Source organism: Momordica charantia, assembly GCF_013281855.1.
Source record: "Momordica charantia cultivar OHB3-1 chromosome 9 unlocalized genomic scaffold, Mcharantia_2.0 BLBB01000009.1, whole genome shotgun sequence".
NCBI classification, from domain to species: domain Eukaryota; kingdom Viridiplantae; phylum Streptophyta; class Magnoliopsida; order Cucurbitales; family Cucurbitaceae; genus Momordica; species Momordica charantia.
Genome location: NW_028275167.1, coordinates 13,692,046 through 13,764,134, shown reverse-complemented (window position 1 = coordinate 13,764,134; position 72,089 = coordinate 13,692,046). Strand labels below are relative to the sequence as shown.

General features: G+C 35.9%; 2 protein-coding genes and 1 non-coding gene across 6 annotated transcripts; 2 read left to right on the top strand and 1 right to left on the bottom strand.

Annotated features, from left to right (window-relative positions):
• Window positions 1–14,351: 14,351 nt before the first annotated feature.
• Window positions 14,352–20,312, bottom strand: LOC111023209 (NADPH-dependent pterin aldehyde reductase). Of its 3 annotated transcripts, none has more exons than XM_088117884.1 (6): window positions 19,853–20,312; window positions 19,706–19,775; window positions 19,428–19,621; window positions 17,892–18,064; window positions 16,446–16,590; window positions 14,352–14,730 (listed from the first exon to the last, which is right to left on the bottom strand). In XM_088117884.1, exons 1-5 carry the CDS (start codon window positions 20,096–20,098, stop codon window positions 16,449–16,451), a joined length of 825 nt encoding a protein of 274 aa, XP_087974010.1. In that variant the 5' UTR covers window positions 20,099–20,312; the 3' UTR covers window positions 14,352–14,730; window positions 16,446–16,448. The 3 variants fall into 3 exon arrangements, with proteins under 3 accessions (XP_087974010.1, XP_087974009.1, XP_022156278.1); XM_088117883.1 differs by lacking the exon at window positions 14,352–14,730 and adding an exon at window positions 15,543–15,911 and having other exon boundaries at window positions 16,424–16,590; XM_022300586.2 differs by lacking the exon at window positions 14,352–14,730 and adding an exon at window positions 15,543–15,911.
• Window positions 20,313–45,759: 25,447 nt separating this feature from the next.
• On the top strand, window positions 45,760–45,866 carry LOC148209026 (small nucleolar RNA R71). Its single transcript, XR_015787465.1, has one exon. It is a non-coding gene; the product is annotated as a small nucleolar RNA R71 (small nucleolar RNA).
• Window positions 45,867–64,545: 18,679 nt separating this feature from the next.
• Window positions 64,546–68,231, top strand: LOC111023217 (ribosome biogenesis protein NOP53). Of its 2 annotated transcripts, XM_022300603.2 has the most exons (11): window positions 64,546–64,905; window positions 65,427–65,630; window positions 65,754–65,779; window positions 66,035–66,115; window positions 66,269–66,379; window positions 66,496–66,584; window positions 67,264–67,383; window positions 67,457–67,579; window positions 67,803–67,869; window positions 67,987–68,066; window positions 68,156–68,231. In XM_022300603.2, the coding sequence occupies exons 1-11, from the start codon at window positions 64,737–64,739 to the stop codon at window positions 68,160–68,162; spliced, it is 1,077 nt and encodes a 358-aa protein (XP_022156295.1). In that variant the 5' UTR covers window positions 64,546–64,736; the 3' UTR covers window positions 68,163–68,231. The 2 variants fall into 2 exon arrangements, with proteins under 2 accessions (XP_022156295.1, XP_022156294.1); XM_022300602.2 differs by having other exon boundaries at window positions 67,987–68,231.
• Window positions 68,232–72,089: the final 3,858 nt, after the last annotated feature.

Sequence of the window (72,089 nt, the reverse complement as noted above, 5' to 3'; positions counted from 1 at the left end):
TTGCAAATTCGAACAACACTAATATCACTTGTTGGAAAATTATTGCACTCATTACAATTTCCTCTTCCACAAGTATCTAGATAAACAAATCCAATCACACAACACAATAAGAGATTAAGAGTATTTATAATGGTTCATCCCAATAGTTTATGGGCTACGTCCAGTCTTCCGCTCACATGCAGGTTCCATTAATAATCAGAATTGGATACAACACTTACAATATCTCACCCCGATATATGTCCTCTAAAGGTCCCAACAAAAGTCCCTTAGCTTCTAAGTATTTAACACTATATTTAGGTACAGGAATAAAATACAAACAATATCATCAATAACTATTTATCCCAAATAAGACAATATTGATCTCCCCAATCTGCTGCCTACACCCTCGAGGCGTTTGTTGTCCCACAGATTATGCTACCAATTCTTATATGTGCAAGTGTACACAATCGTCGCAGCAAGTAATAAAAAGTTTGAATTCACAGAGACTAAATTCTCAAACACCCAATATTCACTTAAGAAATCAATGCAGTAAACTAATAAGTTTTTCTTCTGAATAATGGCTAAACTACATCAAAATAAAAGTTGTTTAAATATTTATCTTATATCAGTCAAAAGTAAAGTTTTCACTAGAGTTAACAAACATCCACAATCGCTAAGTAAGTTCTTATGAAAATAAGGGTGCAAGGGGGAGAGGGTGTCGACTCTTTCTAGGCCACCTTAACTATGCTGCAGCATTAATAGAATAAATGTCGTGGTCAAACAGACAAGATGTTCTTCCAAACACCCTAGATTTTCTACCATTAAAGTTCATAGACAAACAATAATAGCATATATGCATAGTTTTCATGACCAAGTCAAGTGATGCTTATCCCTAAGTCACCACACTCTAAACTCAAGTAGACTCTAGCTCGAGATGAAGTTTTTCGCTCCCTAATACATTTTTCCAAAGGTTATCAAAGATATATTTCAACATTGTGATCAAGCACATCGAAAATATAGTGATACATCAACTTTAACTCAAAACATACTATCATTAATGCATAACAACAAGGTTACAGCCCATAAAATGAATTCACAACATCTCCCCCTTACACAAGGTGATTAACTAGACAACACTATAAGGAGGTTCAAAAATGTAGGAATAAAAACAATACAAAGATGCTAAAAATGAAGAGAGGAAGCTGAAGATCAACTCTCAATAGGAGTTATCGGCCTCTTCTCAGCTATTGGTGACTGTCTTCTTCTCCTCTTGACTTTCTCTAACGGTTGGAGAGGTTTTCTTGGAGTGGGGGTTGATTCCTTTAAGAATGAACAATGGAATTGTCTTGGTGTGTGTGGAGGCTTCTCTTCTTGTTGGCATTTATACCCTCTTCCGATTTTAGGGCAAAAAAACAAGTCTTGTGGGACCCGGCTTTCACTCTCAGGTGAAACCTCAAATTACTGTGGTAAATGTCGTTGAGAAGTCTTTTCACTGCTAGCTTACTGTTTTTTGTCTCTTTCTGGAACCGATGTTGTAGTATCATTAAAGCTGCAGCAAAATGTTTAAAAGCAGATCATTTATACGAGTGCTATCATTAAACTCTTAGCCATATGAGAACATTGATCTATCTTCTAAATTAGGCACACTAATTGAATATTGGGGGCTAGATGAGACTATCTTTAGCTATTTTATGCAACTTCTAGGTACAATTAACTCTCTTTAGGAGAGTTATCATCGTTACCTTTATCATCGCTACCTTCAAACTGCCACAAAACCCCTCTGATTTTCGGCAAAAATTGGTAATCTCAAGGCTGACCTAAAACGAAACAAATAATAGCATAAATTATAAACATACATAAACAATATAATATACCATATCGGATTATTCGTCAATATCGACTTATAAGAATCAATGCTAAATTTTTTGTTGAAAAAAAAAAGTAATTCCCAAACTATGCAATAGAATAATAAAGCACAAAAAGTTCATAAAGATGGTATTCAACCCATTGATTTCAACATCATATTCATATAGCACATAAAATGGGTATGAAATCCACAAAAATATGAAAACAACTGTCGTCATTTTTTTACATTGCCTCAACTAATTTTAAAAATAAAGAGAGCAAACCCGAGCAAGCACAAGCACGGGACTAAGATTTAAGCAAATCCAAGCAACCACGAACAAAGTAATCTACACAAAAATGTCAGATTTAAGCGAAAAAAAGAGTTTTAAAAGGAAGAATCTTACCTATATACTCAAACCCAAACAAGCACAAGCACAAAATTGAGACTTGAGAAAACTCGAGCAACCACAAACAAAGAAATCTACGCAAAAATATGAGAGGTGACCACAAAACAAATTAAATGAAGTTTTAAACGGAATAAACTTACCTATATACTCAAGCAACTTCCGGCAAGAAAAATACACAAACGGCCAACATTCCAACGTAATGTCTAATGGCCTATGAAGAGAGCATAAAACACAGAGGGTGGGAATTGAAAATGAGAGGGAAAATGGAGAAGAATTAGTATTGGGGGATTCTATGGGCCTAGCGATGAGAATCAATTTCATTGCAAGACAAAATGACGTCATTTTGTAAAGTTCCAGCCCGTTTAACGCATGCAACGAAACTGGATTTTGTCGCTGAGATATGTGACAGAACTTATTTTTGTCGCATGTTTTGCGACGAACCATACTTTTGTCACTTATGTTTCGTCGCTGAATGCTACATTTTTTTCACATTGTGTGAAAGTCCAACATTTTTAAGGTCAACATGGGCCATTAACCTTTATGTTTTAGGTTTTTTTTAAATGTTTTATTTAAAATGGGAGATACAGCTATCTACCACGTATCAAGAGAGAGAAGGAAAAAGGAGCAGCACAGAAATCGAGGAGATAAAATTAGAAAAGAATTAGAAAAGAAAAGGAATCCGTACAGTAGGGTTTTTTCACGATCGGAGATCGATCCGTGGTCCGATTGGGGTGAAATTTTGGCCACTTGTTCTCAACACGAGGGTCTTCAATCTGGACGGTGTAGATTTCTTTTGAAGCTGCTTACAGTCAGACACAATGGGTAGTTGGTGCCACTTTCGAGTGAGATCTTTCTAATTTTCTTCTCCAGTTTATTCCCTTATTTGCCGAGATTTATTGTCTCGATATATTATTATTGAGTGTTATCATTGTGGCATGAAAGAGCATATAAAGAATTATTGTCGACAACTGAACAGGGAAAATAAAAATGATTAAGGTAAGGAAAAGAAGAATGATAATGGTAACGATGCAAATAGAGTTGATGCAGCTACCGAGGATCCCCTTATCTTATTCGATGGTAATGTTATTAATATAGCTACACAGTAGAGCAATTGAGTGATTGATAGTGTCACATCAATTCATGCTACATCTAGAAGGGATTTCTTTGCATCCCACATATCTGGTGATTTCGGCAGTGTTAGGATGGGTAATGATGGATCAGCAAAAGCCGTTAGTATTGGTGATGTGCATTTGGAGACCAAGAATGGAACTACGCTGGTTTTGAAGAATGTGAAACATATCCCTGATATTCGCATGAATTTAATTTCCACAGATAAGCTTGATGATGAAGGTTTCTGCAATACCTTCCACAATGGCAAATGGAAGCTTACTAGAGGCTCAAGAATTGTAGCTAAAGGGGAGAAGTGTTCCTCATTGTATTTGATGCAAGCAATGATTATTGATAATGTAATAAATACAGTGGATGATGAAAAGAGTGTTGCATTATGACAGAAGAGATTTGGTCATATTAGTGAAAAGGGATTGGTGATTTTGGCCTAGAGGAATCATCTTCCTGGTATTAAGAATGTGCCTCTGAAAAGATGTGCTCATTGCTTAGCAGGGAAACAAACTAGAGTTTCCTTTAAGGCATCTCAACACTCAAGGAAGCCAAATATACTAGACTTGGTATATTCTGATGTATGTGGTCCTATGAAGACAAAAACACTTGGAGGTTCCTCATATTTTGTGACATTTATAGACGATCATTCAAGGAAAACTTGGGTCTATACATTGAAGACTAAAGATCAAGTGTTACAAGTGTTTAAACAATATCTTGCCCTTGTTGAAAGAGAAACTGGTAAAAAGTTGAAATGCATCAGTACCAATAACGGAAGTGAGTATTGTGGACCTTTTGATGAGTATTGTAGAACCCATGGTATTAGACATCAAAAGACACATCTGAAGACTCCTTAGTTGAATGGGCTCGCTGAGACAATGAACAAAACACTAGTTGAGCGGGTGAGATGTTTGTTTTCACGATCACAATTACTGAGATCGTTTTAGGGTGAAGCATTAAGTATAGTTGTGCATGCTTGAATCTCACGTCATGTGTTCCTTTGAATTTTGAACTCCCTAATAAAATTTGGTCAGATAAGGAGATATCCTATAATCACATGCGTATCTTTGGGTGTAAAGCTTTCGTACATGTTCCTAAAGATGAGAGATCGAAGCTTGATGTAAAGACAAGACCATGTGTGTTCCCTGACCATGGCCAAGATGAGTTCGATTGTAAACTATATGCTCCAGTACAGAAGAAGCTGGTAAGAATTCGGGATGTTGTATTTGTTGAAGAATAGACCATAGAAGATATTAAGAAGACATATAAAACAGAGTTTCAGCACAATGATAATTTTATTGGATTCAGTTCCTTATACACAACCTTCTATGCAAACTGAGAATGAGGTTCCGAATGATCATTTTGATGGTACAATGAGAGTCCATAACGGGTTGAGGTAGAAGATGATGTCCATGAACAGTTGTCGGAAACAGAAGTTCCCATAGAGGTTTCACTTATAAGATCTACTAGAAATCGGTGTTCTTTCACACGATATCCAATTTTATGAGTATGTGTTATTGACGGATGGGGGAGAGCCTGAGAGTTATGAGGAGGCCATGGAAGATGAGCACAAAAGAGAGTGAATTGATTCAATGAAAGATGAAATGAAATCATTGAATAAAAACCACACTTTTGACATTGTCAAGTTGCCTAAAGGAAAAATCGTACTAAAAAATAAGTGGGTTCATCGAGTGAAACAAGAAGAACACACCCCACGACCGCGTTACAAAGCGAGACTAGTTGTCAAAGGGTTCAGTCAGACGAAAGGTGTTGACTTTGATGAAATTTTTGCTCCTGTTGTGAAGATGTCTTCTATTAGTGTAGTTATGGGTTTGGCAGCGAGCCTTGACTTGGAGGCTAAACAGATGATGTTAAGACTGCATTTTTGCATGGTGATTTAGATAAAGAAATTTATATGGAACAACCAGAGGGATTTGAGGAGAAAGACAAAGAGAATCTTGTGTTCATATTGAATAAAAGTCTTTATGGGTTGAAACAGGCACCAAGGCAATGGTACAAAAAGTTTGATTCAGTTACGGCGGAGCAAGGCTTCAAAAAGACTACTTTCGATCATTGTGTATTTGTGCAGAAGTTTTCAGATAATGACTTTAATATACTGTTACTTTATGTTGATGACATTTTGATTTTTTGCGGGAATATTTCAAGAATTGACACGTTGAGAAATAGTTGATCAAATTCTTTGCCATGAATGATTTGGGACCAGTGAAGAAAATTATTAGAATTCGTATAGCACGAGACAAAGCATCCAAGAAATTGTATACGTCTCAGGAGCATTACACACAGAAGCTACTTGAAAGATTCAACATAAGCAAGGGCTAAAGTAGTAAGTTCTCCTCTATCGAATCACTTTAAACTAAGTAGCAAGCAAAGTCCTACAGATAAAAAGAAGGAATAGATGAGTAGAGTTCCATATGCTTCAGCAGTTGGGAGTTTGATGTACGCCATTGTATGTACTAGACTGGATATTGCCTATGTTATTGGTGTTGTTAATCAGTTTATGTCCAATCCAGGAAAACAGCATTGGGAGGCAGTAAAGTGGATCATGAGACATTTGTGGGGTATTTTGGAACCTTCTCTACCTTTAAAAAGACCAGAGACTCGTACAAGCGCACACAGTCACAAGTAATACTTGGAAGTAATCCAAGGTCAAATCCTCAGGGACTTGTTGCTTTCAAACAATTTTAAAGAAGTGAACGATTTGAATATGCAATTTTGATTTAGGAAGAAAATAGTATCGAAATGTTGTTGTTTGGGGTTTTAACTAACAAGCAATTTAATAAAACTCAACCTCCTTGTTTTCTAACTTAGTTTTGATGCAAAACACAGAAAACACACTATATTGGGAAGATGCACCAGGCGCAATTCCTGACTTTTCTTGGGCTTTGAGTTCTACTCTTTCACTACCGCTTTTGGTTGCTACTGAGGCTAGGGTAACCTGCAATCATATGCCTATGTGTGATTACAATCCTAGAGAATATCTACCAACTCATTTGCATTATGGGTCAGAGGGCCTATGCATTATGGGGATGATAGTGATACATCCACATCGGGGCAGGGTTTAGAATTTCCTTCCCAAATGTCAGAGAACTACCTCGGCCCCCTTCGTAGGAGTTACAGCATACCAGATGATATCATCCTTAGGCTTCCCAAAGAGGGTGAATTAGCTGACACCCCCCAGACGGGTGCGTTATTGTATGTATATAAAATATTGACTAATTCAACTCCAGGTCGGTTCCCAGGTAGAGTTGTTCCATTACGGTCAGCTCAAGTACCTCAACCTTAGACAGAACCTTGCTTAGACAGAGTTCCTTTATAGGCAATATTTTATATTTAGTCTTTTATCATTTCATTTTAAACCTAGATAAAACAAAATAAAAGACTACCCCTAATCATATTAGAAAATATAACCTAAGGTCTAATTAATTTTAAACCCCTTTAAAATTAATTAACTTAGACCCTATGTTTGCATGCAACTCTTTATTATAGATTTTAATTTCTATCTACTAAATTTTATAACTTTTATAAAATTTAAGAAATTAAAACTATAAACATGCATTAATGACATAAATTAATATTGATGGATGTGAATCCCGGAGCGGAAGCGGATCATCGTTCATCAATTTTGAGAAAATGAAATCAAAAGTGTGTAAAAGATGGAATACAGGGGGAAAATGTTTTTACCTTTGAAGAACTCTTCTTCAAGTTAATTTCCCGAACACCACCACCGAATCTTCCTAGCTATCCTCTTGGGTCTCGAGAACACGCTTGTGGGAGCGTTTCCTTGGATCGAGAGGGAGAAATGAGAGAGAAAGCTTGAGAGAAAAATTCTTGGGAGTTCTTTCACTTTGTTATCCCTGTTATGTATATTTGTATAATTGCAAAAAGAAAAGGTAACAAAGACAGTGACGTGGGGAGTTACTCCACGTCACTTAACTGCCCACTCCCCTGTGATTTTGCAGGGGAGTTAATTATTAATATATATATATTAATATTATTAATTAATAATAATAATTAATATATATTTAATTAATCATGTTAATTAATTATTAATCTAATTAATAATTCATTAATATATATATACATATATATAAATTAAATAAATAATTAACAATTAATTATTTATTACAAAAATAGAATCATATTCTATTAAATTTCTCTTGTATAACATATAGTCATAATGTACATCTTATGCACATTATTTTTAACCTATAGTTTAATATGAATCTTATTCATATTAATTTTATTTGAATCTCATTAAAATAATTTCTCTCATAATATATAGTTTTAATTTAGAATTAACTATATATTATAATGTATCAATATACATATATTCCCTTGAGTAATTTGAACAGTTCAAATTCTTCCAAAAACTTGATCCTCGTTTTACCCGTTATGAGCTAGCAAGGGGACCTAATGGACCTACAGATCAGAAGTTCCAACGATACGAGATTAATCGGTCAAACTCATTGACCGAGTTAATCAACATTCGTTAACTACGGGTCACTCCACTAAAGACCTGCAGTTGCACTCTTCTCACTGCAGAATGTTTTCGTGTCCACGGATATACGACCATTAATGACAAGTCAATCATTCACGAGTGCCCATAACTCAACTTGGGTCAAATTACCGTTTTACCTTTGAGTTACATCTTACTCCTTAAATACCACTGCTCCTCTAATGAACAGTCCGGTTATGGTCCGACCAATAACCAGAAGTCCCTCTCGGGCCAATGAGAGGGTGTGGCCCCTTGTTCAAGTCCTGGAGTCAGCATTTAAGAGAACACTCATCTACTCTCCTCAGGTTGGGGAGAAGTGAATTCCATCTTGTGAAGTTATGTTCACAGCTCCCCACTCGGTCTCGTCCCCAAAATGGTAGGAATATTGAGTTGGCAACTCGGGCCACTCTCACCCATACAGATCAAATGACGAGTCCTCACGGGCAGGAGTCCATAACTCACTCAGGATTGAGAATAAGTTGTTTGGTCATCCTATGAAATAGCAATCTGTTAGTCAACGACGTACATCTAAAGATTGTCTATTTCGTAGTCTGGTCTTATACAAACTCATTATATAGGATACCCTCACTCGCATGTCTCCACACGAACGACCTGGATCGAGTCGTCTGTAACATTTACAAAGTGGGTCGTATCCATAGTATTGCCAGGATAACGTACCCAGCCTTATCCATATACTATAGACCTTTTAGGTTATTTACTGAACATTATTCACTCGTATATCAGGGGTATATCAAATATATACCTCGTACATCAGGAGTATATCAAATATATACTTAGTATATCCAATATATACCTAGTATATATATTGTCCCGGTTACATGATAATAACCTTGGATGTTTAGTTTATTGGATTTTGGATAATGCAATGCTATGAATTCAACAACAAATTTATTGAATAAAACTTTATTGAATATACATTTGGCTTTTACATAATTACAAACTACGAGATTAGGGCAACACACCCAACAAATATAACGATTATATTAACTAAAGTAATCTCATTCTCAGTGCACCTTTATTTTCAACTAATTAATATAACACTTATATTAATTACTCATGAAAATAATACACGCATTCATACACTATAACGATTATAACTATATGATGCATGATCATACATGCATACTATATATCAAATATACATATTATGCATGTAACCTATGGTGGGTTTTTAAAACTCTATGGCATACAATATGCAATACACATTTAATTAAAATATACATTCAAAATGCATAAAATAATTAAATAGCAAAGTTGGACCGGATTTTGGCTACCTAAGAGAGCAAAATTAAATTAACAAATAAAAGAAGATAACGCCTAAAACCGCCCTCGAACCGCGAACCGGAGCAACGAAACCACGTTGGAAAACACCCAGGACAATGCCGCGTCGCCCGAGGGCAGCTCTGCGGCAGTAAAAAAACAGTAGCTACAAGAATAGGTCTACTACTGGATATGTATATATTTACTTTGTTTAGAAATATAGTCTGTTGGAAAGCCTCACTCCAGTTAGTGGTTGCTTTGTCTACCACTAAATCTAAATACATTGCACTATCAGAAGCAACTAAAGAAGCAATTTGGCTTAAAGGACTGGTTAGTGAAATGCTAGGAGATGTGCCTACTCCTACAGTCTATTGTGATAGTCAAAGTGCTAGTCAAAAAATCCTTTGTTTCACGAACGTACCAAACATATTGATGTAAAGTTTCACTATCTAAGAGATATGGTGCTTAAGGGCCAGATAAACTTCGAGAAGATAGCCTCAATTGAAAATCCTGCTGATATGCTCACCAAATCCTTGACAAGTACAAGAATTCAGTACCTGTGCAACCTACTAAAGGTAGGTATTGGCTGAAGAAATGAAATTGTTTTTGAAAACTACTGAGGTCAATTGTTGAGCACATTTAAGGATGTCTAATAAGTGGCAAGAGGGTGATTGTTGTGGATAACATATGTCACTTACATATATACCTTCTTTACCTTTTGGTTAATACTTGAATTACAGCTTTAAAAGGACTAGCCTATTAGCTATATATTAATTAGCTAGCTAGGCACGTGAGTTTTTAGTACTCTTTTTCTTTTTCCCATAAAGTTGTATACTCCAAGAACCTGCTTGGTCATCCTAAATAAAAGAAAGAATCTCTGTTAGCACAGTGGATGTAGATTCTATGGGATTGAACCACTATAATCAAGGTTTGTCATTCTTTTTTTCTTGTCCAAAAAGAGCAGATTAAATCTTTTGATAAAATCAACAGCTGTTAAAGTTGGTGTAGTGCCTGTGCTTCTCTTTGTTACCATCGTGGCTAATTTGCTCTTCTTACTCTAAGATACGTAGCAAAGTCAAAGTAGCATACATTTCAAAATTGTATTTTATTTTTCAAATCCTATTAATTTTGATAAGTATTTCAAGGTAACTTAACTCATTGATCACTTGTTTCAATCCAGTATTAAAATATTTGATGTGTTATTAAATTTGACGTATTGATCAAATAAAGTATAGAATAAACGTATTATATTTTCAATCTTTACTTTTCAAAATATGTTTATGTTGGTTCTTCTACTCAAAGTTGTCTTAATTGTTGGTATCAATATATACTGTGGGTAGGAAATTCTATATTTTACATTCAATTTTGTACTTTTATCAAGTTTTAATTTATCATGATAGCATTGTCCAAGTTATAATGTAATGACCCCATTTTTAAACTTCGTGTAAACAGATATTATCAGGGTCGACTTAAGCTGTAGGCGAACTAGGCGATCATCTAAAGCCCCGTTCTAGGAAGGCCTCATATTTTTCATAGAATATATAATAATGATATCGATTTAATTTAATTTTTAATTATAAATTAAAATTAAAATATAAAAGAATATACTTATTTCTTTTCATAAATTTTTCTTATAATAATGAAAATTAAGACTACTAAAAAAATTATATAATAATTAATAGGCTCATAAAATTTTCAATTTTTTAATTGGCTTACATTTCAAATTTATTAACGTTAATTTTTTTTATTCATATTCCTTTGAAAGTTTCTTCAAAATATCAACTCATTAATATAGTCTCCTCAAAATTCTCCCTAGGTTGACAAGGTGGGAGACCTTCATATTTCTTTATATTTCTTTATTATTTTTTTTCACAACCAAAACTTTTAAACTTCTCTAAAAGATTTTATAAATATATTACCTACTACTACGTAGGTTATACTAAATCTCAATAGTCTCCCCCTCTCTCAGTACTCTGCCCCGTCCAACTCTCACTCTCAATCTCTCTCAAATCTCAAATTTTCATCTTGATCTTCTATGTGGTCTCGCGAGATTATCAATTGATAGAACCTAAATCGAAGCTTCTTATTTCCCCAACTTAACCTAGTGGCTTCAAAGTTCCAGGTTTTACGTTCAAATTCTTTTACTTTTTTTTTATTATTTCATATTGTAGATTGCTCAATACCTTAATATCTTAGATTTGCTTACTTAGAATATCAATATGTCTACAAGAAAATATGAATATGGATATGAAAAACTTAAAAAGAAAAGAACAATAGAAAAACTGATTGAATCTAAAAAAGGTGCTCTCGATAAATTTTTTATTGAAAGTAAAAGTAATAAAAATGATGAAATAATAGAAGAAATGATAGGTGTGACAAATCAATATATGAAACCAAAATTATAGATGATTATGATATGATTGTCGAAAATGAAGCGTCTAATCATGAAAAAAAAAACTAGCAAGCGAGGAAGAAAGTGAAAAAAAGAAAAAGAAAACACTGGTGATATTAGTATTGATAATGCGACAGGTATGATGCATTATGAATATAATATATATGATCCAGGAAGATGGAACAATATTGATTCTAAGTTAATTGATTTACTGGTAGAAAAATATCTCATTAGAGAAAGTAATTTAATTCTTCCAAAAGATGAAAATTCTAGATATTTTTCTAATATTCATTATACTGAAAAATTACCTAATGGCAAAAAACATGATAGAAATTGGCTAGTTTACTCAAAATATTTTGATAAAGTTTATTGTTTTTGTTGTAAGTTATTTGGTACTAAGTCTAATACAGTTTAATTAGGGAAGGAAGGAGTTAAAGATTGGAAAAATCTTAGTTCTCGACTTAAAAGTCATGAATCTAATAATGAATACATATGTAATATGAATACTTGGGTTGATCTAAAAATTATATTGTTAAAAAATAAAACAAAAGACAAAGATATTCATATATGAATGACAAAATCTATTATCATTATCTTGGACATAATATACAAAATGAACTCATACAACTATTAGGACTTGAATAAAAAATACAATTATTGAAAAAATTAAAGAAGCAAAATATTTTTCGGTTATATTAGATTGCACATCTGATGTAAGTCATCAATAATAAATGTCTTTTGTATTGTGGTGTGTTGTTGTTACTACAAGTCCAATAAATATACAAGAGTATTTTTTCAAATTTGTAAAAGTTGAAGATAGTACTGGAAAATATTTATTTGATGTGCTTATAGATACAATTAAGGATCTTAAACTTGATATATCTAATATAAGAGGACAAGGATACGACAATGGATCTAATATGAAAGGAAAACAACAAGGTGTACAAAAAAGATTATTAGAAATAAATTCTAGGGCATTTTATATACCTTGCGGTTGTCATAATCTCAATCTAGTACTTTCTGATGTGGCTAACTCATGTCATAGAGCTATGACATTCTTTGGAGTTGTACAACGTAATTATTCTTTATTTTCTTCATCTACAAAACGATGGAAACTCTTGCTAGATCATATAACCAATTTGACTATCAAATCATTGTCACAAACACGATAGGAAAGTCGAATTGAGAGTGTTAAAGCAATAAGATTTCAAACCCCTCAAATAAGGGATGCTTTATTGAAATTATGAGAAACTAGTGAAGATCCTAAAGTAAAAAGTGAAGCTAATTGTTTAGCTACCTATGAATTTGAAAATTTTTAATTCTTGTTAGGCATAACTATATGATATGATATCTTATTTGCGGTAAATTCTATGAGTAAAGTTTTACAACGTAAAGATATGAATGTTAATGTTCTTTAGATCACTTGAAAGGTTTAATGTCATTTTTAGTAAAATATAGAGAAAATGGATTCACAACTACTATGATTTTAGCTAAGTAAATTGAAAATGATATGGAAATACAACCAATATTTCGTGAAAAAATAATGATTCGAAGAAAAAAAAACAATTTGATGAGAATATTGATATTGAAGAAACACAATCACCTAAAGATTCTTTTAGAATTGATTACTTTTACTATATTATAGATCAAACAATTTCTTCACTTAAAAATAGATTTGAACAATTTCAAGTATATGAAAATTTATTTGATATGAATTTTTTAAAGTCATTAGATGATGATAATCTGAAAAGATATTTTATTAATCTTGAAAATACATTAAAACACCATACATTTTTTACATTAACAGTTTAGATTTATTTTTTGAATTAAAAATATTAAGGTAAGTCTTACAAAATGAAATTGATTGTCCTATTAAAATATTAAATTATATAAAAAAGGTAAAACACTTTTCCAAATGTATATATTGCTTATAGAATATTATTAACAATGCCGATAACAGTTGGTTCCGCTGAAAGAAGTTTTTCCAAATAAAAATTAATCAAATCGTATTGAAGGTCAAGTATGTCACAAGAAAGATTAAATGGATTGGTCATATTGTCAATTGAAAATGATTTATTAATGAACTTAGATTATCAAAATTTAATACATAATTTTGCATCTCAAAAAGTAAGAAAAATAAATTTCAAATGATATTTTCTATATTAAAGCCTCTGTATCAAAGTTTTGCCTAAGAATCCATATCATCTCGAGCTACCCCTGATGCATATAAGTACGATGCATGTGTTTGAGAGCATGAAATATTCCTGATGATGGGAATTATTACTTACTAAGTATTATTTTTATACTCACTCTTTGTAGTTTTAATTTTTTTTATTTTTTTTTACAAATAGTTATGCATATATGACGAGAACAACGTCGAGGATGACCTTGGCATTGATTATATGTTAGATGGAGGTATGCATGCATATAAGCACGTGTGTTTGAGCATGAAAAGTTCCTTATGATGGGACTACTTACTGAGTATTTTTATACTCATTCTATGTAGTTTCAATATTTTTTTTACAAATAGTTATGTAGTGACGAGAACAACGTTGATGATGACCTTGGCATTGATGAGGAGGAGATATGAAACACAGTTGGATTTTATAATTAGTAAGAAACATGTGTGGTGCACGTGAAATTTCATAGTTTTTATTTCAATGTTTATAAATATAAAATTTAATTAAATAGTTTAAATTTATAATATAATTTGGTTTTTTTGTCTATAAATGTTTACCTTACCAAGTTTTTTTTTATTTTCAATGTTTATCTCATAAAACAACGTCTCAATAATTCTCATCACCCACTGATGCGGTTAGTGTGAAAAGTATTATTCTTCAATTACTTAAATTTTTTTTCTAAAATAACATATATTCATGGATTTTTCATCTTTTTTTTCCCTAAACATAAGAATACATAAAAGTAAATACAACTTTCTTTCAATTTCTTATTTGAGTCATTGAAAAATAAAATGACAAAAAAAAATAGTGAGAGATAAAGATGCGTTCAGGATAGCCGTTCTTTGCCATGTACGAGTTCCGGTCCAATTCCTTGTCATAGCTCGCGGGGAATGCCAACCGCAGCCATGTTCCGATGGATTGCTCTGGCTATTTTCATCACACGATGATCACCTTTCCAAGGAGGAGGTCATTGAGAGAGTCCTCACGATTATCAAGTATCATCCCAAAGTGGATCTGTCCAAGGTAATTCGATCTTATCACTCATTTTCACTTTCTTTTTCCAGTTGATTGAGTCGTTTGGAAAAAAATAACTAAAAAAGTTGAATATTCAATCAAACAATCTAACTAAATATAAGAAAACACAAGAGATTGACTAAAGGAGAAAATTTACATACCGAAAGAGAAAAGAAACTCAAGTTTTTATGAAGAAAAAGTTAGGAGAAAGAGTAAGAAAAAACTCTTTATATAGTTGTAGAAAATAAAAAAGTTACGAAACTTTTGAAATTCTTTATTAATTATAATTCAAAATAAGTTATAAATTTTTAAAGAGACAAAACTCTCCCTATTCTAACACTTTATATTCTAACCTTTAAGAGAGTTTATTAGAAAAAGAAAATTAATTTGAGAAATGTAAAATTTGTAATGGACATTAAATTTTTTAAAAGAAATGAAAAAAAGAAAAAGGAAAGTGGCGTGGGAGGGAGAGAAAGGAGATGTGAGAGAGAAAAAAATTATATTTGAAGTACAAAATTGTCCTCAAAATATCTATGGGAACGTTGAAATTAAAAGCGCAAAATAGAGAGAAAATGTTTCTTCATATAGCCTTTTTTATATATACTATAGATTTATACTTTTAATTATGAATATACCATATTTTTACTTTGTTTTATTTAAGGATGATAATTTATGATTTCTGCTGCTAGAGATTTATAAGTTAAGTTTTATTAAGTTATCGTTTCCATTTTTAAATAAAAGAACAAGTTTTTATCTTATTTTATTTTAATGAAATTATGTTTCATGAGTAATTTTTTTTTTTTTGAAAAAGATTTATTGAGTAATTATCTTAATTGATATTATTAAATACATATATAAAATTGGGGTCATTACAACTATCACTATGATTGTTATTTCCCACACTAATGCACTTTTTGCTTCAAAATGAAGAGGCACGCGTAAGTTCAACTTTCTTGCATGCTTCCTCTTCTTCATGTGTTAGCTGGTGATGCACCATTCTTCTTGGTAACATAAGAGGCAGTTCTCTCTCATCCCTTTGTTTGCTTAGTTGCACAATACACGTAAACTTTGCTTGCTCATATGGTGTGGACCACAACTAACTCTCTTCTAATAAGATTGTGTCACACAGTGTTTAGATGCTGGTTTAACTTTTGGAGATATGAATTTGGTGCCTGGACACCCTGAAATACGTATATAAGTTTGAGGCACTTAAGTACATATCCATACCCATAAATACAAGTTTATATTTCTAAGTCAAACTGTGACAAAAAATGTGGGGAGGAAATGTGGTGAATCGCTTCGAGGGTATTGTAGAGTGTTTTGAGAGTTTTTTTTTTTTTCAGCGTAAAAAATAAAGAGCAACACTTTGTGGGTTCGTGTAAATCTTTATTGATATTCTTACAACCTCCAACGTTTGCAAAAGACTCGATGTAGTCCCACGTTCGAGTAGGCTAATACAAAAATCAATCTAATCTCTACCATTTTCTTATGTTTTCTTTTGTTGCTTGTATTAATAATTTATGGCATGTGGGAGTAAATTTAGGCCAATTGAAACCACAAAAATTCACAAATGTTAATTAGATTATCTAATAGAAAGGAAAAGTATTCCATTAAAAAAAATAAAATAATATATATATATATATATATAAAAGTGTAAGAATGGATGGCAATAATTAAGAACATTTCTTAATACCTCATCGAATAAAAAATATTACCATTCATTCGATTGACGCATTTGAGTTTTTTTCCCCAAAACATATGAAGTCATCATTAGGTAATTCACCAGGATCATCCACGTGGAGAGATGCACCATTATCAACACTTGTAAGGTTCAAAATCATGGGAGCTGCCTTCAAAGCCCTAACACAATTAATAAAATAAATAGTGCGAATATTTAATAATCTATTGTGCATTTACGCATAAAACACTGTTTCATGAATCAAAGTTATTGTTAATTATTTCTGTTTTTTATGATGAACAAAAAAATTAAAGTTTATATCAATCATAAAACCATTAAACAATAAAAAAAATACTTATATAAATATAAATTCTTAACATACTATTCCTTTTTAACATTTAAAAGAAAAAATAAATGTAATCTTGAAAAAGAAAAAATAGAGAGAGAAATAAATTGAAATAAACTAAAAAAAGGATACACATTTCGTTAACCAATGGCGTCTTTGGTGGTAGCATTCTCATTCCTTACCTCATGTTTTCTTTTTCTTTTTTAATTTTTTGTTTTCATCTTTCTTGCTTTCTTGTTTTCTATTTTAAAAAGAAAAAAATAAAACAAAAACGTATTTGATAATTATTTTTTTTATATTTTATTCTCTCTTTTATTGAAAAATAAAAAAAGAAGAGATGTATTTATAATAAAGATGGTTTGTTTAGTACTAACATATCGGATAAATGATCAAACTCACAATCTCTTGGTTGGTTGGAGCTATATATCAATTAGGACTAAACTATGCTCGCTTTGGCGATGAAAAAGATAATAGTAGCATGTATCTTTTTAATATTAGCGAAAATAATATTAAAAAGATAATTTTATATTCATTTTATTAAAAAAAAGACACATAAAACCAAAAATAGTTATCAAACAATTCTTTGATTATATTTTTTGTTTTTTGTTTTTTGAAAATATAAAACAAAAAGAGATTATTAAACCTATTTGGTTTTCTATTTTTTAAAAACCAAAAAAAAAACATTTATCAAACATACGTGGTTTTTAATTTTCAAAAACTAAAAATAAAAACAAAAAAATAGAAATAGTTATCAAACAGGCTCTAAGTTTGACCTGAAAAATAAATTTGCAAAAGCAAAATATTCAAAACTATCATGCTATGTTTAATATTTTATAAGTAAGAAAAGGATCACATAATAACTTTATTTATGTTTTTTAAAAATTTTAATGTAAGTAACCAAAATTTTATTATTTCCAAAATTTTAGACAATTTTGGAATGAAGAATGAGAACTTGATAATTGTGTATCTCTAGCGGCCATAAAAGATGAGAAACTAGAACCTTAGGCTGTTGGATACCATTATGATTTTTGATTTCTTAACTTAGAAGTTGAGACTCAACTTATAATTTAACCTTAAACATATTTTTTTATTTTTTTATTTTAATTAACAATCCTTGGTAGCTAGTAAATAAATTACCATTCTTGTGGAGATTGGTATTGAGAAGCTATACTGCCAAGATAGGAAACACTCCTCTCAGTATTTATAATGCCGGGATCTAATGCCACAATTGTCATTCCATTTGGCAGCTCTTTTGCAACTGATTTGCTTAAACCTTCTATTGCCCATTTTGAGCTACAATATGCTGAAGCCTGTGCAATAACCATTCAAATAATACCACAAAAATCATTTTAATTGGCTAAAAAAAGACTAAATACATGGTTCTACTCCTTATTTTTTTGAAAATTTTTATTTAGTTCATATGTTTAATAAGTTTTAATTTAGTCCCCTTGTATTTTAATATTTCTTTAAAAAGTTATAATTTGGTTCATGATAAACTTAATTATAATAATATAATACTTAGTGAATTTACTAAAATTTTGAGGAGAAAAAAGTTGTTTAAGAGAGGAAAGTTTCAAATTTGTTCTCCAAATTTCTTAAAAAATGGTAGAAAATTTAGAGTTTTCTTCCCTTAATAACATTTTTTCTTTTGTCAATTCGAGCATAGCTATATGAATAGGGCACTAAGGTCATGATTTATTCACACATGAAATTATAGAACTAAGAAATATATTTCCTCTTCCAATTTCCACCGATACACTACTTAATACGTCATATAAATTTATCTTATGTCAATGGTGGAGATTAAATTGAAAAAATTCTCAAACATTAAAGACTAAGAGTGTATTTGGATTAACTCCATAGATAGTTTTGGAAGATAGAAAGTTTTTTTTTGCGTTTACAAAATTAGAGTGTTTTTGTAACTAATAAAATCATTTTTTTAATAATTAAATTGGTTTGACATTTTATAGAAAGTATTTTAATTTTTTTTTTTGTCAAAATTTTTAATTCAAAGTTAGGTAAAACTTATTTTTTGATTTTTTTTAGTACAACAATTGTGGAGATTGGATCGGAGTTGGACCTTGAAGGAAGGAATCAGGTATCATAACCATTAATCTGAACTCATGTTATAAAGGAAAGTGACTCAAAAAATGGGGATTTAATTTTTTTGATCATCTATGAGAAAAGGCCAAATTTCATTTTGTCATTTTGTCACAAATTTTTCAAGTGTCAACACAAATCTTAAAATTCTTAAATTTTTTAGAATCTCAATGAAAATATTGATATTGATATTGATAAATATTCTAAAATATCAGAAAAAATATAAATTATAATAAAAAGTACTTACATTAATAGGAAATTATATTTTTCAAATTATAAAGCATATATAACAGTACTAATTTTAATACAGTCAATTTTTTTCCTTTTTCCTTTTTCTTTTTTCATACTTCAATACTTTTATTTTTATGTTTTACATTGCGTCAGACATCTCTATGATATTTTGAGGAAATAAATGTATTTTCAGGTCAATGTGAACCTTGCAACTAATACAAATTTTAATAAACTGTAATATTTCTTTTGTTGGCTTTTAACCTTTCAATTTATGAAAAAAAGTTTGTGAATTTTGTTTCCTATGAAAGTTTTACACTGCTTGCAATCGCAATATATACGTACCTGAACACCTCCCATTTTTCCAAAGAGAGAAGATATATTAACAATAATTCCTTGGCTCTTAGGAATCAACAGAGGAATGAAGTGACGCAAAATATTTACTGTCCCTTTTATATTTATGTCAATGACATCATGAAACATTTCTGCAGCAATCTCCCACATCTTCATTTTCTCACTCATGATAGCCGCATTATTTACTGTCAAAAGCCCAATTTTCATAATTACTATGATGAAATTGGAAAAACAAATTATAAAAGGGAAAAAGCTATAAATGAATATACCAATGATATCGGGAGCACCAATTTTATCCTTAACAGTCCGTGCCATCTCTCGAACTTTGTCGTTTGACCTCTACAAAATAAACTTTTTAAAAACACATGCACACACACGCACTATTGAGAAATAGGAAATGAGAGGTAATTACAAACCACGTCAAGGTTAAAGAGCAAATGGTTGCGTAGGGAAGCATCAGAGAGCTCTAGTTGAAGCGAATCCAATTTATTTTGACTGCGGGCGCATCCGATTATTGTGTGGCCACGCTTTGCTAATTCTAAAGCCAAAGCTCGTCCTATCCCTTGGCTCACCCCAGTAATTAAAATTGTTTTGCTTGAATCTCCTTCTTCTCCCGATCTGTTCCTTTGAGTCATCTGATCATTTGAATGGGTCTTTGCCATCAAACTGTCCTCAAGAAATTTAGGAATTCAGTCTAACAAAATCCAACGTAGATTTGGTTCACAACTTCAAATCACATGTAATTCTCATTGAAAAATGAAGTCATACATGTGATGTTTGAAGTAGGAAGGGAAAGCAGAAGGCTAGGATTGTATAATAGTGAAGAGAAATGTTTGAAGAGAAACTCTTTCCATGGAGTGGTTTCATTGAGTTGAGGATGATGAGCACCTCTATTTATACATATTAATATTTGAGGTTGTGGATAATTATGATATTTCTCAAGAGTTCTAGACAATTCTAAAATAATACAAACTTATATATTCTACAGAGACGTAAACTGAAAGTTATTTTTGAAATTTATATTTGAAATTTTGGTTGGAAAATTATAATGTTTTTTTAAGTACACCATCAAGGGGTAGGATTCGAATTCACGACCTTTTGATCAGATATATATATCTTAACTAGTTAATCGATCTATGCTAAAGTTGGATATAAACAAAATATAAATGATCTCTTTATAAACTTAGGTTTTATCATTACAGAAATCAAACTACATTTAGGATGAGACTTGATTTTTAAAGACTTGTTTTTGGGAGATTTTTTTTTTTAACGCATTTAAATAGCTGATTTATTTCTTAAGTAAATAAGTTAATTCTTTCTTTCTAAGATCATGAGAATTTGTGAATTCGACATTAATATCATATATATATATATATGTTCCTTGAGAAATTTCCATTTCTTTTTTTTAGTTTGGAGAGAGAATTTTTAAAATATTTACCAATTAAATTAAATGAGGATATTAATTCTAACTTATCACAATTCTCTTGTGTGGATGTGGTCCTTCTCTATATCTATCCAACCCAATTGAATAATGACACTACTAGGTTTATCTCCACAATGCTATTGTGTGGATTTGATTTGATTCTCCACATCTACCATCTTGTCGTATTTAATTATGCATATCTATAATCTTGTCGCATTTAATTATATGAATATGTTTAATTATGTTTTTGTATATGTACTTGTAAATGGACATATTTTACCCGTTCGAAAGAGTTGTATGGGTCAAGACATATATATCCTCGATGGAAAGGTCGCAGGTTCAAATTCTCGCCCTCAAATTTATTATAAATATTATATTAATTATTGATTAGTAATTATCAACAATAATAAATGTATAGGATCTCAACAAGATTAGAATACATAAGGTTAGAATACAAAAAGTTTTATACACCATAGAATTAAATTATTTTCTTCAGTTACAAGTCATATTGGAATTTCAAAAGTTTTGTAAGGTTATTTTATCTCCTACCAGTATAAAAACATACTTTCTTTACTATTTTTTCACAACACTTAATTCTCTCACAATATTGCTCTCAAATATTATTAAATCTAAAAAACATCTTAAAATCATGTTGGTGGCATCAGTGGCGGATCCAGAAATTTTGTTGAGGGAGGGCTTCAATTAATTTATAAGTAAGTAATTTTTTAGAATTCATAAAAGTATGATCTTGAGGCTGACAAGGTTATTTTTGTAAATATTTTTTACAAACTTGCTCTCAAATATTACAATTGTAAAATCATCCGTTGCTGATAAAAAATTTTAGTTCGGTTGTTTTTTTTTACTAACTATTATATTAAAAATAACCTCAAATTCATAGTAACTAAAGTTAAAAAAAATGTAGCTTAGACAATTAATCTCAAAATTGTCAACTTATTTGGACTCTGCAAAATTCAAAATAAAAATTATATAAAAGAAAAACTCTAAAATTTGATAAAAAAAAAGCAGCAACAATTAAAATATGTAAAAAATTTGGTGTATTTATAGAAAGAAATTTTTATAAAGATTTTTTACATAGTATATTTTATAGTATAGTATTCATTTTTATAATTTAATTATATACATATAGACACACACAAAAAAAAAGGCAAGAAATTTTTTAACAAAAATAATGCATTCCCTGAGGCTCGCTGGCAACCTAGGGGGGCTCGAGCTACCGTAGATCCGCCCTTGGATGGCATATTCATCAAGTTTCAGAGAACATGTCAAATCTATATCTTGAATCCAAGGCTTGCGAGGTTATCGTTAGATAATTTATAAGATAAAATAATAGTGATTGTCAAGCATCAACATATTTTAGATGGGTGTATATCTAAAGTTTGATTTTTTTTTTGTTACTATTGTTCTTTTATTGTTCTTTTATAATGAGTGTTTCATGTACTTATCATGTTTTTGATCCGTTACTAGCTCATGAGAAAAAAATTCGTGTAAGGACATAACAAAGATTTTAATTAATGGTAAATAGTAAATTAATAAATTAATTATCAACAATAATAATTTGTATGAAATCTAAAAATTTGGAATAAATAACTTTTTGTCTCTTCCTTCTCCAATAATATAATTTAAAGATTTTTAATAATTTTAATTATTTAATCTATCTAGTTATTTTAATAACTTTTTGTTTTTTAAACTACTTATATATTTTTTAATCTATCTATTAAAAATATAAAATGTAACCTAAAATTCATTAAAAAGAAGTGGTATGAAATCATGCAATTTAAATAAGCGCATATATTATAAATTATTAAATTAGTAAAGTACCTATATTTTAATCAAATTTGCATATATATATTTTCTTTTTTGGTTATTATTTTACTATTACTAAGGTTGTTTTTTCTCATTTGTTTATTTGTTTATGTTATTATAAAATTAAGTTAAATTGAAAATACTAAATGCATTTGCACATAGTATCGAACTAGTATCTCTAAAGATACGAAAGAAAGTAATTGCATAAAGTAGGTATGTCTAAAGTTGGCCAACAAATCGATCCGACTGATCGAAACTGATCGAACTGGTGTCGATCGGTCAATTTCCAGCCTCTGTCGGTCGGAGGTCGATTTTAATAATATAAAAATCGACCGATATGTGTATAAATAATAATAAAAAAAAAGGTGATTCACGCTGGTCATTCACGTGAATGGTCCTTTATTAATTTTTTTTTAATTTAATCCTTTTAAATATTTATTTCATTATTTTTTTTATTACCTCTCATTTTCATTCCAGACCCTTTATCAATCTTCACTTCCTTTCTTTCTATCATTTCTTTTTCTTCTTCTATTTTATCTTTCTTCTTTCTTCTTTTTTCTACCTTCCAAAAATTTCAAATTTCAGATTTACCTTTTTATTTCTCCATTTTCATTTCAGGTTCGTTCTTATTGTCTCATCTTCTCTTTTATTTTCCTATTCTCAAATCTCTCTTTTTCTCACTGAAAATCTTTGCCACAACGATAATGGATATAACTTTTTTCTATTGCAAAGGTTGGGAGAAGATCAGTCCAAGATATGTAGAAAAACCAAAATGAAAAAAATAAAAAACAAAAGAAAAACAGTCGGTTTGTCGAAAACCAACCCGACCGATCCACGTGTGCCCTGCCATAAAGGGAAGAAATAATTGAGTTGAAAAAAAGGTGATTAGCAGCCTCCAAATATAGAGGATAAAAAGAGGAAAAAATGGTCACCGTTGTCTTTGATGAGTCTGCAGGTTTGTACAAGCTGTCATTGCTGGTTTATTTTCACGTTGAAGGCAACAATAGAGTAACAAATCTTTACACCAAAATCAAGAACTCATCGAGTTGTCATGAGATAATTAAGCCTATTACATTGTAGAATATGGCTTGCGTGTTAAATTATCAGTCAATTCAAAATTTTAAGCTTTTTAATGTGGTAAACTGAATTATTTTATGTGATTTCTAATCCTCTCTGGGTTTGTGGGCTTCCAACACAGGAACTATTGTTTTAATACATATCAATATTCGTAGAGTTTCATTTCAAAATAAATTGGTGACGACAAGATAACTCATATATCTTATAAGTCTTGTTAGATCTCTCGATCTTTTCGATATGTGGTCCTTAAACATGTTTCTTCTGAATGGTAACTTTTTTTGGGCTCGTTTGAGCTTATTAGACTCTAATACAGGGGTAAACATGTTAGATATAAATGAACCCAAAAGCTTAAGCTTATTAGTTAGGATAAACTTAATCATTTTATAGCATTTCTAACAATATTTATCTAAATTATTATTCAATTGATGAAATTCATGTTAGAACTCAAGAAATTTAGATGAAAAGGCCGTTGTTGTGCCATGGAAATGACTACCGCCTTGAAAGTAATTTTGGCACCACCTTGGTGCTACAGTGTATGTTTGTCGGTTGTTCCCCAAGGTTAACACAACATCTAACTCAGAGTGCACTCATATATTTAATTAAACCTTTATTTTTAATCATATTCAAAGGTATATTTTTCTATAACCTATGGTTTTAATTGGAATTTCATTCACATTAATTTTAATCTATAGTTTTAATATGAATCTAATTCATATTAATCATTATCTGAATCTTATTCAAATATAACTCTCATATTATATAGTTTAATTATGAATATCATTCCGAATTAACTTTATATTATAATGTATCTATAGAAATTTTATTAATTGTATCTTATACAATTAACCTACATTCCCGTAAAAAAGTTAAATCCCTCACATTATTTCACAAGTTTTCTTGTTTTACCTACTGTGTGATAGCGGTGGGACCTAATGGACCTACAGATCAAAATCTCCAACATACAAAACTAAATAATTAAACTCATTAACAAAAATAACCAACATTCGTTAACTGTGAGTCACTCTACTAAAGACCCACAGTTGCACTCTTCGCACTGTATAATATTTTGCGTCCATGGATATTGACCATTAACAGTAACGCAATCTTTCACGAGTGTTCGTAACTTCAGATGGGTCAAATTACTGTTCAAGTCCTGAAATTTTGCGTTCATGGATATTGTTCAAGTCCTGAAATCAGCACTTAAGAGAACACTCATCTAGTTACCCTAAAGCCAGGAAGGAATGAATTGCATCTTGTGTAGTTACGTTCCTAGCTCCCCACTTGGTCTTGTCCCCAAAATAGTAGGAATATTGAATCAGTGGCCTGAGGCACTCTCACCATACAACTCAAAGGACGATCTCTTATAGGCAAGAGTCCATAACTCATTCAAGATTGAGATTGAGTTACCTAGTCTTCCTATGAAATAGTAATCTATTAGTTAACAGTGTTAAAACTAATGATTAATTATTTCGCGGTCCGGTCTTATACAAACTCATTGCATAGGATACCCCCACTTGCATGTCTCCACATGAATGATTTGGGTTAAGTTGTTTGTAACTATTACAAAGTGGGTTGTATCCATAGTAATACCAGGATGAGGTACCCAACCTTAGTCATATACTGTAGACCCTTGACGTTATTACTGGAATATTATCCACTTGTATATCGAATATATACTATATATCAGTTATATACTGTTCCAGTTACGTGACATAACCTCGGATGTTAGTTTATTGGATTTGAGTTAATGTAATTTTAAACAAAACTTCAATAACAGCTTTATTGAATAAATATTTGTTTTACATTTACAAACCATGAGACTAGGGCATTAAACCCAATAGTAAGTATAGTTGGTTGAGCTGGCAAACTACGTATGTCTGAGTCATCCATAATCGGCTCGGTCGAGGTCGACCATTAGATGATGGATTGGTCAACTACGCCGATGTTGTGACTATAGGACAAGGTCGAGCCGACTTGGTCGGTTGTAAGGCCTACCAGAGTCGACCTGATCGGTTGCAAGACCTGGCTAAGCCAACTAGTCAATTGGCTGCAAGGCCAACCAGTCAGTTGGCTAAAGTCTCTCGACTAAACGATTCGGCCCATGACTAACGATCGGATGATCGACAAAACGTCACGCGGGGTAGTATAGTTGGTCGAGTCGACTAGCTACATATGTCCGAGTCATCCACAAACAGCTTGGCCATGGTCGACCAGACAGGTCGGCTCGGTCAAGGCCGACCAACCAATGAAGGACTTGTTGGTCGAGCCGACCTTGTGGCTATGAAGCAAGGCTAAGCTGACTTGATTATTTGTAAGGCCTGGTCGAGTCGACCAGTTAGTCTTTCAGTTGTCCTCGTTCTTTGGTTCATCAGTCTAGCCCACTTTGATCTCAGCCTCCAAGTTCTTGGGCGCCACTTGACATCTATCAGATTTTAGTCTTGCTTCATTTTACCCATAACATCAACCCCACTCTCAAAGTACAGGATATAAGATAATAATTTGGACGAAAATGTCACACTTTTATATGAGAGTACTTGTTACTCGGTCTACTTTAGAAAATGTGTTGTTTATGAATCGGCCATCCTTTGTCGGCTTGACCCACCATTCTTTGTCGGTTATTCGTTGTCAGTCATCCTTAATGGGCTTATAACTGAGTGTATTAGGTTTCTTAACCATCTCGACTCATTCCCTTCTTTCAATTTCATCACCGAGGGTTTATTAATTGTACGGGCTTGCTTGCCTACCTTTGGTTTTAAATACAATTGATTTAGTAATTGGCTTGGCTTGTTTGCCTACTTTTGGTTTTTGTACCATTGGGTTTATCAACCGGCTGGGCTCATTTTTCTGCTTTCAATTCTAAATCGAGGGTATTGAAACCGACAGTTTAATAACTGGCTTGGCTCATTTGCCTACTTTTGCTTTTATACCCTTTTCGAGTTTCTCGATTAGCCTCAATGATTGTCTCTACTTAAGTACTCCCCACTTGAGGAGATTTTTAAGGTATTTAAACAAAAATTTACGTAAGTATGCAAATAACTAACAATTTTTTCAAGTGTTTTTCCTGAAAATGAATAATATTTTTTATGAACAAAATTGAATAGAGGCTAACTAGTGATAAAAATCTTAAGATGCTCAACATTTCATACATGAGGTAGGACTTTGTCATGTTTGTTTACCAAGGTATAAGTACTTGGTCGGACTGTCTTGGTGATTTTATATGGACCTTCCAACGTAGGACCAAGTGCTCCATCGGTTGGGTCTTTAGTATTTTGTATGACTTTCTTTAAGACGAAGTCACCCTCCCTAAAGATGTGCTTTTGACCTTAGTGTTATAGTATCGAACGTTTCAATTTTTGTATTTTGCTGTTTGCAGTCAAGTTGTCTCTCGATATTTTTCCAATAGGTCAAGGTTGAGTCGCATGGATTCTTCGTTTCCATGTGGGTCGAATTGTTCTACTCTTGGAGAAGGAAGTCTGATCTCCACTGGAACCACTACTTCATAACCAAATGATAGAGAAAAAGGTGTTTCCCCTATCGAGGTTCGAGATGTGTTCTGTATGCCTATAGTACATCAGGACGTTCTTTGGCTTATGACCTTTCAAGCCCTTATAGCTTGGTTTTTAAGTTTCTTTTGATGATCTTGTTGATCGCATCAACTTGTCCATTAGCCTGTGGGTGTGCTGGTGAAAAGCATATGTATTTGATGTTAAGCTACGTACAAAAGTTTTAAAATGCGGCATTGTTAAACTATCTCTCATTGTCGTTGACAATTGCATATGGGACTCCAAACCGATAAACTATATTTCTTCAGATGAATCTATTATTTTCTTTTTAGTTATAATAGCTAAGGCCTTGGCCTCGGTGATGGGATGTGAATCCCGCAGCGGAAGCAATCATCTTTGTTCATGAATTTTGAGAAACAAAAACCCAAAAAACAAAATTTGAAATACAGGGGAAAAAAACATTTCTTACCTTTGAAGAACACTTCTTCAAGTAAAATACCAACGAACACCACCAAATGGTCTTCCGTGCTATCCTTTGGGTACTGAGAACAAGCTTGTGGAAGCGTTCGATATGGAACTAGAGGGAATGGAGAAGAGAGAGCTAGAGAGAATTATGCTGGGAGTTCCTTTTTTTTTCGTTCTATTACTTTTTTTACAAGAGAACCATTTTGCAGAAAAAAACAACCTTATGACATGGGGAGTTACCCCACGTCATAAAACTCCCCACTCCCCGGCTAAAATGCAGGGAGTTAATTATTATTAATATATATTAATATTATTAAATAATAATTAATATATAATAATTAATTTATATATACTTATTAATTTATATAATAATTAATATATAGTATATATATAATTAATTAATTAATCATATTAATTAATAAATAATTATTAATTATTAATCCAATTAAGAATGAATTAATATATATATATATATATATATATATATATATTCTATTTTTGTATATATATATATATATATATATATATATAAATCAAATAAATAATTAACACTTAATTATTTATTACAAAAATAGAATCATATTTAAAGCATTTCTCTCATATAACCTAGAGTTGTAATGTACATCTTATACACATTATTTTTAACCTATAGTTTTAATATGAATCATATTCATATTAATTTTATTTGAATCCCATTCAAATAATTTCTCTCATAATATATAGTTTCAATTTAGAATTAACAATATATTATAATGTATCAATACACATATAATCCCTTGATCAGTTTGAACATTTCAATTTTTTCCAAAAACTGGATCATCGTTTTACCCGTTATGAGCTAGCAAGGGGACATAATGGACCTACAGATCAGAAGCTCCAATGATACAAGATTAATCGGTCAAACTCATTGACCGAGTTAATCAACATTCGTTAACTACTGATCACTCCACTAAAGACCCGCAGCTACACTCTTTTCACTGCAAAATGTTTTCGTGTCCACGAATATACGACTATTCATGACAATTCAATTCTTCACAAGTGCTCATAACTCAAGCTGGGTCAAATTACTGTTTTACCCCTGAGTTACATCTTACTCTTTAAATACTACATCTCCTCTAATGAACAACCCGATTATGGTCCGACCAATAACGGGAAGTCCTTCTCGGGCCAGTGAGAGGGTGAGGGCCCTTGTTCACGTCACTGAATCAACATTTAAGAGAACACTCATCTACTCTCTAAAGTCGAGAAGGAGTGAATTCCATCTTGTGAAGTTATGTTCTTAGCTCCCTACTCGGTCTCATCCCGAAAATGGTAGGAATATTGAGTTGGCTACTTGGGTCACTCTCACCCATACAAATCAAAGAACGAGACCTCACGAGCGGGAGTCCATAAATCACTCAAGATTGAGAAAGAGTTGTTTGGTCATCCTATGAAATAGCAATCTGTTAGTCAACGACGTTACATCTAAAGATTGACTATTTCGCGTTCCGGTCTTATACAAACAACTCATTGTATAAGATACCCCCACTCGCATGTCTCCACATAAACGACCTGGATCGAGTCGTCTGTAACATTTACAGAGTGGGCCGTATCTATAGTGTTGCCAGGATAAGGTACCCAGCCTTATCCATATACTATAGACCCTTTAGGTTATTCACGGAACATTATCCACTTGTATATCAGGGGTATGTCAAATATATACCTAATACATCAGAGGTATATCAAATATATACCTAATAGATATATTGTCTAGGTTACATGATAATAACTTTGGATGTTTAGTTTATTGGATTTTGGATAATGCAATGCTATGAATTCAATATCAATTGATTGAATAAAACTTTATTGAATATACATTTGTTTTTACATAAATACAAAACATGAGTTTAGGGCAACACCCCAACACTCGGCCCATTTGGTAAAGTAATTTATAGCAACCACTACAAATTTTGTTTGGTCTTTTTCCTTGTGGAAGAGGACCAATGAGATCAATTCCTCATTGCGCAAAGGGCCACAACTCATTACGCTCGTCAATGGTTAGGTAGTTGCCTGGGTACTGCTGTAAATCTCTTGCACATATCGCATTTTTTTGAAAATTGTACGGTATCATTTAACATGGTTGGCCGATAGTATGCTTGGCGAACAGTTTTGTGACTTAAGGACGACACTCCTAAGTAATTTCCACATACTCGTTCGTGTATCTTTTTCAATATATATGTTGCTTCACTAGGATTGGCACTTCAAGAGAGGCAGAGAGTAGTTTCTCTTGTATAGGTTTCCATCTCTAAGTATGTATCGGGCTGCTCGTCGTTGGAGTCGTCGAGCTTCGATTTTCTCTAGTGGTAGTGTTTCATCCTTCGGGTACTTGATTAGTGGATCCATCCAATTCTGTTCGAGTTGTTCTTGTCCGTCAAACTGTATCAAATCATGTACTTGTATGCTTGGCTCAAGAAGAATTTTAATTGATACAATTTTCCTCAAGTCTGTTTCATCGACTGCAGCAAGTCAAGCTAAATAATTTGTGTTAACATTCTAAGGCTGTGGGTGATATGATCATATTTGGGTATGAGGTCCAAGAATCAAGCTACACTAATGAAGAGGAAGATAACGACGGGAAGCTCCATAAAAAAAGGAGGATCCAAGAAAAGTGCGACGATCGGAGAGTAAGCCCACCACACACACGTTGACTACATGGTGACACCCTCCGGGCACATGACATCGCCTCCTGCCGCAAGCGCCATTGCCCGCCCACGCACGACAGCACCCGCACACACGCTCAGCTCGCTCATGCCCCGCAACGCGCACCCTCTAGCATCCAACTCGTGTACCCCTGCACTTGTGCCCTCACCTACTACCAGCAGACCAGCGTGCGCCTCTGCCTCACCCGCGCGCCGTACCAGACGCTCCTGGAAGGGCTCTTGTGTCGTACGCCCCTGGCCTGCTCGCGCCCCACTAGTACGCCCTGCACACACGTCCGTAGCACACCCTCTAGCCCTTCGCGCGTACCAGCCATGTCAGCTCCTTCCCTAAACGCGCTCGCTCTCACCCGTGCGCCCCACCAGTCCACGCCAGTGCCCCTGCACCCCCCGTCCGCTCACTCCCGCGAGCACGTCCCGCCTACTTAGCGCCACGCCCACACCCCTTCAGTGCCCCATCATGCCCGTGCGTGCCATGCCCCTCTTTGGCTCCAAATTGTTTTGCTTGTTGGCCACTCCATAACAAAATATGAAATATTCTTTCCTTATTTTGTTTTAAACACTAGTGGGATTATTTTATTTGCTTTAGATTTTACGTAGCAAAACATATCTTTTCAAAACTAGGAAGATCTTTGTTTTATTTTCCTTATATTTTATTTTGTTAGATTTAAGGAATAGTTTGCTTGCTTGATTAGCAAGTTAGAGCTTTTAGGCAAGTTTCTTACTTTTTAGGAATTTATCATTTTTAATTTTCTTTTTAATTTTGTTATTTCCCTTAAAAGGCCAAGGGCCTTAGCATATAAATATTTTTATGCTAGGAGCATGCTTGGTTGGTTGGTCACCAAACTCGTGGAGCGTTTCCAACTTTGAGCATAGTGAGTATTCTGTCTGCTCAAGGTAATCGACTGCAAAGATAATCCCTCTAACTCTTAGACTTTTTCGAGTTAAAACTATCTATATGATTGGATTCAAGTGGCTTGTGGCTTGTGGCTCGAGTAGTATAATATGGTTTGGGTTGTAGTGTATCAGTGGGATTTGTCTAATCTCATATTTTGAAAGTGTAACAAATAGGCTTTTTACTTTTGCTAAGTAGTTTGCCACTCATGGTTCGTTGGCCTGATATTCCTCAGTCAATTGACTTACGACCAATTGAGAGTACCTGAGAATAAGAAGATTGATGACGCCAATATATTTGACCATACTCAATCCTGCTAGTAGAGCTTCATATTCAGCTTCATTGTTGGAAGCATGAAAACTTAATTGAAGTACATACTCGAATCGTTCTCCATCGGGTGAGATGAGCAACAGGCATGTTGTTTCACATCTACCTTGATAAATAAGAGGTTGCATGCAAGTGGACACTACCACATAGGGAAAAGAGTATTTCGAGTGTATATCCATAAGGACTTTAATTTAAATAAGATGTCGTGAATAGTTTCAAATCCCAATTGATTTTTGTCGTAGTGATATTATCATATTAACTCTATATTAAACACTTAGCCTAACTCTCTCTGTATTATTCTTCAATTTGGCAAACTTCTTAATGACCAACTCAAGAAATCACTTAATAAGGTATGTTGATGAGTTAGCTAGTTGTGCAAAGCACTACCTATGGTATTTCCCTTCATGCTGTATTTTAATGATTTTACTAAGACATTTTACAGAAAGGTTGAAAAAATAACTTAGCTCATGATTAAAATGCAGAAAATACTCGTAGAAATAAAATGAATGGTTGCCATTTATAGAAATTAAGTTTTAACAAAGAGAATTCAAAGTAACAATGAGGTCTAGCTTAACATTTGTCTCTTTCGAGCTTGAAGGGATAAATGATATACAAGAAAGAAAATGTAAAAGGAAATCGTAAAGGAATGAATACAAGATTCGAACAAAAGTAAAACGACAAGTAATGAACTAAGAACTTTAAAACCCTAGAAATTGAAGAATAATTATGAAAACGAGATGATTCGAAGCAAAGAGATGTTGCACTGCTGTTGGAACCCTTTGAATTTATAGGAGCTCGTGTAGTAGCAACTATCTATCAAAAAAGGGAGAATTGGGTGCTAGAATGGTAGAATTTTTACTAACATAACTCCAACCAACCCCGACAGCAGTGACTTGACGAAATATGTTGACCTATGAAATCTCATTGCTGACGTCCACTCAAAAAATAAGAGTTTACACCAAAGCATCAAAATAGCGCTAGCTGACATCTATAGTAAAGAAAAAAGAAAGTTTTTGCTATATTTCCTCCAAAAAGTATTCAATTTCCAAAATTATGGATTAGTTATGTGTCCTACTCAAATATTAACATTTTGCATTTGATATATGCAATTTATAGGAAAGAGTGAATCATTTAAGCTTTAAACTATGCATAAAAACCTATCTTTAAACCTTTGAGAACAAGGTTTAGACCTGCGTCACAACCTTTAACGTTTGAAGATCCATCGACATAAAGTGTCCAAAGTGGTTCTTCCTTAGCATATTGAATGAGTTGAGGTTTGACATTGTAGATTTGGTGTTCCAAGTTTTCTAGTTTTAGGGTCATTCTGACTATAAAATCTGCCATTACCAGACCTTTCATGGTTTTTCTTGGTTTGTAGTGGATGTCATGCTCACTGAGCTCAATTGCCCATTTCATGAGTCGACCTGATGCTTCTGGTTTCTGAAGGACCTGTTTCAAAGAAAAGTTAGTTAAGACTGTTACCTTATGTACTTGGAAGTAGGGACGTAACCTTCTTGCTAAGGTAATCAGTGCAAGTGTCAGTTTCTCGACTTGTGGCTATATGGTTTTTGCTTCTACCATGGTCTTGGCCTGTATAGTAAATAGGTGATTGATGGTTGTTCTCTTCCTTTACTAATGCGAAGCTTGCAGCAATTTCGGATACATCAAGAAAAAGGAAGAGTTCATCACCAAGGACAGGCTCTGAAAGGAGCAGTGTCAAAGTCTTCAATTGCTTGAAAGTGAGCTCACAGTCTTCTGTCCATTTAAATTTTCCCTTCCTTCTCAAAATTTAGTGGGATACATTTATTGATGACACGCTTACAAACCTGTTGAGTGTAGCTATTCTTCCATTGAAGCTTTGTAGTTGTTTTTGAAGGGATGTGAATCTCGGAGCGGAAGCGGACTTTCGTTGCTGATTTTCGGGATACAAAATCGAATTTTACAGAGGGAAAATACAGAGGAAATACAAACCTTTGAAGAACGTTTCTTCAGTAAGTTCCCCTCGAACACCACCACCGGATCTTCCTCGCTATCCTCTTGGGTCTCGGGATCGTGCTTGTGGTAGCACCTTGATAGAAGAGAGGGAGAGATTGAGAGAATTTTGAGAGCAATTCTGGGAGTTTTCCTGTTCTGTAACCTTCTGTTTTCTCATTCCCCAACTCTTGAGGAAGAAGAAGAAGGGTGACGTGGGGTAACAAAACCTCCCACTCCCCTGCAATTTTGCAGGGGAGTTTAATATTAATAATAATAATATTATTAATTTTATTTGAATCTCATTCAAATAATATTTCTCATAATATATAGTTTTAATTTACAGTTAACTATATATATTATAATGTATCAATATACATATAATCCCTTAAGTAATTTGAACAATTCAAATTCTTCCAAAAAATTTGATCCTCGTTTTACCCGTTATGAGCTAGCAAGGGGACCTAATGGACCTACAGATCCGAATCTCCAACGATGCAAGATTAATCGGTCAAACTCATTGACCGAGTTAATCTAGATTCGTTAACTACGGGTCATTCCACTAAAGACCCGCAGTTGCACTCTTCTCACTGCAGAATGTTTTCGTGTCCATAGATATACGACCATTAATGACGAGTCAATCCTCCACGAGTGTTCGTAACTCAAGTTGGGTCAAATTACCGTTTTACCCCTGAGTTACATCTTACTCCTTAAACACCACTGTTCCTCTAATGAACAACCCGGTTATGGTCCAACCAATAACCGGAAGTCCCTCTTGGCCAATGAGAGGGTGGGGCCCCTTGTTCAAGTCCCGGAGTCAGCATTTAAGGGAACACTCATCTACTCCCCTAAAGGCGGGGAGGAGTGAATTCCATCTTGTGAAGTTATGTTCCTAGCTCTCCACTCGGTCTCGTCCCCAAAATGGTAGGAATATTGAGTCGGTGACTCGGGCCACTCTCACCCATACAGATCAAAGGATGAGCCCTCATGGGCAGGAGTCCATAACTCATTTAGGATTGAGAATGAGTTGCCTGGTCATCCTAAGAAATAGCAATCTATTAGTTAACGGTGTTACACCTAAAGATTGCCTATTTCGCAGTCCGGTCTTATACAAACTCATTGTACAGGATACCCCCACTCGCATGTCTCCACACGAACGACTTGGATCGAGTCGTCTGTAACCTTTACAGAGTGGGCTGTATCCATAGTGTTGCCAGGATAAGGTACCCAGCCTTATCCATATACTATAGAGCCTTTAGGTTATTCACGGGATATTATCCATTCATATATCAGGGGTATATCAAATATATATACCCCGTATATCAACTATATACCCAGTATATATACTGTCCCGATTACATCAAAAATAACCTTGGATGTTTAGTTTATTGGATTTTGGACAATGCAAAGCTATGATTCAACAACAAATTTATTGAATAAAACTTTATTAAATAGACATTTGTTTTTACAAAATACAAACTACGAGTTTAGGGCAACACACCCAACAGTTTTAAGTTTTTAGGTGAATCCGTTTCAAATATAGCTCCAATTTTATCAAGATTTGCTTCTATGCCTCGTTGATGTACCATGAATATAAGAAACTAACTTGAGGTGACCCTAAATGCAAATTTACTTGGATTTCCTCAAAACTTCAAAAGCCTTAGCCAAATCTACCTTAGGTTGATTGCTTTGTCCACTTTTTACCAGCATGTCGTCTACGTAGACCTCAATATTTTGATCCATTAGTTTTACAAACATTTTGTTCACCATTATTTGGTATGTCACTCCAGCATTATTTAATCCAAAAGGCATCACAGTGTAGCAGTAGAGACCTTGACTAATTACGAAGGTAGTTTTCTCATGATCTGGCAGATACATCTCTTAATTTGATTGTATCTAGAATAAGCGTCCATGAAACTTAGCATCCTGTTGGATACGAATTTTGGCCTGCCACGTGTCATGATCGAAGAGGTGAGTTGAATTGACGCCCACACGAAATATATACCCAAAAACGTTTAGGTCGGCACTTAGGGTACGACCAAAGAAGCCGAGCCGATCTTCAATGAAGTCCGTAACATTGTCTCTTCCGAACCCGACAATACGCCGCATTTTTAGGGTGTGTTAGAGTTCCTGTCGGGCCCAGTTTCTATAAATAGAAACCCTTGCTTAAATGCAAGGTACGCAATCCTCGATAGAATCGACAAGTTAGCTCGGACTGAAACTAACTTGATTGTCGGAGTGCTAACTTTGTTTTGCAGGTCCCTCAAGTGTTCTAGGAGGCTGTTTGGCAGTTTAGAAAAGATCATCCAGTCCACTCCGACCTATACCTAATCCGAACTTAGTGATTCCAAACTCAAACATTTGGCGTCGTTTGTGGGAACGACATATTCGAAAGTCAGTCTCACTCCTGCGATTTGAGCTAATGGCCCAAACCCGCTCCCAGCAGTCACGTTCTCAACTTTCTCTGATCTGCTCTTCGAAGGGGGTGCCACCACTCTCAATGCCCATCCTCGCCGCACGTATTCTCAGGTGGACGGAACCCCGGTTGCCGAGCGACAGCCCCAGGCGGGGGTTGTCAAGGAGAATGGAGGTCGGAATGCCACATCTGATCCCATAGTGGCTCGGGACTTCCACCTTGCCTCAGATAAGTTTCCACCGCTCCAGCCTCAGAGGAACGGGCTGCCGCCCCTTGTTTCTCGTCTTCGTAGTTGGGGGAACACGGGTGCGCATTCTAGGACAAGCGCCAACGTGGGTGTGGATTCTGTCGTAGTAGCTAATGTGATCGCCGAGCTTACAAAAGTCAAGGCGTGGCTAGAAACAGTCGAGAGGGGCAGCAAAGTGTTCAACTCTTCCGTCTCCAAGGATCCTGCCAGAGGGAAGGGGTTGCTGCATCCGACCAAGAGAATTGAGTATCAGTTCCAACCATGCAGAGAAGCCCGAGCTGGAGCACACTCTCACAAACCTCAATTCTCGGGGTTGGGTGGTACCCTAGGGCACAGGTGCAAGGCCATCCTCAGCAGGACGACCAGGTGGAGGACCAACGCTAGAGGGTCTGACCAATTCGGACCCATCAGGAATCGATCGATAGCTACAACGCCCACCAGGGCCGAGGTGAGGGGCCATCGAGACGACGATAAGTGGCACCCGAGGATCAGGAGTACTAGGTTGACTTACAACGGGAGAGAAGTCCGAAGGTCGATGATCGAGAGAGGTCCTCACAGGGCGATCACTCATTCCGATCCAAGGTGGACCTCCTCCAAGACCAGCTTCAGAAGGAGATAGAAGACCTCAAGCGGCAGTGCAGACCCTTGGATCCATATCGTGCGGTCTAGTAGGAGGAGCCGCCTTTTTCCCGAGTGATCCTCGACGTGCCCATCTCGCCGAGGTTCAAGGCCCTAGTGTGAGCTCTATGATGGGTTCGGGGACCAGTCTCATATGTAGAAATGTTCTAAGGAAAAGTGGATTTCATGGTTGCAAGCGACGCCATGAAATGCCGAACGTTTCAAATAGTCTTGGAAGGCTCGGCGAGACTGTGGTACCGACAGCTAAAGCCCAGGTCAATCGACAATTATCAACAGTTGAGAAGGTTGTTCATCAATCAGTTCTCAACTCGGCAGTTGTTGAAGTTGTCGCCCTCCAACCTCGGAACAGTGAAGCAACGAGACAACGAGTCCCTTACGGAGTATATCGCTCGATTCATGAACGAGTGTAACGCCCCGCGTTACTCAGGTTAGTTTACCCTCGAGTCTCCGGGCCTCTTTTCTTAGAAATTTCCTTTTTTATTTAATTTCATTGTTCATTTCATTTTGTTTCGAGCTGTTGTGGTAATTGTTATAAGTGTTGAAATGTACTTACGTATCTAATTATTGGGTAACGAGGGAATTGTTTTTCTCCATAATTGTTCTAGTCCGTTGGGCCCAAATTATGTATCTAAGTAAGTGAGCCTTCCTTGTTTTAAAACAAGAGGGAAAAAGAAAAGAACCTAGCCCAAGTGGGTCCCTTATTGTAAAAAACAAAAGGAGAAAACCCTAGCCCCTAAAAACCCCTCCCATTCGTGAACCTCTTCTTCCCTCCCCCCCCTCCGTTTTAGTTTTCATTTTCCTCCTTCTACCGGTGCCTCAACCCTCCCCGAAACACGTCGACCACCGGCGGTTTTGACAGCAACAGCAGCAGGTGACGGCGCGGCAGGCAACGACGGCGGCGACCTCGGGCAGCGGCGGTGTGCGGTGTCGGGCAGCAGCAGTTCGCGAACGTTGGGCGTCGGGCAGCAGCGGTGCGCGGGCGTCAGCAGCAGCGGTGCGCGGGTGTCGGGCAGCAGCGATGGTGCGCGGGCGCCGGACAGCAGCGGTTGTGCGCGGATTCCGGTAGCAGCGGGTCGTGGCGCGGGTCCTTGCTGCACACAGCGTCGTGGGCATCGTTTTGGTGAATTTTTACTGCTAAAATAGTCCGGACATCAGCAGTTTTCGATCCTGGCACCTACCCATCACCATTAGAGGCTCGATTTACGTAACCCACCTTTATTCGAGTTAGTCCTGAGTTACCCGCATCTAGACGAAGTAGATTTTTGCGGTAATGGACATTGCAAGATCTCTTAGAATGAATTTAGACGGCTGGAAATTTTGTATTAACTGTTTCATTGTCTATTGTTGTTTATGTGGTGAGTTGACGCAAGATATAGGAGCATAGTAGTGAGTAAGTAGCACCAGGGGGCGAGTGCTTGCGTTATTTAGTGTTAACGGAATGGTTTTGGTGCTGATTTTTAATTAGAATTATTCACCTCGTGTATTAGAAAATTGTTAGTCTTGGTTTGTGAACTCTTAGTGATTATCGTTGTGTTACGTGTTACTGTTTTCATTACTAGACATTTTGAGAATGCATGATTTCTTGTTGTTGGTTGTGATTAATCAGTTCTGAGTATTGTAGCTGGAAGTAGTTAACCCATGACGTTTGTAAACATGTCGGAAACGAAATGCATGTGTTGATAGCCTGTTATATAGTTTATATTGTTTTGTTGGATGCTGTTGGGTTAGTGTATTGTTTGGTACAAAGAGAAGCATGCTGGTAAAATTGTTTCTTGAATTGAAATGTGGAAGACTTACTTATAGGTTGTCTTTGGAGGATTAGTGGGAATTGTCAAGAGTGATGGGTCGGATTAGTGGCTCGTTAACCTGTGGGTTGTCTGAAGTGAAAATGCATACTAGTAGCATGGTTATTCAAAGCTTTGAGTGGATGCCTTGGGAATAAATGGCAAGGCCGAACATCAGGTTTCTATGGAGAAGTATTGGGGTCTTGGGAATAAATGTCAAGAACCAATACGCCGGGTAGTCATCGGTACCTTGGGGATAAATGTCAAGGACTGGTGCGCAGTTCAAGGCCTTGGGGATAAATGGCAAGGTCGAACTTCAAGCCTCTGTAAAGAAGTATTGAGGCCTTGGGAATAAATGTCAAGGGCCAATACGACTCGAAGAGTTAGACTAGGAGGACTAACGTGGAGTCGTGCTTAGGAGTAACAGTTCATGACCTTGGGGATAAATGGCAAGGTCGAACACCAAGCGTTGTAGAGGGAGGTTGGTATCTTGGGAATAAATGTCAAGAGCCGTTACGCCTCGAAAAGATAGACTTGGAGTACTATTATAGGGTGGGAGTTAGTGTTAATTCAAGTAGGGACAAAGGCTAGTGGGTCGTGTGGTGGAGTCCCGGAAGTCTAGGCATTGGGTTGCTTGTATGGAAATGTTAATCTATTATTATTATCCCGTGTTGCCTATCTGTTTGTTCTGCTATTGTTTTCATTTGATGTGGTTGTGATTACGATCGTGTTGTGGTGTCCAGTTAGGGTGGGCTACTTACGGAGTATTTTATGTACTCACCCCCCTCTACCTTATTTGTTTAAGGTGTGAACCGGGCCGACCGTGGTGATGACGTGGAGGAGGTCTGACCAATGAGGGATCACTAGCTGTGTTGGTTAGGCTAGGGAATAATGTCGTGCATTGCAGACATCGTTAAAATCTTATTGCTATGAAATAAAAGGGGAATTAGACATTGGGTTAACTCAAAGGACACTTTCTCTTATTGTTTTATGGGCATTTTTACTATTCGAATTACTGATGTATTTGGGATTACGAGACAAAACGATTATTTTCTTTTGATTGAATTCCTGACCACTGAGGCGGGTATTATCTCCTGGATATTCCATTATTGTGTACCTCTATTTTGTATGCTGCATTAGGAGAACATTACATTTTCGTTACCTTAAATAGGAGGGTTCAGTAAGCGTTATAGGGCCGTTACTTCTTTAAACGTGTCAGAAATTTGGGTCGTTACAACGAGCATGTCAAGGTGGTGAGCTTCACTGATGATATCGCCATGATGTACTTCACGACGGGATTGAATGACAGGAACTTGAAAATTGAGTTCAGAAGCTGCCCGCCGGCCTCCCTAAATGAGATGCTTACCCGAGCTCGCCAGTATATTGATGGCCTGGAGCTGTGGAAGGCCAATGGAGCCAGGCGAAGTAGCTGCGGTAAAGATCGGGATCAGAAATCTCCCCTTTCCAAGAAACGGCGTAGTGATGATCGAAGTTCGTCTCAGTGAGCTGACGACGACAAGAATAAAGGCTGACGTGACGAGAGGGTCCCTTCAGATTGTCGAGGGCCGAAGTTCAACAGGTTTACTTCGCTAAACGCCTCAATCACGGAGATCTACGTGGTAGTCGAAGATACCGACTTGGAAGCTGTTCGCAGCCCCAGAAAAGCTCCGCTGACATTCAGGAAAGCGGGAAAAGCGACTCTACTACCGATTCCATAAGGATCACGACCACGACACTTCCCGTTGTTCCATCTGAAGGAGCACATCGAGGATTTGATCCGGAAGGGTTATTTGAAGAAATATGTCGGCAGCAAAGCACGAGTTGAGCCAGAGGGATCAGCTCGAGAAGAGAAGCGAGAGAGATCACAGCCGCTCAGACGAAAAGAAGATCGTCCTGGTATAATAAACACCATTCACGGGGGTTTGAGTGGGGGGCAGTCAGGGCAGAAGAGGAAAGCTCTAGCCTGGGAAGCAGCGCATGAGGTCTGCACCTCATACCCCAAGGAGTCTGTTATGCCGATCTTATTAGATGAGAAGGACAGTGAAGGGGTGCATATGTCCCATAATGACGCCTTAGTAATCGCCCCCTTAATAGATCATGTGAAGGTTAAAAGGGTTCTTGTCTACGGCGGAGCATCGGCTAATATATTGTCCTTCTCGACCTACATGGCTCTGAGATGGGAGAGAAGGCACTTGAAGCACAGCCCAACGCCCTTGGTTGGCTTTGCAGGGGAGTCAGTTGGCGCAGAAAGATGTATCTCGCTCCATGTTACCATCGGAGAAGGAGAGCATCAAGTGACCCGAGTTGTCGAGTTTGTTGTAATAGACCGAAGCTTGACATACAGTGCCATACTTTGACGGTCCCTGATTCACAACCTCAAGGCAGTTCCTTCCACTTACCACCAAGTTCTGAAGTATCTGACCCCAGCCGGGATTGCAATGGTCCGAGGTGAGCAAAGAACATCAGAGAATGCTATACAACTGCAATAAAAGGGACCACCACTTGCGCCGCGATCATGGAATTTGAAACAAATACATCACCACATACCGACGAGGCAGAGGTTAATCGTGGCACACCAGCAGAGGAGCTAGAACTTGTCCTGTTGCTGGGGTCGGATAAGCAGGTCAGCATTGGCAGTAGGCTGGGGGCCGAGGTGAAGGAAGAGCTCGTCGGATTCTTGAAGGCGAATTCCGACGTATTCGCATGGTCCCATGACGACATGCCGAGTATCGATCCAAACATAATGGTATATAGGCTTAATGTAGATCTTAACTATAGGCTTGTACGGCAAAAGCGTCGGCCTGTCGACACTGAACAAAGTAATGTAATTTGTAAAGAGGTGGAAGAGTTGTTACGAGCTAATTTCATAAGAGAGGTTCATTACCCCGCGTGGCTTTCCAATGTTGTTTTAGTAAAAAAGTCTAACGGCAAGTGGCACGTCTGTATCGATTTTACGAGCCTTAATAAGGCGTGTCCGAAAGATAGCTTTCCTCTACCTCGGATAGATTAGCTCGTCGATGCGACAGCAGGGCCTGAGCTACTCTCTTTCATTGATGCCTACTCTAGGTACAATCAAATCCGGAAGCATGCACCTGACCAAGAGCACACTTCATTTGTCACCGACCAAGGGCTGTATTGATACAACGTCATGCCCTTTGGTCTGAAGAACGCCGGGGCGACCTACCAGCGAATGGTCAACATGATGTTCGTCAAGCAAATTAGACGCAACATGGAAGTGTATGTGGACGACATGTTGGTAAAGAGCAAGCAAACGAGCTCACATTTGGCCGACCTAGCAGAAGCCTTCAGCGTACTCTGATAGTATCAAATAAAGCTCAACCCTAGAAAATGCACCTTTCGGGGTTTGTCGGGAAAATTCCTCAGATTCATGGTCCACCAGCGCAGGATTGAAGCCAATCCAGACAAGGTAAGAGCGGTCCTCGAAATGAAAGCGTCGAGGAATAGCGAGCAACTCCAGAGACTGAATGGTCGCCTGGTAGCTCTGAATCGCTTCGTGTCTCGCTCCACTGACAAGTGTCATTCTTTCTTCCAAACGTTAAAAAAAAAGGTTGGTTCGAATGGACCGATGAGTGCGAAGCGGCACTTCGACAGTTAAAGCAGTACCTCAGCATGGCCCCGTTGTTGTCCAAGACATTGTCTGGCGACGTTCTCTACCTATACTTAGCTGTGTTGGAAACGCGGTGAGCTCGGTCCTTATAAGGGAAGCAGAAGGGCGGTAGAACCCTATTTACTACACGAGTAAGTCGATGACCAAGGCTGAGGCTTGCTACCCCTGTGTTGAGAAGCTATCCCTAGCATTGGCGACGTCAGCGTGATGTTTGCGTATGTACTTCCAGGCGCATAAGATAATCGTTCTGACAAACTTCCCTCTGAGACAGATCTTCTACAAGCCTGAAACGTCAGGTTGTCTGATGAAGTGGGCTCTGGAGTTCAGTGAGCATGACATCGCCTTCGAGCCCAGGACAACATTAAAGGTTCAATTAGACGCAGATTTTGTTGCTGAGCTGACCCTAGCCAGGCCGGGGGCCGACGTCCGCAACCAATGGAAACTTTACGTGGATAAGCTAAGTGCTGCATTTTTATAAATTTGAATGGGTAGAAAATAACTAAGTAACAACGGAAACAAAACAAAGCTCAATAAAGGAATGTAAAGTGCTCGGGATTTAAAAACTAAAACCAACTAATGAAAGCAACTCAAAAGTACTTAGAAAGCAACAAAGAAACACTAAGAATGATCAAGAGAAGGAAGCAAGGCTTGATGAATTTGGTGGAGAAGCTGCTGGAATTTATAGCTGTGCAGAATTGGTTAGGTAGGTCCTAAAACGATGGTGGATCACCCATTTCCAACTCCTTTGACTGACTAAATCGTGCTCAAACTGATAGTGGAACACTTCTTCTACACGTATGCATTGGTTGGAATCACCAAAACGCATTGGAAGACGCGTTTCATTAAGGGCAAAGTTGGAAGAAAAACAGTTTTCTGCAGCCTTCCCAGGCGCCTGGCGCCTCCCATGTAGATATTTCCGTCTTTTTGCTTCTTTTGATTAATTTGCACTCCCAAATGGTCCTAAAATGTCATAAATACAATATAAGCCAATCACAAACCGTCATATATGAATTTTGCATGAATTGGAACTCAAACGACCGAGAAAAAGACCGAAACAAAGTTAAAACATAGTAAAAACAGCATCTAAAACCTTCTTTTTACGCATGTAAACAAGCGTAATCACACCCCCAAACTTAACTTTTTGCTTGTCCTGAAGCAAAACTTAGCAACTTTAATCAGCTTTCTAACACATGGACAAGGTAAAGCAAAAGCAACCGAGAGGGAAAAGATGTCAAAGCCTACCATTCTATTGCCTTTGTAAGCTTAGTTACTATAAACCAAGTTTGAAATGATAAAAACTTTCTCTTTCAAAATCCTTTTTCCTTTCAAACACAGAAAACGTTTTCAAATACCCCTAAGGAATCTGCACACTCCCTTTTTACCTTGAAACTTTTACATCTGAAAGACCGGCTACTAGCCCCTGAGGTTTCCACACACTAACATCGGTTTCAACCGTAGCTACTCGTAGAAAGACTTTGAAACTAACAGCTAGGTCATAAGACAACGACAATGAGAAACACGAAGTCACTCACTTATCACTCATAGGTAGGGCATTATGAGAAACACGGAAGTAACGACTTACATTCTTCTTTTTGTATTTTGTCAACAGGATTGGTCACATTTTCCGGTCCTTCTGCTATCTTATCAAGCTCTTCTTGAATCTCTGTAACTAACAAGTCATAAAACTCATAAAAAATAACAGGATTCAAGCTATTTATAGCAGAGCACTCTTCAAAGTCTCCTGGTAATTTCATGGCGTCTAGAACGTTAAATTTAACTTCTTCATTATTTACCCTCATTGTAATTTCTCCCTTTCTCACATTAAAAACTGTATCCCCAGTGGCTAGAAATGATCTTCCTAAAATAATGGGAACGTCTAAGTCTGCCTTGCAATCTAGAATGATAAAGTCCGCAGCGAAAATGAATTTGTCCACCTGGACTAAAACATCTTCTATCTTTCCCTCAGGTCTTATGATAGATCTATCTGCTAGTTGGAGGGTAACCGTAGTAGGTCTAGCTTCTCCTATGCCCAAAGATTTGAAAACTGATAATGGCATAAGGTTAATGCTAGCGCCTAGATCACATAATGCCCTACCTAAGTTTTTCCCTCCTATGGAACATGGAATGGTAAAACTGCCAGGATCGTTACATTTCATGGGTAGCGGGCTGCCTACAGCTTCACTACTACATTTTGTCATGGCTACCAATTCATGCTCTCCTATCTTTTTCTTCCTAGAAACTATATCTTTCAAAAACTTAGCATAATTTGGCATCTGTTCTAGAGCTATCTACTAATGGTATATTTATATGCAATTGTTTTAAAATATCTAAAAATTTTCTAAACTGGGAATCATTATTTTTCTTAACTAATCTTTGTGGAAACGGGGGAGTAGGGGTAAAAGAAGGTTGTACCTGTGGAGGAACACTCGGGGTGTCCTCATTACCTTTTCTAATATTTTCTTTTTCTGGTGTTGTTGGATTTTCTGGTATCTTTACAATTGGTTCAGAGAACGGAATCTGTACATTTGTTGTTGGCATTGTTGGTCCATCATATGCCAGTCCACTCCTAAGGGTGACAACTTTGCACTGTTCTTTCCCTTCTCGTTTTGGTAATTCAGTATGGCCTGGAAAAGAACTTTGTGGTCTATTCTTCAATTCATTGGCGAGCTGTCCCAATTGGGTCTCCAAATTTCTCATTGATGCCGCTTGGGATTGTATCACTGCGTCGGTTCGGGCCATGTACTCTTTCATCATATTCTCAAGATTTGAGTTGTTATTTTGAACTGGTGGAGTCTGTGTTCTCTGATTGTACTGCTGTTGCGGTGGCGGGATGTATTGCTGTGTAGGTGGAACATAGGGCTGCTTGTTCTGCTGGCTCTGCCCTTGATTAAAACCGCTCTTGACCTCCCCATGAGAAATTAGGGTGGTGCCTCCAACCTGGGTTGTAGGTGTTCGAATATGGGTTAAAGTTCCTATTGTTCCCATGTCCTACATAAAAAATGGAAGCAGGGTTATGTGGACAATTATCATAAATATGGTTTTCACTGCAAAATGAACAAATGAGATCGTTGACTTGGCAAACAGGTGCAGGAGTGCAATAATCCGACTGCACAGGTTGTATCGGCGTGGCTAATGGATTTTTTATTCCCAACGCCATCTCTTTCAGCCTCTGGTTCATTGTAACCATCTCTTTTTGCATCGAGGTCGCAATGTCTAGAGCCAAAACTCCAGCTGGATCTTGCTTCTTTGGTGCTGCCCTAGATCTTTGCGAACACCATAGTTCGTTGTGTGAAGCTAAGTCATTTAGGATGTCGACTATCTCGTTAAATGTCTTCTTTGTAAAGGCTACGTTGGCAGCATTGTTTAGCATCATCTTAGTAGGATGATGTAAACCTCTAAAGAAATGTTCTATCTGGATGCATTCCGGCAAGCCATGGTTCGGACATTTCCTGATTAGTTCTTTAAATCTCTCTCACGCCTCGTGAACAGGTTCACGATCATACTGTCTAAAGGAGATGATCTCCTCTCTGATATCAGCGTGGCGAGTAGGTGGGAAGAATTTTGTTAAGAACTTCTCCACTAACGACCCCCATGTGGTGATGGATCCCGGTGGAAATGCATTGAGCCATGCTCTAGCTTGGTCCTTCAAAGAAAATGGAAAAAGTGTTAGTTTAAGAGCATCGTCTGTTATACCAGGTAATCGAAATGCATTTGCAATTTGAATGAATGATTTCAGATGATCATGTGGATCCTCATGTTCCTGCCCTCCAAAATGTCCAATTGTCTGCAACATTTGGAACATCATTGGTTTAAGCTCAAAGTTTGCGTGGGCTGGAATAGGGTTGACTATCCCTGAATCAAAGTTCTGAAAAGCCGTGGCGGCATATTCTCGCATTGCCACGTCTCTGTTGTCCGCCATCTGGATATGGTTGAATTCATTATTTCTTGTGTGATCCCTCATATTACCGTTAACAGCAGGTGGATCAACCGGATCACGAGGTGGAATATCTGCCATTGATGTGCTCGTACTCTCTACCTCACTTTCAGGACTGATTTCACCTTCTCTCTCTTTTTACTTTTCTAGTTGTTTTCGAAGGGTCCGCTCAATCTCAGGGTCAAGAGGTAGAAGAAAAGATCTTGTGCTCATGCACTTTAACTTACCCTTGTGAGATAAACGACCAAAAATATAGAACAAAAACGGTGGATGGAAATTACACCCAACAACAATTCACAAAAATAAAAACTAAAAGAATTTGAAAATAATTTTAAAACTAAAGTCCCCGGCAACGGCGCCAAAAACTTGACTGAACGTTATGCTGAACGCACGCACTAAGCGTGGTAACAATTCTATAGATGCAAGCGCACATCTGTCAGAGTAATATAAAATGGATGGAGTATCCAAGTATCGATCCTCAAGGACTTCTAAATAATTTCCAAACTCTAAAGTTTTAATGAATAGTGAACGTTGAAATGAGTGATTCTTGTAAAATGGGAAGTGGTCACAAATAATGGTTTTGGATTTGGGATTTGGTCTTATAATAGTAAAACCTAGCCCGAATTACTTCAAGATAGCCAACAAAGAATCACGGATACGCTAAGGACGATATGCATTTTACTTTAGGAACCAACGACTACGTTTTTCACTTGACTTATGTCTAAAGCAAGTTCAAAGTCCTAAGACATTCCCTAATATGTCTATTATGAGAGATATCTTAGTTTTAGGATGGAAATAGTCGCAACCTCGGGTTAAGGTTCTATGTCTAGGCTACTTAACCGGAACCCTTATGTCTAAGGCGCTACTCTCCTCGGTTTAACCACTCAACAATGCAAATAAGCAACCTTTTCAGTATTGACTTGTTAAGACTTACAGTGGCCTTCTCTAAATCCTAACTTTTTGGGAAAACATGTTGAGCAATGAGTGGAAAGCAAAAACACTACTTCTTAGCAACCCTTTTTAGAAATAAAAGGCTAACTATCCATAACTGGGCTGGAAACGGGAGTTTAGAAAGACATATTGAAGAAAATACAGCAAGTAAAATGGTTGAAATTGAAATGCATGTGTGAAAAACAAAAGTTAACTAACGGAGAGTTTTGCTCAGGATTGAGAGAGTCGCCCTTCTCTTTCAAGCAAGGGGGAGTGTCACGTGCTCTTTCCTCCAAAAACACAATTCTCTTAAAAAATAAAGTAAAGGCAAAGTAAAGATAAGCTAAATGCTGGATTTTTATAAATTTGAATGGGTAGAAAATAACTAAGTAACAACGGAAACAAAACAAAACTCAATAAAGGAATGTAAAGTGCTCGGGATTTAAAAACTAAAAGCAACTAATGAAAGCAACTCAAAAGTACTTAGAAAGCAACGAAGAAACACTAAGAATGATCAAGAGAAGGAAGCAAGGCTTGATGAATTTGGTGGAGAAGCTGCTGGAATTTATAACTGTACAGAATTGGTTAGGTAGGTCCTAAAACGATGGTGGATCACCCATTTCCAACTCCTTTGACTGACTAAATCGTGCTCAAACTGATAGTGGAACACTTCTTCTACACGTATGCATCGGTTGGAACCACCAAAACGCATTGGAAGACGCGTTTTATTAAGGGCAAAGTTGGAAGAAAAACAGTTTTTTGCAGCCTTCCCAGGCGCCTGACGCCTCCCATGTAGATATTTTCGTCTTTTTGCTTGTTTTGATTAATTTGCACTCCCAAATGGTCCTAAAATGTCATAAATACAATATAAGCCAATCACAAACCATCATATATGAATTTTGCATGAATTGGAACTCAAACGACCGAGAAAAAGTCCGAAACAAAGTTAAAACATAGTAAAAACAACATCTAAAACCTTCTTTTTACGCATGTAAACAAGTGTAATCAGGTTGCAAGGGGGATGGGCGTGAAGCATCTCTTGATCCTCAGCGACTCGCAACTGATCGTCAATCAGGTAACCGAGGAGTGCCAAGTGAAGGATGGTCGTACGGAAAAGTATTTGGCCAAAACTAGCGAACTCCTCGCCCAGCTTGAAGATTATGTGATTCAACAAGTTCCGAGGTCAGAAAACTCTAACACTGATTCACTGGCTCGCTTACCATCGGCTTACGAAACCGACGTACCGAGGTACCAGTTGAAATACTTGCTGAGTCATCCATCGACTAACCTGAAATAATGGAGGTCCAGTCAGCTCATCCCACGTGGATGGACCCAATCAAAAGTTTTTTGACCAATGGTTCGACTCCGACAGATCCGAGTCAGGCCAGGAAACTTTGACGTCAAGCGGCTCACTACGTAATGCAAGAAGGCAAGCTCTTTAAGAGAGGATACTCTCTACCGTTGTTGCGGTGCCTCAACCCAGAGGAAGCGAGGTATGTTATTTGCGAGATTAACGAAGGGATCTGGGGAAACCACTGTGGAGCTCGGTCTATGGCTGCAAAGGTCGTCCGCTAGGGTTACTATTGGCCGACGATTGATCGCGATACCAGGGAGTTCGCAAAGGCATGCGACAAGTGCCAGCGCTTCGCGAACATCTTGAGGCAACCCCTGCAAATGCTGACGCCAATCTCAAGCCCTTGGCCTTTTGCTCAGTGGGGGCTAGATCTGATCGACCCACTACCAAAGGCGAGGGGGCAGTTGAAGTTTGCCGTGGTGGTGGTAGACTATTTCACCAAGTGGGTGGAAGTCGAACCTCTGGCGTCCATTACCAAGGAAAATGTCATCAGTTTTGTGTGGAAGAGCGTAATATGCTGGTTCGGCATACCATACGCCCTCATTACCGACAACGACAAACAGTTCGATGGAACTCGATTTAATCAGTTTTGTCAACAGCTCGGCATACGCCACTTAAGCTCGTCTCAAGCCCATGCACAGTCAAACGAGCAAGTTGAAGCCATTAACAAAATAATGAAACGCGGTTTGAAGACAAAGCTTGAATCCCTAAAAGTACGGTGGGCAGAAGAGCTACCCGAAGTATTATGGTCCTATCGAACTACGCCCCGTCGATCTACTGGCGAGACGCCATACAACCTAGCTTTTGGATTAGAGGCTGTCATTCCCGTGGAGATCGGCATGCCAACGCTCCGAGTCAAAAATTTCGACGAGCAGACCAACGACGAAGCTCTCCTTCTGAATCTTGACCTACTCGAGGAGAAAAGGTCTCATTCCCAGCTAAGGCTAACAGAATACCAGAACCGTATGGCTCGGTACTACAATGCCAGGGTAAGAGTCCGAACATTCAAGCCAGGAGACCTCGTTCTCAAGAAGGTAATGCAGCATGTCGGAGCCCTTGAGACAAATTGGGAAGGCCCGTACAAAGTCTTGAAAGTAGTTCGCCCCGGAGCTTATCTGCTGACCAACCTCAATAGGAGACAACTCCCCCACCCGTGTAACGCTGAACATTTACGAGTCTATTATCAGTAAGGCAAAAGAAAGTTTGTATAATCCGATGTGTAAAATTTCTTTTCTTAATGAAAGCCGATCTCCAATGACTTGTACAAAATTTGACTTTATTCGCTAGTGCCGTCTACTACCGAGCTACATCAAATGGGGGCCAACGAAGACTACGTGGTATGACCTATGCTATGCCGTTGTATTCTTTTCAAACATTGGAAGAATAGATCAGCTTGTAGGAACCTGGCTATCCTTAATACTTCGAGCACACCGCCGAGTTGAATTGCCTCGGCTCGTAAGTCGTTGTGTAGGAAAGAGATTACCCAGACTTGAGAAATTCAAACAGCGGAATTAGGATTAAAACCTAACCAAAAATTTTCAAAAATTCTCTAAGTGTATAAACATCGGAAAGAAACAAATGATGTAAGGATTTTGACCCAATTTTGACCAATTTTGACTTCTTTGGATGAGATTTGAAGGTGCTTCACTTGACCATGTAAGAGTAGGCTCTAATTCACTCGTATTGGCTTATATTCATTTGGATTCTGTTGCAGATTCCTATCATTCTCCCATTTGAAATGATTTGTCATTGAATCTAAAGGCTCTCCTTGTAAAGCAAATCTAAAATCGTGTGCATCCTACAGTCGTGCTCTTCTTGGATTCCTCTGGACGTTGCATTTTTTGGTCATGGATTATAAAAGTAAATTTAGGACAATGCTTCTTAGGTAGCCCACTTGTAGTGTACTTCACATGTGAATTATATTGGCACATTTAAGAAGCAACCCGTGGATCTTGCTTTTCAATAAGCATTTTAACTTCCTGTAAGAATTCAAAAGAAAATTTTTGCACACTTGGCTTAAGTGCACCTATTAGAAAGCAAATCATTTTGTTTACAAGTTCATGTATGTGTCATTTTGAAAACAAAACGATGATAGTCTCACAAGCTCTTGTAACCAAAACCTTTTCATCAATTTTCATATGATCATCTATTATGTTTGTCTCACACTCCTCACTTTTGTCATTTTTGGTCTCTAATTGACATAGATCAATAGAGATTTCCACATTTTCTTTGCTAGTTTCCACAACATGTGTAATGACCTCACAATTAGAAACTTTCATGTGGGGCGTCGGAAGATCTTGCTCATGTTGAATTGGTTGGTCATCATTTTGAGGCATAAGACAATCTTTCTCTTTTTGAACTGATTCTGCAGCATGCCTCTCATGTATTCAAGTCTCATTTTCATCTCTTGGTACAACTCGGAGAGGTAATTTAAAAATTTACAAATCCTGGCCAATTCCTTCGCATATGAAACTTCACTATAGTGGTTCTCACGATGTCATCGTTCATGAGGAGACCTGGATTTGTATGAACATTCTCTTTGGTGATACACTGCTCTCAAATTTTGAAATAGAGAAGCCAAAATAGTTTGCTATCCAGTGGATAGTAGCACACTTATAACATAAACAACCTAACTTGGCTTATGGAAATAAATTAAGAAATCAAACAAGATGCAAAGTGAGATGAATTAAATCCTAGAATAAATACCAAAAGTCTAACGTCCCAAATTAATGTTCATCAACTAGCACATTTAATTCATTAAAGTATAACCACAATATTAAATGGCTAATGATTAGTTTTAAAAACTAAAGTAGAGATTAAACATGCTGAAATAACATCTAATATGAAAGTTTAAATAACAAAATAAGAACAAAAGAAAGCATAATCTCAATTTTTTACAGTTTTATTGACAGATTTACGAAATTGGATGATTTGACCTTGAAGAAAGCCGATTTAAAAGATCTCAAAGAAGACAAAGTTCTACAAGTATATGGAAAGTTGATGAAATGAAGACAAAGATAGATTTCTACAAGAATGAAACTGACAACAAGATGGAAAGACGTGAGGAAATACGATTTCTTTTTGTGTTTTTTTGCAGAATATGAAAAGTTGATGAAATGGAGACAACAAGAATATCAAAGATAGATTGAACAGAAACGCAAAGAAAACATATATCCAATCTTGAGACTAAAGCTCTGATACCAAAATGTTAAGAAACCCTTGAGAATTGTATCTAACAGACTTATTAACAAACAAGACCTTTAGATCACACAAACTCAAAAACCCTAAAAACAATTATGGAATCAAACCAAGGAAAGTAAAAATCGGATTATCTCGTTGATCAAATATCTCAAGGCAAGAAAATTTGTTCCTTGTTTGAGATTCGAATCACTCCACAAGCAAGATAGATCAAGTCTCACTTCAATTATCCTAAACATGCAACCTATCACAAGATTGCAAAATACATTAGCTCTTGGCTAAGAGCTCATTTCATTACATCTTAATTCCATGCTATATTCGGATACAAAGAACTGACAAGGCTTTATATAGCTGCATATAAACCATATGAAGAGTCTCAAGTACATGTAAAGACTCATAACTTACAATAATTGAAAAGACAAGCAAATAAATAGTCTACAATATGAAAAGCTTTAGCAAATGAAAAGATTAGAAATAAAAGCCAACAAACTTATTAAATCCCATTCATAATAAAGGATGGAAGAATTTTGACCCAATTTTGACTAATTTTGACTTCTTTGGATGAGATTTGAAGGTGCTTCACTTGACCATGTAAAAGTAGGCTCTATTGGACTTTTACTAGCTTATATTCATTTAAATTCTGTTTTAGATTGAATTTTCATATCTTAGACTTAAGGAAGGCAAAAAGTCCCCCTCCCCCTATGTCGTTAAGGATCTCCACTCTCATTTCCTTGGCTAGAGTACAATCTCAATTTCAAGGAGGTTATGGACTGGAATAAGAGATTGAATGAACATCCGAAACAGAGAGGAAAAAGAGGAATTTTGTGATTGGATATTTTGGGAAAAATGATGGTTTACGCGTGGAAATCGTGTACATTGTGCTTGATTTTAGGGTAAATCGCGTACATTGTGTGCGATATTCATTAAAATTGTGCGTATATTTCATGCAATTTCTATTTGTTAACTTAGACATTAAATCATGTACCATGTACGTGATGTTTTACCTTAACCAATTCCTACCCTGTTTTTGTCAATAGTTTTGATATCTACCCTCATTTTAAATTTTCTTATGTAATTTACATTTTTTTATATTACTTTAAAAACTACATTATTTTTGTAATTTCTTTTTTAAATCACATTATTCTTAAAACTAGCCTGCTACTACTCCTACAATTGTTCAATTATAAAAAAGAAATTAGAGGCAATAAAAAACGGGAAATTTGACGGAATAAGCATTCTCCATAGCATTTTCAGTTTTTTAATCACTCTTTATAAAACAAAAGTTTTCTAGGCATTTTATGATGTGAAATTATGTATTTACCCTTCTTCCACTTTTTCCTCTCTTATCTCCTTTGTCACTTTTCTCTCTCTTTCATTATTATTTCTCTTTCCCATTATTCAACTTCTTCTCTCTCTATCTTTCTTCCTCGTGCCCCCCTCCCCCCTCCCTAATTTTTTTTTCCAAATCTCTCCTTTCTCTTCTTTCATCAATTTCTTATTTCTTCCTATCATATTTTACCAGATCTCTTTCCATCAATTTCTTTTTTCTAATTACTATTATTCCCTTTCTTTTTTACTCACTACAAAAAGTAATTTACTCTAAAACTCTTAATCTTTCAACCTTTTTTTTTTTCTAAACCAACAACATCCATGATTCTCGTGACCTTCATCAATTGGCAGCGACGAATGCATCAAAGCCAACAAAAAAAAAAGACTTAATGGGGGGAAGGAACTTTGACTTACGAGGGAGAGCGAGTTGAGCGAGAGAGAGAGTTGAGCGAGAATTGAGTGAGAATTCCCATATCTTACTTTGAAGAAAAAAAAGAAAAAATTTCCGCTCAAATCCATGTGCCATTATTTAAAATTTTTTATTTGATAGTATTTAAATATAGGATTTTTAATGAGATTGTTTTTTGATAGTATCTAAAAATTAATTTTCAATATAATGTTTATCAATTCAATATCATTAAACAAATTATAAGGTGAATAATTTCAAATGTTTTGAAATAAAATGTCGTTTATCTACAAAATAATAATAGTAATAATAATAAAATTTAGTTAATTTTAATGAAATCATAAACAAGATTAAATCGATCAGATCTAAATAAATTTTGGAAGAGTTTTGTCAAATTCAAAATCAAAATAATTAACAAATAATTATTAAATATTTTTCTTAATTAAAAATTTGAAAATTGGAATGGAGAGAAACCAAATGTCAATCTCTCTTAAGTTTCGTAAGGAATGGTAAGTATTCAAATTTGAAATTTAATTCAAACTTGTTTCCTGAAATCTCTCATCAATCTCCTTAAATCTCTCGATGTAATTTTAATTATGATTTAATTATGATTGAATTTCAAATCTAACCCCACAATTTTGCTTTCCCCTCTTTCATTCTTAATTTAAATTTTAATCAAATGAAAGTATCAATTTAAAATCTAATTACAAAAAAAAAACAATAAAACGTGGAGAGAGAGACCAAGCAGATGAGAAAGAGAGACCGAGATGAGATCGAGAGAAAGAGCAGATGAGAGATAGAGACTGAGTAGACGAGATCGAGAGCGAGAGAGAGAGAGATTGAGAGCGAGAGTGAGAGAGACCGAGAGAGAGATCGATCGAGAGCGAGCGATCGAAATGAAGAAAGTCTTTTTCTTCGGTGAACGACCTCCGTTGTCGGCTTTGATGCATCCGTCGCTGGTGATTGCTGAAGGTCACGAGAATCATGGAGGCTATTAGTTTAAAAAAAATTGAAAAATTTAGGGGTTTTAAGAGAGAATTGCTTTTTGTGGTGAATAAAGAATAAATGGAATAATACTAATTAGAAAAAAGAAATTGATGGAAAGGGGAAGAAATTGATGGAAAGAGATTTGGTAAAATATGATAGAAAGAAATAAGAAATTGATTAACGAACAGAAATGAGAGATTTGGAAACAAAAAAAAAGGGAGGGGGAGATTGAAAAGTGGAAGAAGGGTAAATGCATAATTTCACATCATCAAATGCCTAGAAAACTTTTGTTTTGAAAGGGGTGATTAAGAAACTAAAAATGTTGTGGAGAATGTTTATTCTGTCAAATTTCCCATAAAAAACCGTAGATCCGACAAAATTAAGGGAAAATGGCATAGATAACCTAAAAAAGTTTGTGCTTTGCTCAATTGACCTCAATTAGAAAAATTGACTCAACTGACCAAATTTATTTTTTGGAATAGAATATTGAAGGGGTAAATTACTATTTTAGTCTCAATCTAGAAAGGAAGTGAGAAGTCCCAAACGAACCATAAACCAGGGGCATGATCGAATTAACACGGCGAGGTTTTGACTGTGGTTATTGTTAGCTTGACCATGGACAAGGTTTGACCTTGGTTAGTGTTAGATTGACCATGGCCGTGAAAAATAGTACCACGACCGTGGTGTTAATGAAATATATATAATAGGCTAGGTTTGACCGTGGTTATTGTTAGCTTTACCATGGCCGTGAAAAATAGAACCACGATCGTGGTGTTAATGAGATACATCTAATGGGCGAGGTTTTGATCATGGTTATTGTTAGCTTTACCATGGCCGTGAAAATTAAGACCACGGCCGTGAATGAAATGACCATTATACCCCTAAGTTGAAATTCTAACTATTGGTATCCTCTCATTCCATCTTCCTTTCTTTTCTTCTGTTTGTTTTCGTTTTCGTCCATTCGATTTACTCTGCCTCAATTTTCTCAGTTTCACTCTCTATTAGTTTCTTGTAATTTCGTGCTCCGAATCGCTTCCGATATCTGAAACTTCGAGGTTAACACATTTTATTTGGTATTTGCGTCCCTTTTATGGCAAAAGAAGAAGTTTTTTTACTCATTGTTGCATTTTTTCGTTATTCGTCCTTTCATTCCTTCCATGGCTGCCTATTTAGTATTTTCAATACTTCTAGGGCTCAAAATCGACGTTTTTTGTTTATGATTTAGTGTCTTTCTTTGGAGTTGTGATTGAAATTTTGATTTAGGACTTTAGGGTTTATGTTTTCTGCTGCATAAATTGTTGAAATTTTGGGCTTGCATGGGTTTGTTTGGGTTTTCGTTAAGAGTTATCATTCTGTTTTAGGGTTTTTGGCAAGTGAAGAATGAGGGTTTTAGGGTTTCAAAATTTTAGTTGAACCACGGTCGTTAACGCGGCCGTGGTTTTCTAACAAAGCATTAGTTCTGGGCAAATTAATGGGCGCGTTAACGGCCGTGGTTGAACCAAAATTTCGAAAATGAAGACCCTCCTTCAAGTAGCAGTAATTTACGTTATGTCCAAATTCACGGTCGTACCACGGCCATGGTCGTGGCCGAGAATTTCGATAAAATCAATATCCTCGTTCAAGTTTTACGGGAATTGGATTCTGCCATAATTTTCTGTCACGACCTAGGTCATGGTAAGCCGATGAATTTGGACAGAATACGTGTTTCTTTACTCTTCTTTTTTAATTTTCATTTGTTCTTTTCTTTGTTTGGGTTCTGGCTTGCTAAATAATAAGTTTTGTATATATCGTATTTGTTTTTCAGGTTTATAAAATGGAAATGGTAGCCAATTTGACCTGCCTATCCCACATAGGGAGCATGGTCAAGGCTGTTAAGAGTAAACTAATCCCTAGGCAACTTAGTATGTTTAAAAAGACCATTTTCGGCCATTTGCTAGACGTAGAGCTCGTACTTAATGGGCCACTTATACACAATCACTTGCTTAGGGAGTTGGAGGATAGTAGAGCAGACGTAATTACTATGGACGTGCTTGGTAATAGAATATCTTTTGGATTTAGAGAATTTTGTTTGATCATGGGCCTAAAAGGCCTTGGAAGTTGTACTTCGATGACAAAGTCGATATTTTACTAAATGAGTTCGAGACGAAGTACATGGTGATGCGATCTAAGGATGATCTTGATGCGGTCAAGATATCAATGTTATTATTTGTGAAGCTTGTCTTGTTTGGGAGGGATAGGACTCTGAAGTTGGATAATAGCCTCTTAGGAGTTGTGGATGACCTAGAGGTGTGCTGTAATTATAACTGGGTTGAAATATCTTTCGAGAAGACTATAAGAAGTTTGAAGCGTGCCCTGACGAAAAAGGGGGAAGATGGGGGGTTGAGGAAGATATATAGTATGTACGGTTTCCCCTGGGCATTCCAGTTATTTGCAGTTATTGTTTTAGTTTTACTTTATATTATATTTTGTTCATTTTATGTGATGTTGTCCCACGTGGTATTGGTACAGGTTTGGGGATACGAAACAGTATCCTGTTTGACTGGGTGGGTTGCTCATCTTAAAAAATCGGATGATGTCCCACACGTATTTAAGTGGAAGTGCGGACATTCACCTGCGTGTGTTGTCATCGAGTAGGAGATATTTCAGTCCACATCGGTAAGATCTTTTAGTAGTACATCGATATGGTATTTATTTTGATATAACGTGCCCTTAGTAGTATGTTTTCTGTACAGGCTAAAGTGGCTATAAGACTATTCGGAACGGAAGTGGAGGAAAGGTTCATAGAAAGGGAATTCGAGCCACCATCCAATGATGACTTCGTTGACAAGGAACAGGCAAGCGAGCAAGTGCTGCCTGCAATGGAAGGTCGTGACGTGCAGCACGATGCCACCCATGCCGATCCTAATGTCCCTACCATGGATACAGATGTGAGAGGTAAGAGGAAGACGAAGAATGGCAAGAAGCATCGATGCAAATGCAATTCTGGCTTGAGAGTCTTGACTGAGCAGGTGGCAACCATGGATACGCTGCTTGCCAGTGTGGAACAGGTGGTCACTTCTATGGACGATCGCGTCGCTGGCATGGAAGGTGATTTGAAAAGCATTCGGAAGTTCTTGCATCGTCTAGTTAAGGGCCTACTCTATTAATGCTTTCTATATCTCAATTGTATGTGCTCTGACATTATGATTGCTGCATATAAGGTCTACCAGTTGATACTTCGATTGTTCGAAAAAACATCGGTGGAGATGGAGATGGCACTGATGACAGAGATTCTGCAGGACCAGTTGGTGGTAGTAAAAGCCCAATGAAGGACAAGGACGAACAGCGCGACGGTGAAAATGAGGCTGACCAAGGCACCGACGCAATGGAAGCGGAGCCTACCGACCAACGAGGTGAGGTTAGGGACGTGTTGAATGCACTTGAGGCTACGGAAGTGCCTCGAGATGTCGGCGGGACTTCGAAAGAAAGGGAAACTGTGGAAATGAAGCATTCCAACATTTCGGAAATAGAACGTGCATCAATAGTGGACGTTGCGGTAGTAGCTGGTGTGGCGCAGCAAGTTACCAAAGATCCGAAGGAGGTACCAGTCCCACAGACACCCGAGATAAGTATGAATTATAGTGTTATTATATATTTCACTTAGTACCTATAGTTTCACTTAGTGACTATATTGTTTTACAGAACCAATTCTTCGATGACTTTTCGGACATGGAATCGGATTAGCTCCTCAACGTCCAGTCACAACCCCCAAAGAGCTCATCTAACATGGCACACAATCATTCAAAGGACGTGTGCATTTTATCCCAGCCATTTAATCCCCATCCACCTCGTTGGGGGGAACGGAAGAGGAAAATGCCATAAAAGCTTTATGGGTCCTGCGAAGTTAATGTTAAAGGTAAACAAAAGAAGGTCATGGTTTACAATCCCGTCGCCGAGATCCCGAAGGAACAAGACTCCAAATATTAGAAGTGGCTAGATGATGCCAGTAACCCACGATCAACACGGAAGATATGCTATTCATAACGAGGCAAGCAATGGTTTCGGGATATTCTAACACCACAAAAATGGTGTTCGTGCGAGGTACGACTGCTTTCCATACCTGAAATTGGTTATATTAATGTTCTTACCTTCACTTCCAACCAAAATTAAATATGTTGTTGGTCTTCACAGGTAGTCGATTCGTTGGTCATGTTCGTGCATAAGAAACTCAAATTGCAACCAGACTTATGTCATCGAAATTTTACCACTGGTGACCAAGTACTTGAGGTAAGCTTTATTATTCTAACAGCTCAATAAATATATTGTGTGTGTGTGTGTGTATATATATACGCCTTTTATTTAATAGTTGTACTGGTTACAAAACTTCCTCAAACGAACGGATCGTGTCTATGCCTGCATGCAATCTCATAACGCTATTGCTTCAAGGGTTGCAATAAACTATGATTGGGAGGGAAGAGTGAAGACTGTGCTCGGCTACATTGATGGTACTCACTTGGAATACGAGAAGTGTTGGATGGATTTCGATGCCGTTTACTCGGGGGAGTGCATTGGGTAATGATATGCATCGACTTCGAAGAGCTAAGACTGTGCTCAGCTCATTATATGGGACTCCTTCATGTGCATGACACTACTGCCTAAGTTGAAAGAGGAGCTGAAGTCGATGATAACTATTATCCCGACATTTATTTGCAGGGTAGGTATTCAGATAAACAAGCCGAACATACCAATCACGCCATGGTGCATCCGTAGAGTCGCATCAGCACCCCGAGATGGACGGTGATTATAGTATACTTTGTGTCAAATTTTTTTAATATCATGCCACTGCCTCTAGCTTTGATACCTTAACACAGTCTAGGATGTCATTTTTTAGGCTGCAATTTGCCATTCAGCTTTAGGCGAACAAATCTATCATTTGAATAGTACATTTGTAATAGTTCTGAACTATGTTTTGTATATTTGAACGTTGTTATTATGATCGTATTATCATTTTTTTGAATCGTATATAGTTGAATGCGATTTTGAATTTTTTGTAGTTGATTGTTGTTCATATACTGGATTTGGAAGTTGTTAAGATAAACACAAGTACACGTGATGAAAAAAGACTTTAGTAAGAAGTTGTTAAGAAACCCTTGAGAGTTGGATCTAATAACCTTGTTATCGAACAAGACCCATAGAACTCAATCCAAAAAACCCCGAAAACAAGTATGGAATCAACCCAAGGAAAAGTTTAAGAACGGATTACCTTGATGATCAATATCAAGAGTAGAGAAAACTCGTTTCTAAACTCGTGATTCAAATCACTCCACAAGAGGTGTGATCAAGACTGCTTGAATGATCCTAACATGCAAATTCTAAAGACACAAGAAATTGCACAAGAAATGGGAGATAAAGCTCTCAACCAAGCTAATGAGAAAACTTACTTTTCATTAAACTTCAAATTGTGTTTACAACAAGACATCTCAAGGCTACATATAACCATCCTAGCAAGCCATATGAAAAGTCTTAAGCAAATGAAAAGACTTGTAACTTACAAGAAATGAAAAGACTTGTAAATGAAAAGATATAACTTACAAGAAATGAAAAGGCTTGCAAATGAAAAGACATAACTTTAATAAATGGAAAGACAAGCAAATGAAAAGGTTAAAAACATGGAAAGCCAACCAAAATAAGTGCAATCCCGTCCATAATGAGGGATGTGAGTGTTTGACTTGGTTTTTGAATTGAATGAGTTGACTTTGACTTGTCTTGATGGAGTTGACTTTGACCTTGACCAAGTGGACTTTGACTTGCCTTAAAAACACTAAAAAATGCATAACTTGCACCAAATTGAAGTGCATAGTTCCAACTTCTTGCACGTCTTCCTTTTTTTCTCTTGTCGAGTTCAAGAACGCTTGGACACGAAGTAGCAAAGCTTGTTGAAGTTTCCTAGCTCTCGATCTTGTAATCGGTCCATGAGGTATAACAAAGGTAGCTCATTGGTTCATATCAGAAGTTATTAAAAAAAATGCAGGACGCACGGCCGAAATATTCATAATTCACGGCCATGATGTTAATAATTCACGACTTTGATGAGTGATTTCACGATCGTGGTGGAGAGAATTCAAAGTCGTGGTTGAGAGAATTCAAGGTCGTTTGTTGAGAATTCAAGGTCGTGGTGTTGAAATTCAAGGCCGTGGTTTTGAAAATTAAAGGTCGTTGTGTTGAATGTCCACGACCTTCATTTATTTGAATCATGACCACAGTCGTGATCGAGAAACTAACGACCATGAAATTTTTCAGAAAGTGACTATTCATCCCTAAGTATGACCACGAGCGTGTTTAGATATATTTCAACCTAGTTAGTTTCAAGAGTAATGAAAAATATATTAAGTGGTTCGGTCGAATAATAGAAAAGTGAATAAGAGTACAATGTTTTCAAAAATACGGTTAATAGATCAGCTAATGTTTTACATGTCTCCATTTGTAGTTCTAAATGGCTGCCGGCACGTTTTTCTATTATGTCCCATGTTGCCACACTGACCGCATTTGAAGACTTGGCAGGTCTCCCCAGCAGATGGAATTCGTACACGCGAAATATATTTGGCAGCTCCACTTTAAGGTCGACGAAGTCATCAGGTAAAATCCAATCCTCCTCATCGCTGAGAGGGTACACAGGTTCGACATATGGGTTAATGAGAATTTGGAAAGTATATTCAGGTGAGCGTAGTGTGTACCTGTTCACGTTCGATAGGTGGCCGCTGTAATAGCGTGGGAGCAAGGAAGCTGGAAGTAGTCAAACTATTTACATCCACATGTTTTTGCATTTAAATTCACACGCACCCTTTTTAGCCCATCGTTCACCTCCAACTCGTGGTGGTAAATGGGTGTGATGGAGTGAGTACGAGAGAGGATCTCTGCAGTACACATCTTATTCTCACCGTAGTCAGTAAGAATGGTTTTACGACTGGATGCGTAGGTTTGCCTCTCATAAAACCACCACTGTAAGAGCGCACGAGCATGTTCAAGAAGTGCAGTGACTGGCAAAGAACGTTCATAGACGAGGACTGCATTCATAGACTCTGCAATATTAGATGTCATTTGGTCATACCTCAAACCCAGTTGAAATGCACGAGTCCATCTTTCAAAACTGATTCCTTCCAAGTATCTTTAAACCTCTAGAAATCCTGCTAGTTGGGAAAAATAGTACCTGAACTCTGATTTCCGACAGGCCTTTGCTGCTAATATGAACATTTCTTGCATGACATCGTCCTTGAACTTGTCCTTCACATTCGTGGATAAGTGTTGCATGCATATCCCGTGAGCCGTTTGAGGAAAGACCTGCCTAACAGATTTCGTATTGGAAATATGTCGATCAGATACGAATAATAACCCATCAACCTCTCCAATAAACATCTGGACCATATTTAAAAACCAAGTCCAGAATTGATCACTCTCTTGATCGTCAATTCCAAACGCAAGAGGATATATTTGATTGTTGTCATCAACAGAATAAGCAATAAGAATAACACATCTATATTTACCCTTGAGATGTGCACCATCTATCACGAGCACTGGGCGAATACAACTGGAGAACCCTTTAATACAGCAACTGAGGGCCATGAACGCGTACTTAAAGTACTTATCTTCCTCTAGCTCCACTTCAAAAATATTGTCTGAGTTAATAGCCTTCAATGCTTCACCATACTTGTGTAATAAAGTATATGAATGTGTAGGTGACCCCATAAGCATATTCAAGACAACATTTCTGGCCCGTCATGCCTTTTCATATCTAATGTTCACCTCATAGTTCTTTCGCACGTCGTTAATAATGTCCTTAGGTCTGTACTGACGGCTGACATTCTCCAAATTGGACTTCAATAACTGACCAACCACCAAACTCCGAGCTTTTTTGTGGTCATGGTTCAGTAATTCACGTTTGCACTTGTGAACATCATTAAACTTCGAAATGATGAATGAGTCACCAACTCGGATACTCTTCGCACGCAAACCTCATTTGCAACCTTGTTCGGTACATCCAATGGTGTATAATGTCTTCATCGATTTTTTAACCTTAAATTCGAAATTAAGCTTCATAGCTAACATAGACAGCTTGAAGCGTAGTTCTTCTTTCAAATGGAAAATACCTTTGACAACAATTTCACCTACAGAGTCGGACTCATTGCTAGTTATGATATTCTGCATCGGACGTGAAATGTCTCATTCAACTGTTTGACAAGGTGCATTCTCACTCACTGTATGGGACTCATGAACATGTTGACCTTCATTCTCATAATGATCTACAAACACATCCTCGGTATGATATTCATCCTTCTCCCCATTGTCATACTTGTTCCCACCATCATCCTCAACTCCATCTTCAATATGATATTCGTCATAATCATACTCATCATCGTTCTGAAATTCATACTCAGCCTCATTCTCGTACAATTGACCATAATATGGAGATTCGTCGTTGCCTAGGTTACATGGGACAACATTATCAGTCAATGGTGTAATCTGTGGGACAAATGAGGGGGATCGACATCGTCAAGAGGAGAATCAACAGAAATAGAAGGGTCGAAACATAGATCATTCTGCCCTGGGTAGTATGGGAATGAAGACGATGTATGGGTTTCGAAAAAATTATTTCCTCTTCTGCTCCCACTACCATATGATGCTTTAGATACGACAGTTATGTACAAGGGTACTTGTGATGGATCGGGAGGGCCATTCAAATAAAATCTCAAACTGGTGTCATCAAATATCAGATAGTTCGGGACTTCGTACTGAAAATCAAATCTATATACACACTGTACAACAAGACCAAATTGGTCAGAGTCAATTCTAGTAAGCATGTGCTAGACACTTACTAGGTTGACATATGTTATCGTTTCATAGACATCTAGCCCACCCATGACGCCACCTTCGTACACCGTACCAGCTTTGTTCAATTTGCCACCGTAGATCACAAATAGTTGATGCATCCTGCATGGATAATAAGAATAACACATAAGTAATTAGTAATCAAAGTCACAACGACCGTGATAGTTTAAGACACAACCGATAATATAAAGCACAAACACGGTTGGGGGCACACACAACCACGGCCAAGGGAATTGCTACCACAGCCATGAATCGAACAATAAATGTCCACGGCCGAGGGAACATGCTACAACGGCTAGGGGAACATACTACCATGGGCATGAATTTAACAATAAAGACCCCGACCAATGGAACATGCTACCACGACCATTAATCAAACAATAAAGGACCACGGCCGTGAATCAAACAACCATGGCCGAAGTAACCTACAACCACGGTCGTGAATCGAACAAAACGGATCATGGCCGTGAGACGATCAAGGGTATCTGTATGCAACCACGACCGAAATCACCAAATACCACGCCTGTTAATCATACAAACATTGACCACGACCGTTAAACGAAGAAATACGGTAATGAATCATTGACTTACGAAACTTTTGACCCACAAAAATACACCTAAAAGTTCAGAAATTTCATTCACTCCAACTAAATACATCATATTCTGAACGAATCGAAAACAATATTATGAATCAATCAAAAACTAACCTCGTTGAAGATGTGAAAGATCAAAAATTACCTTCCTTTAAGGTATTCAAGATGTGAAAAATGTTGGAAAATGTTCACAAGTTCTTGAAAAAAACGTGAAAGATGTGCATGAGGACAATAAGGATTGAAACATACTTTTATTCTCTACAATCTGTGCGAATGTTTTGGTATATATTAAATGATAGTACAAAAATTTGGTGGAGAATTAATAACTTGGTGGTACTTTAATAAATTCACGGTCATGAATCAAGTCGAATTCGCCCATGGTTTTAATTACATCAACCTACGTGATTGGAACTATTTTCGTGCTAGATTGGTTGTAGTTTAATTAATTTGTGGGTACATTATCATTACATCATCTCTAAAATGTCAGAAAAGTTAAGATTCGGTCAATTGAGTCGATTTTTTTAATTGAGGTAAGTAGTATCAACTTTTTAGATTATCTATGCTAATTTCCCCACAATCAAACAAAAAAGCATCGGAACCGAACCATTGTATGATATAACGAGGAGTTCAACAAACCTAAAATCTGTCTTCTTCACAGTTGCGGCGGCAGAGATAAAAGATCCAATTGCTTGCATCAACCTGCGTCCAATCTACCTGCTTTGCACGTCCGGTACCGCCCCTCCGGGCGCCGTCCAACGGCACTGCGCCAGCCGCCGATACTCCCTGAATTGACGATCCTCACTTTCAGAGCGATGGGGAAAAAATCAAAGGGCTCTAGGAAGGGGAAGAAGGCATGGAGAGCAAACATAAGCACTGCAGACATTGAGGATTTCTTCGACAAGTCCACAAAGGATTCTCTCTCCGGCGGCTCTCTCTCCGCCTTTCCCAGCGATTCTCTTTTCGTTGTCGATAAGTCCAGAGGTACCACTGATTGTATTTTCGCTCTATTCGACATGTTTTGACCAAACATTTCATCCGATATATGACTGATGATTCGATAGTATCCTTAATCTACTTTCATGATAATGTGGTAAGAGGCTGGATTCAACCTATATTTGTTTTCTTAAGAGTAGGAACTGGTTTCGGTTAATAGAACACTGAATTTTTTGGACTAAATTGAACTTTGTTCTATCTGCGTGCACAAAATCCATTAAATAGGACCCCAATGGGCCTTACTTGGTCATGTTGGCTCTAGAGGTTTCAAGTTCGAATCCTCTAGTGAGAGATGAGTTCGAGGACAGAGTTTATCCTGGATATAGGAGAGCAAAGCTCTGCTGATTATATAAAAAAAAAAAAAACCCATAAAAGTAGGTTGGATGAGCAAACACATGCATTTACTTAGGAACTACTAGCTTGTTGATATTAACAATAATTGTATATAAAGGAACAGATTGTCGATGTTTGCACTTATTTTTATTTTTTCTCCTTGTATTTTTGTATAGATCTTTCGGTGAAACGGAAAATAGAAAAGAAAAGGGACAAAGTACTTTACAGCGACAGCATATTGAAAAAGAATCCGTTTGTCCAACCTGTGCCTTCTTCAATAAATAAGAAATCCAAGAAACAACCAGAAGGGGCTTCCAAAGCTAAAGAAACCTCTCAAGATGGTGCCAGGGGTGGCATGTTTGATTTATGGGATGATAATGGTGTTCTTTTTCCCTCTCATTACTCTTATAATCTGTATCTCACGTTTTGTTCTTAACAACCATTTTTAATGGGAAAATAGAATAATCAAACATTGCACTACATGTTTTTTTTTGTTACTGTAGGTGAAGATAAATGCAAAATCAGTAAGGTACACTCTGCTCTACCTGGTTAATTAATTATGAGTCGTGTATTTTATTAAATCGCATTAATGTCATAAGTTTAAGGTCATCAGTCTCATATATGGTAATATCGATGATAAAGATATCAGAGTCTTATGCTTATGCAAAGAGGGGGAAAAAAGAAGAAAAGAGGTGGAAAGAAAAAAGAATTATCAAAATGAGGGAAAAAGTATGGATTTAATTGCAAGAATATAACTAGGTAACGTTGATGCAATGTTGGACAGAAACCGAAGTCATCTATTATTCCAGCAGTAGAAGTTGAGCCTCCAGGATGTTCATTCAATCCGTCACATGAGAGTCATCAGGTAAGGCAATAATCCTGAGATTTGTTTGTAATTATTGTAAAAGAAGTTAGAAAAGTCGTCATGTAACTTTTTGATAATCAATTGTTAGAAGTGCTTTCTTCCCTTCAAAGTCTTTTATCCATTTTTTCTCTTAAGCTTCCCTAACAAATGCAGGATATACTTGCCCATGCTGTTGCAGAAGAAATGCAGAAAGTATATCGAAATGAGCTGGGGCCTGAGCCAGTTCCTTTAACAGTACCGGGAGAAGTTCTTAGTGAAGAAGATGTGAGTATTTTCATCTATAAACTTGAATTGTATTAGAAAACTTCCCTCAATATATAATCTATTTTTTAGTTACTCTTTCTTGATTCAAGAGGTTATCTTCAATTCCTGTTTTGCAGATGTTATTTCTGGATGCTGATCGTGATACAGATGAGGAAATGAATTTGGATGAAATGGATCAGAATGAAAATAATGAATCAGAAAAGAGGTCTCATTTCTTGGAGCAAAATTATTTTAAAGATTGCAGATTTTTCAACTCGTTTGGATCATTGTTTTGTTTCTCTCATGAATAGTTTTCACTATATTTAAGTAGAAACAATGTACTTCAATTGCTTTTTTGTTCTTTTATTTTTCTGCTTTCATTGGGATTGGGATTGAACAGATCTTGCTTGCACTTCGATTGTATATGTCCATGATTTCTCTTCTAGCTTGCATACTTTTGCAACTGTGGAAGTAAAATGTTTCAAGAATTCTATTTTACTGCAATTCTATTATTTTAGGATGGAATAGGAAGGTTTTTGGAAACTTGGGAATTGGGAGGAATCTAAATGACGTCTGGGTCTGGGATTGTCTGCAGATCAATGTGAGCCTCTGTTTCTTTTATTTGCAAGGAGAGAGGTCCTATTATTTTGCTAGCTACTAGTTTGAGCGTTTTCGTTTTCTTTTTCTTTTATTTTTTAAAATTTTTTAATTTTAATCCCTGGTTTCTAGGTTGGGCTTGAACCTCTGGTCTTTCTATGTGTTTATGTTTTTGGTTTGTGGATTACAATAATTTCTTATGAGATTTTGTAAAAGGTAAAAAAAAAAGTGATAATTTCTTGAGAGAATATTTTAGGAATGATATCTTCAAGTTGGTGTTATTTAAAGAAATTAAGCTTGTTGCACAGGCCTCTGAAGATGCGGCGGGTGACTCGAGTTGAGTTGAATAAGAGAGCTAGGCATAAAGAACAGCTCAAAAAGGAAGCCAAAGCAAAGAAGTTGGAGGGAATTTCTAAAGAGATTGACAGGTAAATTAGTATCCTTTCTCCTCCATCGTTACAAAAGGTTCAATGAACTGAGCTTTCACTCTTATGGATGTAGCTTGGTGGATATCATTCAAGAAATTGCCAAAGAGGATGAGGAGAGACACAGGAGACATATCCGGCGAACAATAGCCAAACAGGAGAGATTAAAGTCATGCCCACCGCGCTTGGGAAAGCACAAGTATGCAGTATTATCTTTATATAATTCATATCGCAACTCTGAGATTGTTGTTTTTCACTTTTTAGTATCCCACTTGAACGAACAAGTAACAAATCAATTCGATTCGAAAGCTTCGTTTAATATCTACATAGCATAAAACTTCACCATATTCTTTGTTCATGCTAAAACAAGAAAAAGGAGAAGAAAATTTGCATTTTGAATTGCTGCATGGTGTTACTTCCAGGTTTGGGCCTGCTCCGGTTCAAGTCCTACTAGCCGAAGAAATAACTGGATCGCTTCGCAAGCTGAAGGTGCGGTCATCTAGTTCCCCTCTCTGCATCATCATTCCTGAATACTTTTATAAAAATCGTGATTTCTGAAATTTAGATGTGAACTAAAAGAACATTGTGTTGTATAAATGTATATAGGGCTGTTGCACCCTTTTGAAGGATAGGTTCAAGAGCTTAGAGAAAAGAGGAATAATTGTCCCTACTGCCAAGAGCAGAAGGTTGGTAATTAGTTCTTCACAATTAGCTGTTTTTTTGCGGTTGAAGATTTCAACCATAACTTATATTTTTTGCGGATTTCGTTCAATAGGAAATAGGAGAGACGTGTGACGAACTTGACGAGACGAGAAATGATTTCATATTATATATATTATCTTCGATATGTAGCTCTTTTTTGTATTAGATCAGGTTCTTGTTTCCATTATATATATAGTTTCATCCTTAAATTGAGGAGTTGAAAGGATTTTGCTTCGCATCTTGGCAAAGTGGCCAAGAAGTAACATGGGTCAAGAAATGATTTCGTATTCCATGATTTGGAATAGGGGAAATTTTGAAATGAATGTGGTTAAAATTTTGTTTGGATGTTTGTTGGAAAAAATAAAATAAAATTTTTACTAACATAACATTTATCAACTTCAAAATTACCCTATGTCAAGGTTCAATTAGTAATTTATAATATAATTTTATGAAGATCAAGTTTGACATTAAGGTTTTGTTTACCTGCAATGGGAATGGGAATGAATCCAAATTAATTTCATTTATTGGAATTAAATCAATTAGAAATGAGGATGTTATTTCTTTGATGTTTACTAGAAAGTTTTTGAAATTGGAATCACGATTCTTTTGATGTTTTATACTAAAATTATTTCAAATCAGAATTGGATATATAATAATTATTAATATACTCTTTTTTCTTTTTCTTTTTCTTTTTTTTTATCATACTTTTTCTTTCTAATTAATTACAAATATATTATTGTATTAATTTTTTTACTAATTATAATAATAATATATTTTATTATTATATTGTTGATAATAAATATTTTTTATTATAACAGTTTATTTAATGCTATTAATTCATGAATTTTTAATTTTAATCCCTATAAATAAATTTATTATATAGTTTTCAAATCACATTAATCTTTTTATAACGATACATATTTCTTTAAATAATTTATGCAATAACACTGTTTAAAAAAAATTAAGGCAACACTTATTTAGCTATGATTAAACAGATGGGTTTTTTTTTTCTCTTAGATTATTTTATAATAACTTTGGTGAAATAGATTTTAAAATTACTAAAATTCTTGCCATTTCTGAGTTATTTATTTATTTTTTTAGCTCTTACTCAATTATATATAAGTAGTTTGGACAAAGTATAACTTTTGACATGTATTTGATTTTTTCTTTTGTTATTATTTTTAAAAAATTGAAAAAGATATAGTATGTATGTCAATAATGTTTTTCATTTGCACATCTTAGAAAGAAAAAATCATTACAATGTTTTAACGGTTAAAAAACTGAATCAAACCAATAAATCAAAATTTAACCAACAAAGTGAAGTTTGGTAAATGAATTATGTTGGACATTTCATATAATAATAATAATAATAATAATAATTATTATTATTATTATTATTATTATTATTATTATTGTATTGGTCTATTCAAACAGAACTTTAAAGATATTTGTAAGTCTTTTCTTTTTTTAATTGAAAAGATATTATATAATTTTGATTTTTACTTTATTGATTTTTTTTTAGGATGATTTTTCTTTTTCATTAGTTCAAAAAACAATTTTTTTTTTATTTCATATATCTTATATCATATGAATTTAGTATTTTTGTATTTAATTTTTTTTGTTTTGTATTTTTTAACTACTAAATTTAATCCATAGATATAAATTTATTAATTAGTTCTCAAATCACAAATTAATCTTTTTTTAATAAGGAATTATTATTTTTTTAATAACAACACATTTTTGTTTAGCTAGCTTCATGCTTTCATGAAAGTTAAGTTGAAAAACTATACATATTTTTTGAAAAGCTCGGCTTTCCTCCGTGCCAAAGGCCCAAATTTAATTCTGAAAGAAAAGAAGATATTTTACGCAGCCAGGCTTTGAACCTGGATTTCAGTATTCCAAATTGCCAATGTGCTAGTATGGAATTTTCAAACAATATGAATCAAATATTATAAATGGATAAGAGGTTTCATTTCCAAAACTAACTTAATTTGTTTTCTATTTTCGTTAAGATACTATAACGTTGCAAATATGAGAGTTAAAAGAGCGAAGGAATTTGAGACCGATTTTCAATTCATCGGCAAGGTTTGAAATACGCGTGGTGTGGGAAGACCTTTGCAATTCCATCTTCCCGTCCAATAAAGAAAGCTAACTAACAATTACTCGTTTTTCTTATTAGCATGAGATTGGATGTGAATAACTGTGAAAGCGCTCTATAAACTCCAGACAATCAAAGTAATATATATAAATTTCACTTTAATAGTTATTAATTTTGATTATGTAATTTTTTTTAGTTTAATAATTGCATTATAGGATCAAACCATCAACCTTAGACATGTTAATAGGCATTTCATTCACTGAGGTATGTTCGAATTAACAAAATTTGAAAATATAATTATTATTGAATGTAATTGGATAAATTGGTGACATAAATAGTTATTAATATATATTATGCAGCACCCTCATTCTTAAGTAGGACATTTATTAACTAATGCATCAAGTTTTAAATGTAACTAATTTTGAAAAAATATAAAATTTAGTAATATTTTTACAGATCATAAAATATCTGACAATTTTTTAGATATAAAGTAATGATTCAAAGGGAAAGTTCCACATGATACTGAATAGATGGAGTATTCAATTTTCAATTAATCTAACTTCTTAAAGTCTTGAAGTCAACCTTAACAATGATCAACGGGTTGAGATACCTGTATTCGATCAAGAGATCGTGGATTCGAATCCCCCACCCTACATGTCGTACAAAAATATTGATCTTAAATTTTTTTTTTGAAGTTTTTTAGATTGAATATTAGAATATGCCTAAAAATAATAATAAAAAAAAAACCTAGAATATGCATGATTTATAAGAATTTAGTACAAAATTTAAATTATTTTGAGCCTTCAAATATTCTTCAATTTTTTTTAAAGAAAGTTTAAAAAACTTTCATCAGATTTTCTAAATAGATCTGATTGGTGAATGATCTCTTCTATTTATAAAGTTTTCGATGAGCTTAAGTGACAGCTTGAGCTTATCTAATTTTAGGTTTAATTGTCATCTGATATAATCTAATAAGACTAATATTTTATGGAAAAATAATTATACTAATTTATGTTATCAAATAACCATAGAAAGACATTGGCATTATTTAACTTATCAGTTAATCTTATGTTTTTTTTTTAATTAAATTTAGAAACGTTTGTGAAATTTAATTGTCATTAATTTAAAATAATAATAATAATAAAAAATAATTATATTGGTAAAACTAAACCAAACCATTTAAAAATATTTGTATGTTTTTTTAAATTTGTATGTTGAGTGTATTGAATATTCCATATAATTGTTATTATTTTATTGGAGGTTTAAGAAGATGAACATAAATAAAAGAGGGTAAAACTACAATAAAATAACACTTATTCTCTTTTAGTTTTCTTTATATTTTTATGTGTGAAATTCAGTTCTAACAAAGAAAGAAGTGAGGTGGTAAATTTGTTGTTCTAACAAAACAAAGTTTTTTTCGGTCCGTAGGAGGTTAAAAAAATAATGTTTGAGAAAATTGACAAAATAAGCCTCTTGTAGGGCCTAGTAAGTTTTTTAATCGTCATTCTCAAAACACAAGTTTTCTAGTCACTTGCTGACATGATCTACCTTGCCAAATGACCTCAATGCCCCTCCTTACTTGGGTAGCACCAAAAGTTTTTAGTTTTCCCTCCCTTACTTGGGTAATATGAATAGTCCGAACTTTCAATTTTCTCACGTCCGTTCCATCTTTATCGCACTCACACTATAGCATTCTTCGCTCTCTCAAATTTGACTTGTCTTCACCTGCGATTGAAATTACATTTCTCAAATTCTCGTTCTCGTTCTCCTTCGTAATTCGATTGCGACTCTTTAAGTTAACTCTAGCCCTGTCGTCTTCAAGCGGTGAGACGAAGTGATTTTGGTAGCAGATTACAACGAAGGAGATTTCATCGTTAACTTTGGGTTAGTGCATTTATCTCTCGAATTG

Excerpts from the sequence above, each read along its gene's own strand:
- LOC111023209 (XM_088117884.1), bottom strand. The coding sequence starts at position 20,098 with ATGGCAAAGACCCATTCAAATGATCAGATGACTCAAAGGAACAGATCG. Across the intron at positions 19,622-19,705 it reads TGGTGCTCCCGATATCATTG|TAAATAATGCGGCTATCATG; the intron begins GTATATTCATTT and ends GGCTTTTGACAG. Across the intron at positions 16,591-17,891 it reads TACCAATCTCCACAAGAATG|GGCTTTGAAGGCAGCTCCCA; the intron begins GTAATTTATTTA and ends TAATTGTGTTAG.
- LOC111023217 (XM_022300602.2), top strand. The coding sequence starts at position 64,737 with ATGGGGAAAAAATCAAAGGGCTCTAGGAAGGGGAAGAAGGCATGGAGA. Across the intron at positions 65,631-65,753 it reads TGATTTATGGGATGATAATG|GTGAAGATAAATGCAAAATC; the intron begins GTGTTCTTTTTC and ends TTGTTACTGTAG. Across the intron at positions 67,580-67,802 it reads CCGCGCTTGGGAAAGCACAA|GTTTGGGCCTGCTCCGGTTC; the intron begins GTATGCAGTATT and ends TGTTACTTCCAG.